The sequence below is a fragment of the Ascaphus truei genome, chromosome 3 (assembly GCF_040206685.1).
Source record: "Ascaphus truei isolate aAscTru1 chromosome 3, aAscTru1.hap1, whole genome shotgun sequence".
Taxonomy (NCBI): Eukaryota; Metazoa; Chordata; class Amphibia; order Anura; family Ascaphidae; genus Ascaphus; species Ascaphus truei.
Window position 1 is genome coordinate 285,657,395 of NC_134485.1, and position 72,089 is coordinate 285,729,483.

The window sequence follows — 72,089 nt, forward strand, 5'->3', positions numbered from 1 at the left end:
CAGCTTTCCACAGCCTCCGATTTCGCGCCCGATTCCTCCGCTGTCCACATAACATGTGCACTTCTCCTCTCTGGCGCGAACCGCCATTTTGGGCTCTCCACATCACATATAGTCGGCATTTTTACTTCTTTGCTGAAATCGAACATGGTGCTCCTCTGCTGGGCGGCCACCATGCTGATGCAATAAAGTAAGCCAGCGTGCACATCTATATGTATCTCAAGTGTATATGCCTCAGTTGTAATGCAGTACCTCAGGCTAGGCTATACTCTTTCTTTGTATGCTGCACACGATATCAGTCCAGTGTAAGTGCTCTGTGGTATACAATCTGGTTACTTGCTAGAAGTACCTAGGATCAGCCCCACTGTACTTAACATGTCACCTATTGTCGGTTATACATAGTGTTGACCCATACCAGGACTTCCTGACCAAGTTAACAGGCTACCGCCTAGGCATCAAACAACTACCCTCCTCCAGGTGACCCAAGCAATAGCCTTGTCTCCAGAACTATATCACAGCAATCAGGGGCATTTAGGGTGTGCTTTGCGAGCAGACAATCTACCCCTGACTACCCCTAAGCTCCCTTCCACTCTGCAGCACTTTCCTGGAAGCATACATGTTCCTACATCAGTTCACCTAGCTGAAAGCCTGTCCTGTTGCCTATCTCAGCAGCGCCTCCAAAATGTAATGGGTCCCCCCCCCAATCGCAGATTGGCCCCTCTAGGGAAATACTACTCTGGTTACACATGCTATAGTGTGGTGCACCTGCTGGCTTACAGGACTCCTGAGTCTCTTGCTTGATGGTATTAAGGGGAATGGCATCAGGACTGACTTGTGAGGAAATGTTGAGTCATACTCACTCATGGTACAGCGCCTCCATCTCTTCCAGAACCCAGCGTAGCAGGGAGGAATCTCTGAAAGAGAACCTCTATGTGCACCTTCTTTTTTAGTGACTCCACACACAGGACAGAAGCGATATCTTTCTTTGGCATCATAGTGGCTTGGTTGTCTAGCCACTCATTCTCAGGTTGACAACCCAAAGGAAGTCCCTGACCTTACACTCCCAGGCAAGGGCTCTGAAAGCAGGTCTAACCCTTCCCCTACTCCCTAATGAAGTAAGAGGTATAGTCTTCCACACCACTCCCTAGAGCGAGGGCCACAAACACTGCCAGAGCCCTGACAGGTTGCTGGATAGACTCACCTCACTCAGATGGTGAGGCACACACACTAAATTCAGGAAGTTCTGCATATTATATAGCTTCAGTAGGCACCACCTCTGTGTCACTGTTAGTGGACACAGAGTCTGATGTCACTTCCTTCACTGAATAATATACATCACCCCCTTGCCCCCCTCCTCCCCTCCTCCCTTTTCTTTCCCCCTCCTTCCTTCCTCCTTCCATTTCCCTTTCCCTTCCTTTTTTCCTGTTATCTTTTTTTCTTTTCCCACACATTAATTTTTATCCTGTCTAGCTAATACTTTCCATACCTTGTTTCTGTGTGCGCATAAATATTGTTTGTATGTATGATTTGCAAATGCAATAACTGTGTTTGTGCATGATTATGTGCATATATGTCTGTGCACACAGAGATTAAATAATTTTTGGGTTGATATCGCTAGGTTTTATTTTTTATTATTTAATATGAATCTATGATAATTGTATGTCTATACACACGTATTGAGGTATTTTGAAATACTTCATTTTTAGCCTTTTTTATGATATATGAACATAAATTAATATTATTTTATATTTTACAGTGGTATAGTTTTTCTTTATTATTGAATGTTGTTATTGTTATTATTGTAGTTTATAATATGTCACTATTGAAATGCTGGGGTGCCTCGTTTATTCTCTCTTTGTAGAGTTCAATTCATATAGATTCCAATTATAATTGTGCTCTTTCTAAGGGCGGAATCATTACAAATTGATGTAACAATCAGATTTGAGACACTCCAGTATACATGTATGGCCATCACTGTTCACGAACATTCCCTTTGATAAAGTTGCATTATTGTGACGAAACGCGTCAGGGACGTACATCACGACATTACATCATCACGTCGCATGCACGCTTTACGGCCGGAGCGTGTATGATGCTGTATTGAGGCCTACTCCAATACCACATTGCGTGGAGGACTTCAACTGATCGTTCAGAGGACGAACGCTGTCGGGTGCATTGTTCGAGTATTCCGGTTTTACTGCTAACGTGTCACGAGACGGTGCCTGCCTCGGTGGTGATTTATATCACAAATTGCTTTTTATTCACTTATACTTTGTGAGTGTTTTTAATCCCTCCACCATTCCCTTCCCTAAATTAAATGTACAGTATTACACTATGGGGAGTGCGCTCTCTGTCTTCTTTTTGTTCTTAAATATATATATATATATATATATATATATATATATATATATATACATGTAGAGGTATCAGTACCGTGTTAGCCGAGCTTCAATAATCAAAAAAATAAAAAAATAAATAGATGATACCGTTCTGTGGCTAACGAAATGCTTTTATTTGTGCGAGCTTTCGAGATACACTGATCTCTTCTTCCGGCGATGTTACACTTCATTCATTGTAACATCGCCGGAAGAAGAGATCAGTGTATCTCGAAAGCTCGCACAAATAAAAGCATTTCGTTAGCCACAGAACGGTATCATCTATTTATTTTTTTATTTTTTTGATTATATATATATATATATATATTTTGTGGGGGCTCAGGGGTTCCCAAAATGAGCTTCTTGGGGTTCTGTGTGTTGTTTAACTTATTGTCATCTGGCCTCAGCTGTTGGAGGTTAGTGGCCTCTCCCTCCCAGGTGTCGAGCTCACCCCTGCCCACTGCCCTAGTTAGCAAGTCTCTTTCATTTTACTGGATATGAATCCAATTTTGGTCCTTCTCCCTCCTAATCAAGGTAAATGAGACTTTTAATCCCAGTATAGGTGTATTTGTATTTTATCTGGTAGTGTTAGGACCTGTGAGCAGGGTCTGCCTTGATGTGGCTCACAGCCTTACGACACTTTGGCCAAAGGGTTAAACTAAATTACCCTTTTTCAAGAGAATATATAAGTATTTTACTGTGTATTATTGTAAGTGGCATTGGGCTTTTTTGTTCTTTGTTTTATGCATCCGCCACCCTCCGTAGCACTCCTTTTTGACATATATATATATTTGTGGGGGCACAGGGGTTCCCAAAATGAGCTTCTTGGGGTTCTGTGTAAAAGTTATTTTGCCCATTACTGTACTGTATGTGTTAGGGGGGAGGGGGTGTATTTATATCACAGTTTTGGGGCACAGTATTGGTACTGCAGGCCAGCGGGGACCCCTGGACACCCGCGGTGACCACCAGGAGGCCCCCGGACACACACAGTGACCACCTGGAGGCCCATGGACACCCACAGGGACTACCCTAGGACCCCCAGACACCCAGAGGAACCACTCAAAGACCTCCAGACACCCACAGAGACCACCTGGGTACCCCTGTGGGGTCCCCGGACACCCACGGAGACCACATGAGGGCCCCCAGACATCTGCAGGGACCACCTGGAAGCCCCAGAACACCCACAGGGACCACCTGAGGACCCCCAGACACCCGTGGGGACCACCTGGGGACCCCTGGAAATCCGCAGGGACAACCTGGAGGCCCACACACACCCGTAGGGACCACCCAGAGACCCCCACCGGCCTATTGTATTAATGGTGTGCATAAAATAAACAATAATGCTTTTAATCATTCCTCCATCTCTTTTGCGCCAACCTTTAGCTAGTGAAAAGAAATTGTGAGTTTTTACAGTGCGATTCAATTATCACTGCTTTGTGAATCATGCAGACTGGCAAAAAACAGAGGGTTGGCCATTTTTTGCCTGATTGTACGACTTTTTTTACCACTGACAGTTTTTGGGTGATAAAAAGCCTTTAAAGCGAGATACTGCACTGTTATCACTGCTTTCTGAGTCGCGCAGCAGGCAGTATCCCGCTATAAAGGCATTTATCTCCCTTAAAAACACTTATCACTGCTTTGTGCATAGCCCCCTTTGTCTGGATTAAGGTCCAATAGAATGAATGGATCAGAATATTATAACCATAGATGTGTGAAAAAGAATGCTTGGTGAACAGTAACATTAGAACTACACAGCAAAACTGTTATAGAAATCTTGAACATGTTGTCATTGTAATTATCCTTTTTAAATCTACACATGTTCTTTGCTAGTGATATAATTTTCCTTTCTGTAGAGATGTTTGTTAATTCAGATAGTGAATGCAAAGCTTTAGTATGTGCAGATGCACAAAGCTAGGTTATGTGGATGCTGAAAAGACACATACATCTGTGCCCCGAGGGATGCATTCTGCTTGATATCCTCTAACATTCCTTTCTGACTGTGTCTTCACAGTAAGGGAAAGCGAATGCATTACAATAGCTTCATTCAATTCTATTTACAATTGAATGTATAAATCTAAGAGTTTTGTTACAAGACATTAATGTCCCTAAGATGTAAATAGTAAGGCAAAAAAGTTACGCATTTTATGTCAGAGAGAATATTATAAACAATACACACAACAATTCAATTCTTTCTTCTTTAGCCATAAAGCAGCAGAGGCAAAAATGTATTCTTTAAAAAAAATTATTACATTCCAAATTAATAATTGCATTAGTTTTCCCAAACCACAAATGGATTGTGGCAACTGATTAACTTCCATTTTTTTCTCCTTACTTTCCTCTCATAAGAATGACACTATTGACATGTCCATTACAATTACAATGACAAAAATATGTATGTGTATACCAAAACACTCTGGTACATTGTACTGTAAATTGATAAGTACAACCTATGTCATGGCCAGCAAGAAACATAGATTGATTTACATGTTTCACTTCCATAAATACATTTAAACGTATTTACCAACTGTGTTTTTTATACAGGAAACCACATAAACTTGAAATATTACCATAAACTATAATAAAGCTGTTTTAAAATGAGCTATAATTTTAATAAATAGATGTAAATTAAGTGTTTTTGATTAAATAATTTTCCAATATTTGATCATTTAATGAGGTATAAGATATTTGCATATGTTAAATATTTGTTAGAAAATATCACCCTTAATAAAACAGTATTTAAGTTATTCTGAAGCAGGTTACGGATATAATTGAATGAATGTTGACATGTATATATTAGATGTCAAACATTTTCTAAAAAGTCTGTGAATTCTGATTTTAACAAAAAGTTAGTGATACCCAGTCTCAGTGATCTGTTTGGAAACTTTCAGATGATGCTGTCCAGGCAGCTCAAAGGGAGAAGAGAAGGATAGAGAAAAGGTTGTTGTCTTGTACAAGGGAGCAGGCGGAGTCTGTCAGTGATTGATGCAGAAGTATTTGACTAATCTAGTGGATTTTCAAAGACACACATACCAGAGGCAAGGTCTGGATCGCTCATTGCTGATGCTAACATCCTCTGAGTCATTTCAGAAGTGTCTCTCGATAAAGTAGTCTAGTAACAACTTTCCAGGGCAACTCATAAAATAGAAACCTGTGGTACTTCATTCTTTTACCAAATCTCCAACAACTTCCATCACCTGTGGAACCACTGAAGCATTAAGAAGGTAAATAATCTATGTATTTATTTATTTTCACACATTCTAGTTGTATAAATTATAATATATATATATATTTTAAATGTGTAATACTATTAAATATATATGTATGATCTGACGCATACTGTACTATTAATTTATTTTATCACCATACATTGCAAATATTTGTGAGGACTTTCCATAGCAAACATTTTTTATTTAGATATTATGTTCGTGTAGTGATATGATAAATTGCAAGTCATTAGGGTTTAAACAGCTTGTCTTAATGTATTTTTATTTTATTTTTTAAATGAATAATTATACATTTTGAAATCTATAATCTTAAAGGTAAATATGTTCACTGGATGGATGACATTATGAAATCAAACGCAATTCTGCTCTTTTGACTTGATCTTTTACCATATAAAAGACTCTGGTGGGTGCTTTTGGGAAGTAAAACATAATCTAGGATCTGAAAAGTAAAATGAGAGCAATCCAACCTGACAGCAGAGGTTTACTGATATTTTTTTCTCTTTGCTTAGGTTCTGGCTAAATATACGCACAGCATAATCCATATCTAATTTCCACTTGTAAATATTTACACAGATTTCACTTAAACCTAAGCAATTCCAAACATCATGCAGAACCATAAGTGCTCTACAACCCTGGCAGTTCTGCTATTTTCTGCAATTGTAGTATTTGGACAGGAGAATGAATCATCATTTAAACCATTATCTAATGAAAGACTACCATTTCTGGACATTTTAACAACCACTGTAAAGACATCTGTTTTTAAGACTTCAAATGCAAACACATCAAGCCACAAAATACTCGAAGGTAAAAGTATTCGAACTGGAAGACCTAAGTTTCCTCCAATGTGCGAAGGCAAAACTGAGATCAAGAGCTCCTTCAGATATATAAACACGGTGATATCCTGTCTGATATTTGTAGTGGGCATCATTGGTAACTCAACACTGCTGAGGATAATCTACAAAAATAAATGCATGAGAAATGGTCCTAATGTACTGATTGCAAGTCTGGCTTTGGGGGATCTGCTTCATATCATCATTGACATGCCAATCAACACGTACAAGGTAAGAATAGGACACCTTTAAGAGAACGCATTTAAATTGCAGGGAAGTCAAATCGTGAATAAAGATGTTGCAGACATTATTGCTCCCGTTAACAGGACACATTGCATAAAAAAGCATGTTAAATATTGCATTCTTTATAAAAAAAGTTGCAAATGTGCCACATTACATTTTGCGTCAAATATCGTACCAACGTCGGCTCAATACGTCATGTTATTGGCAGCAATAATGTATGCACCATCTGTAATATAAGAGACTGTGGATGAAAATGCTATTAAACTGACTTTAACATGAAATGGCAGTTGATGTATAGGGATTTTTCATTTTGGGACTCATACATTTCACTAGATAAGAAAATAGGTTTTGTAAAAATACAAATGGATAATGTATTTGCAGTGAATGAGTTCAATGAATGGGTAACAGGGGTTCTGTGGAGAATAAGCCAATTGAAAAGACCAAAGGGGTCTCAGAGTCTCCCAGCTGCAAAACTGGGGCAAGACAGGAACACAAAACATCACCCGATTTATTTAAGAAAGAGGTCCCTTATGAATCAAAATGTATTGCTACCGGACAAGTTGTCACTGTAAAATGTTGTGAAATATGTATACAGTACAAGCTCTAGATGCTGTCTCTTTGCAGTTAAACCTTAAGCTAGATATTATAACAATTGTGAAAATGACCTTTCTTGTTGTACTGGATGGAATTTTAACATGTGCTATATAACACCCCAACAAATGCAAACTATGCAAAAAACATTTATGGCTTTGGAATAAATATAAAACAACTCATTCAATATACGGAAGAGTCCCTGCTTTCCTCTGACGAAAAGGTTTTCCTGCTTCTTATGTGAACTTTAAACTTCCTTGCCCAAGCAACCATTAGCAACATGATTTGTTGAACAAGTAGTGAGCTAGGGGAAAAAATAGCAAGAATGAATATAGGTATTAACACAACCAAAAATAATTAATTCAATGCATTAGATAATGTCTATTGCACAAGTAACTGTTTACCTAGTGATAGTATTACGTATATGTTGACAAAAATGTAGTAAAAACATACATTTTGGGGCTTTTTTATTTTTTGTCAAGTAATGATAAGCACATCTATTAATTCCACAACAAATACATTATTAATATCTAAGGAAAATATCAAATTTTTATCAAAATGTATACATGAATACTACTATCGGAACAGATAAAATGTCTACATTGGTTTGAAAATTTAGGGTCCATTTTCACTTAACCTCTGTAGCTCTTCCTCTGGCCTTCGGGTTGTACCAAAAAATCAATAGTAATTTAGGGAAATAGCCCCCTTACAAAAAACATTTCAGTTTAAGCAGATATTTATCAGACAATAATATCACGAAACAATGTTGCTCAGTTTTTGCTTACTGTATATGATGATAATAGTTTTTTTGCAGAGGTTAGATCCCGCTCATAATGAGCACTTGATTGTTTACACATTTTGAGTACAGAGCTGTTCATTAAAATGAGATTGCAGGCATGCAGAGTTATTGCGTGCCATTCAACAGTGTATATGTTACTGCACATTATGAACTATAAATACACACTTTAGAGTGCCAAATATACCAGCTTCTCTGTATTTTTCAATGAACCCCATGACTTTTCATCTTGAAGAGTTTATAGTATAATTTTAACATCTTTCAATGAGCAATAAAAACTACTTCCTAAGGCTTAATTTTTTGCATAACTGCGTCTATGTCACTCTTTTAGCATTAGGAAAATGAGAATGGAAAAAGTAACATCCAACAACAATTTTAAAATAACACTAATTAAATGGGTGCAAGTGTGTAAGGTGGAAAAGCCCGAAGCCAGCTAACGAGGATACTAACCCCAGAAAAACTTTTAGTTTAAAAAATGGGGCATACTTTAAACTGGTCCACTGCTAATACAGTATTAAGATATTGAACTTATTTTTTTATATAACGTAATCAAATTGTAGAGTATGCCCATTACTAAATTATATTCTGTTACCGAAGATTAAGTTATTTTTTACTTGTGGAACAAAAAAAACTGTTAAAAGAGATTGTTTGTGTATCACAGACAAATGCTGTATAATACAAAATACTACTGTAACTACAGTATGCTTGTCTGACTACATAGACTGTTCCAAGTATGTTACATGTACAGTACATGTTTTACTCTGGGATGAGAAATAATAATAATAATAGCATGTTCTTGTACTGTATAGTGCTGCTAGTTATACGCAGCGCTTTACAGAGACATTTTTGCAGGCACAGGTCTGTGCCCCGTGGAGCTTACAATCTATGTTTTTAATGCCTGAGGCACAGGGAGATAAAGTGACTTGCCCAAGGTCACAAGAAGCCAACACCGGGAATTGAACCAGGCTCCCCTGCAACAATCTCAGTGTCAATCAGTGTTTTTACTCACTGAGCCACTCCTTCTCACGGTCTCTAAAGGATAATTATAAATTGTTACTTACTAATCTTTATCAAGGCTTCTGGCAATTCAAGAAAATGTACGGACAAAAATTATCTTATATATACAGTAGTAAGAGGTCATTTAGAGGACAGCGAAAGAAATACAGAGCAGAATAGATAAATAATGCTATTACTAGAGTACTCTGTTGCACTACTAGAGTACTCTCATCCCCTCTATTTAAGCGAGGCTCATATATTCTGGGGTAAATAGATGTAAAGATGCGTTTTGTAATGTAATTGTACTCTACTCCATTCCTTTTTTACAACAAGGCTCTTTTCTGAACTCTCTTGTCATTTGTGTGATATGATGTCATTTTTTTTTGTAATTTGGCCGAAACAAGTTGTCTGTTCTCCTTCTTTCCTTCCTTTTCAATTTCACTCCCCTGGCACGTTTCCCTGAGTCAGACTAAGCTAACCTTGAGACATGTTTGGGATTCGGGCGGATAAGATTTTTACTCCTCCAAAATAAGTTCTTATACTTTTGTAAATGTGAAAGGGAACACTGACTTGAAAGTCCCTATTTTTCCCACAGGGGAAAAAAAAAGCTTAGTATGCCAGCAGAAAAACAAAATGTAATAAAAATTAAGATAATATAGTATTATCAACTAAATAAAAAAATGATTGTCTGAGCCAACAGAGTTCATGGCAAAGTTTTTCTCATAACAATAATACAAGTCTATTCGTCATGTTAGTTTAAGATCTGTACTATTTGCGATTGTCAATTTTATTTCAAATGTTATGATATTTTTTTTCTGACGGTATTCTGAGCTTTTTATGTTAACCTTTTTACCTCTTAGATACTAGTTGATATCTCCTCTGCATGAACCATGCATAGATAGAGACTTGCATACTAGGAAGGTTTCACTAGAGATGTATAAGATTGAACCAAGTCTTTCGCTAAACATACCAGTGGTAATTACTTTGAGAAAAGCTGCCAACTTTGGGGAATTTCCCAGAAGTTTGCATATGTATTTGCATCTTAAATGTGGCAAATGTGTGGTGGTGATTAAATGATGTCCTATTTTTATTGAATAAGCACCAAAGAGGAAGATTGCACTGTGGTCAGCTGAAAACTCCCATTCAAGCCAATAGCAGTGCGATGAGCCACTTTGAGGCATATTGAATAAGCCACTTAGTTTCTGGAAAGTAAGATCATTTTGGGTGCATACATTAACTCTGTGGGTGAATATTCAAGTGTATATTTGTGCTGCCCAAGAATGTTTTGCAAATGACTAATAGCACACCTGTGCATGAGTCAGTTCCACTAAGAGCTGCATATCCAAAGTAGAATTTATGGCAGCCAAATATCTGCTTTATACAGTAGTGCTTACATTTAGAAATCAGTTTCTATCTCCCAGCTCTAATGGACTTAATCCTGTTACTAAAACAAAAACAAAAATGTTTATAATATAAACATGCAATTATCCTTAAGTGTAATTCCGTCCACTCAAGGAAAAAGATGATCCCTCCATAATACTACAAGTCCTTTCTAAACATAGTGTACTTGGACTTTTCAAAGTTCGAATGAGGTTCCTATGAAAATGACAGCAATCTGTGATAGTGTGACATGGCCGAAGCAATCAATTAAAGCTTTTATTCAAGTCTATTGTCACTGCAATTGCTTGAGAGTGAGAGAGAGCTAATACACAGGAAGGATTAAACAAACTGTCGATTCTGGATGATAAAATAGTAACCGTTGGAAGTACTTGATAGAGTGGCAATTTTTATTTACTTATAAATAATTTTTGTTTTTGATTTTTTACGAAAATACGGTGTTTCATAACCCAACTCAGAGTGAATTTTGTGTACGATTGCACCTTTAAAGTAAAATGTTCTATTTTTTAGTTTCTTTAAAAAATTATAACAATAAGGTTTTGGAAGGTAAAAAAAAAGGGGGGGGGGTGGGGGAGACAAAACTCCTTCACAGTACAAGGTACAGCAAAAATTGCTATCTGTAGTTAAACCACTGACGTGACAGTGGAGTGAAAAACATGCAGATGTACTCAAGATAAAGAACCTGGGCTAATCACAATATTTAATGTTATCTTAGTTGCAGTATCCAATCTGTGCATCTATAACATATGGGCAGTAATTCCTGCACTATAAGTAGAAACAACTGTTGCTATGTTACATACACCCCAGTGTTTCCCACATAGATATTACCACTAATACAGTATAAAGACTGATTTCACATTCCACAGCAACTTCTTGCACCATTGTATCAATTTATCATTCATTACGTTTATAATCAAATTACTTGCCAGGAGGGTTAAAACATGTGAATCTTTTGTTGATATTGTCTTTTGCTAAATATTTCCATCCTACAGTACTTGAACTTATTCGTACTGCCCTTATTTCAACTGTGGCATTTATCTGGTATATGTTGGCCTTTGTACAGTAGGATAATTAGGTTCCTTTAAAGTGTTTCGCTGTCTTGTGAGTTCCACTAAATCTGTTGGAATTGCACTTTTCAGAGATACCGTTTCTGAAATAACACATTTCTAGAGTGCAAGGGGAATAGTGTTTATATAGGTACAATTGTAAGCAAATTCAATTGCTTGCTTTCATGATATCAGAGTTTGTTGTCCATTCAGGTGCAATATTTAAATCTACAAGAGTCCTACAGTAGTCCTGCTGTGGCTTTATAAGCTTAGACATTCAGTTAATGCATCTCCTTCTTTCATACAAAGATCGTGTCTTCTTTGAATTTCTGGTTATCTTCATTATATGAACACAAACAGAAACGAATGAAAAACGTTTCAAAATTACCAAAATATGGAATATGGTAAGTAAGAGACACTGCTGTCACAGGAAGAGCAGCGGGTGGGGGGGGGGGGAGCGCGGGGGAGAGAGAAGAAATAGGACTGCAGGATCTGAAACGGGACTGGGTAGTTGCTGGTGGCAACAGGCAGGTGGACAGCTCTAGAACAGAGATACATAGAAGCACAGAGAACAGAGAAGGAGAGCAAAGGTTACTGAGCAACATCAGGAGTAAAAAACACAGAGCTACGGACTGCACACTCCCTGTCTTTTATCAATAGATACAACAATAATAACATATGTGGAACATATACTAAAACATACAAAAAATGGAAGGTCAGTCAGTACCACTAAAGTAACAGTACTAGAGCAACAAAATAGAAAAGGTCCAAACAGGTAGGAGGTTCTCCCAAAATCTTAAAAAGTATACAATAAGAAAAATACCCAGAGCACTCAACACAAATGACTGACACACAGTAATGTTATACCAAAAGTGCTCTTATTATATATGGTGAAAAACACACCAAAATGTAGACAAATTAATGCAGGAAGACAGTCTCCCCCAAAAATCCCACTTGGAAGATGGTACCCAAATGACTGGGATAAAGGGGGAATGGGATACACAGACATTCACAAATGAAAAACACATTAGAACACGTAGCACTACTGGATATCCATGCTACACAAAAACACAGAAGCAATCAGAACAGCTAGTGAAAGTACACACGAAAAAGTGTCCAAGTGCAAGTGGGCCTACATATCGGGCACTTAGCACTTTTTCAGACCCGTTCCCACCTAAAATGGTACTTCCCATCATATGTCCCATAGCTCATCTGTAATAGGATCAAAGTAATACTTAACCTCAGGTAACTGATGCAAAATGTCCAGCAATGGTCGTATCTCTCTCCAGCCTCACTGCGTCGCATCACCCCTCTGCCTGCTATGTTATGAGGGAATGTAAAGGAAAATATTAACTGTAAGTCAATAGTCTATATTAAATCCATGGTACCACTGTGTCTACAAAGTCTTTTGACGGAACAGGTGTAAAAACAGGTGCACCAGTCAAGGATGGCTTAGGGCTCCTTGATGTTTCTTCGGGCCATAGAAGAATTTGGGTACAATTTTCTCATCTTCTAAAGTCTAGGTGGGACATCAGAAGGATGGTTTCTGATAAAGATTTTCACAGTTCCATGTTTAGAAGTCACTACTTCAACATTTTCATCAATGCTAGACATGGTCTTGACAATAAGTCCCATTGGCACTCATTTCGCTCAACTTGTTTCTCTTTAAGCAGGACAATGTCTCATTTTTGAAATGTTATGTTTGTTACATTAGAGAAAAAGGGAAATGTCGGCGGCAAATGTGACAATAATAGAAAGCCCAAACCATACGATTGAAAGTCCAATTGTAGTCCTTGGATGATCAAATGGTGTGCAAACGGACTGTGGATTCTCTCCAAGATGCGGTGCAATATGTGAAAATAAAAGAAAATGGATTATGGTGCAGTAAGTCAGTCAATGTGGACTTAAAAACATATAACACTAACAACACAAAACAGACATGACAGACTAACAACAACACAGGCCAGGCTAAAAATAATAAAATAAAGCTATTTATTAACAACTAATGCAGGGTTCTGGAGGATGGCTAGCAAACACCAATCCGGGGGGGGGGTTAAAATCGTTGCCCTACTCACAAGATGCAGGATAATATAAGGCAGTAGGACTGGAGACACACTCGGTGGTTTGAAGATGGCGACCGGAGCCCTCTCACTGGCGTCCCCACGTGAGGTAGATGTTGTGTGGAGCTACACGAGTCACAGGAGCTGGAGCACTTCCGAGCGGATGTGACGTCACGCTCTGCCTTCCTCCCAATACCGGTGTCCTTTAAGTCCGCATTGACTGACTTACTGCACCATAATCCATTTTCTTTTATTTTCACATATTGCACCGCATCTTGGAGAGAATCCACAGTCCGTTTGCACACCATTTGATCATCCAAGGACTACAATTGGACTTTCAATCGTATAGTTTGGACTTTCTATTATTGTCACATTTGGCGCCGACATTTCCCTTTTTCTCTTATGCCATCCAACTAACTGTACTTTCAGTATCTGTCTGGCTGCCTTTATTGTTATATATATTTTTCACGTGTTTCCCATTAGGGGTATTGTATGATCTTTTTAGCGCTGTTTTGCACCGTCTTTCTTGTTTTTGGATGTTTGTTACATTACCATTTGTGAGGTTTTTGGAGTGTAAAATATATTCACTCCTTTAGCGATCCCAGAACGTGCCTCCACGGGCTTTTATACATCCTTTGAATTAAAGTCTCCAACTGGGACAGGAACTTCTCCCACTTTCTGCATAAGTAGCATAGTGTTTGGTGACTCCATATCTGTAGACATCGGAATTAAAGGCCTGGTTTTGACAATTGCTGATACTTCGTCCATAAATGTTGTACAAACTTAATGGGAGAGTCGAGTAGAAACCACCTCTAGGATCATGGAGTCCAAAATGCATGGAGTGATTCAATCATATGTGCCCAAGCTCCTCCCATGTGAGAGGATTGGGGAGAGTTAAATACTCACGTGAAACCATGGTCATGCAGGTTCTTCTGAACACTGACATGCTCGTTGCCTTTTTTTATTTTTACAAATTTGTAATTCCCTGCATGCTCCAACTGAGTTTGGTCCACAGTCTGGGAATAGATGTTTAACTGGCCCCCTGATAGCAAAAAATCTTCTGAGAGCATGTATTAAGCTTGAAGCAACTATAGATTCAATTACCTCGATATGTATAGCCTATATACTCATGCAAGTGAAAAGTACAACCCATCGTTTGCTATCCTTATGACCGCCTCTAGTCTTATGTGAAATGACCATCCATGGTCCAAAGACATTGAGTCTCATGTAGGTGAAGGTAAGCTTTTACTATAGTAATTCTGTAGCAGGTTTGTCATCCTTTAATCATGGCATTTTCCCAGCAACATACAGCATCTGATGCATGTGTGGATGACACCAGCGATGCCCCTCTTTGTGCCAATTATCCATATTTCTTTTGCTCTATTCCCTCTGTGAAATGTTGACCCTGATTCTTAACTTGTTCATGATTAGTGATGAACTAACAGAGTAGTGATGTGGTGTTGGGCAGGATGATAAGGGGATTGCATTAATCCTTGCTCAATTGGAAATTGCTAAAATGACCACCTATTCTTATCAGGCCATCCTCATCAATGATGGAATTCAAATTCCAAATGGGACTACCTTTAGAGATATCCTTTTTCCTGTTGATATAGCTGATCTTCTCTGCATACGTTTCTTCCTGGATGCATTTGAGGACAATCTTTTTTGACTCTGTAATTTCAATCACAATACTTAATCTCTTGCAGAGATACAAACTATGACAGCTGTCTACTGTTCCACCAAGAGCTTGTTGGAAAGAAATGGTGACACGTTTGAGCATGTGCAATTGCTCTGAGAAGCGGTAGAAAAAATGGGATCCGAGCATGTTTATAAACATAACATTTATGACCAGAACAGAGACTTGAGGGTGGATTTCTGTGTCTACTTCAGGATCTACTAGGTCAAAGGTATTTGCTGGAACTGATGGCATCTTATCAGGTTGTGTCCGAAACGTTGGTCTTGTAAACCATGATGTACTCTGCAGGTGAACTACCAAGATGCATTTCTGCAGGGTTCTGGTCTATGGGCACATACAGATGCGTCGGACGTTATTCGAACATTTCACGTGTTGTATACCTCGGAATACCGATGTCATGGCGTGTGATTTCTTCTAACCTTATCGCCTTAAGACGCGTGTTGACTCGTGTTTATCAAGTGCAGAAAATGGCATTTTAGTGTTCTAGTTTTTAAACACCTGCTAATTGACACAGTAGCATAGTACTCTACACTTTAGAATTCATTCATTTCTGCCACGGATACGTGAAGAATTGCACCCAAAGAAATCAGAATCCATGAAATTCAAATAAATCAACCGTGGTAAACACAGGTGTGCCTGCCGCGTGGAATACAGCAGAGCACACGAAAACGGATCAGTGAAATGTTCGAATAACGGCCTGTAGTGCCACTGTTCTGTTCTCGTAGATTTTCTGATTCATTCTACACTATTGGCAACATCTTGACACTTCTTGTTTTGTTATATATGCACCACTTTGCTATCTGTGTAAAACTTGATGACCTCTGGTTTACTGTCCATTTAATTTACTATGAGCTCTGCTAGCTTTGCTTTCAACATGCTCCACACAGCTTGAGCCTTGGTATAATGTGCTCAGGTTGCAGTGCCAACATATCCTTGCTAAAGATGAATCTGATATGGCCCCTTGCAGATGCACTTACCAGAACGTCCTCCTACTGTGTCTACACGTTCTTCCTACCAGAAAATTAGATTGTAAGCTCTTTGAAGCAGGGATTCCTTTTCCTAAATGTTACTTTAATGTCTGAAGCACTTCTCCCCTTTATGGGTTATTTATATTATTAATTATTTATGATTGTCACGTATATAACTGATGTGAAGCGCTATGTACATTAATGGCGCTATATAAATAAAAACATACATACATACGTACATACATACATACATATGGTGTTCTCCATTTTCATCTGTAACCTTTAAGTAAGACATTGTTGCTATGGCTTTAGTAGAAGCAGCTGAAAAAAATCAAACTTCTTTGTTTCGTGCAGTGGTAAGGGATATACAGTAGGTGAGTAGGTGTGTGGGATCTGAAGTTGTTCAAGGACTTTTTTCACATTTCCCACTCTCGTTGCTTTTCTGAAGGTAATGAGGTATCCCAGTCCTGTGTTTCCGCGGAAAGCTTTCTAAGGAGATACATCCTTAATATGGTGACTAGAGCTACAAATCTGAGAAGGTCATAGAGCATAGAGGCTGTTGACTATAAACAGGACACCACGTTGGGTGTATGGCTTTTCTTTGATAGACATCTAGAACATGAATGTGTATGCTTTAAGATCCCAGATCAATCCAATGCTCTGCTGGATAGGTGGCATGTCAACTCAAGGTCTAAATATTTCAGATAATTTGAATGATCGTCTGAATCAAATGCCTTCATTACTATAGCATTATTAGAAGCTATTTTGTGGAGCCTTAGATTGACATTTGCTAGTATCTTTTGTGTTCTTTTGAGTAAGTCATTGGCTTCTCCTTCTGTAGGGACTGATTTGAGTCCGTTATCTACATAGAAATCTCTTTAGAGGAACTTCATAGGGCCTGTACCATATTCCTTTTACGCTTTTTGGGCTTTCCTGAGTCCGTAAGAAGTCACTGCAGGTGATAGACTATTACTGACGACATGCACTTTCATCCAGTAATCTATGATAAACATCATTGTTACCACAGGAACATTAGGAATTTTCTGGTGTCTTCTTGAATGAGGACACAATGAAACATCTGTTGAATGTCGGCTGTTACGGCAATAGGCTTTTTCTGAAAGTGAATTAACACACCTAGAAAACTATTTGTTAAGTCTGGTCTGGTAATGAAAACTTTAATTCAAGGAGCCTCTCTGAAATTGGGCACTTGAGTCAAATACTGTCACAGGAGACCAGGCCATTTCCACCTTTATACCAGGTTCATGCATTGAGCAAAACAAGTTAATGAAATAAATTGTACATTTATTCACAGGAAAAGGCAAACACACAATGTTACACAAACTACATAAGAAAATACACACTTACTTGGGAACTGGGGTATACAACTAAACTCTCCTAGGTGCATGGAAACCTACCTAAGGATTTTCCTCTGACTGAGATTTAGCCTGCAATGTCCTAGAACTGAAATCAGCCTGCAGTTCCAGACGCCACCCCTCCCCTCTCCAGAGGTCTGGACTTGGTGCTTAGAATCTTGCTTAGAGTCTTAGAGAATTCACAAAATCTGATGGGTGCAGGGGTTTATAATACCTCTGAGTTTTATTCACAGAACACTAAAGTACCCCTATCAGAAGTGTGAGAACATTCTCAGCAGCCAATCAGGGCAGGCTCATCTGGCTGATGATGTTAGAGAAAGGGGCATGACTATCTGCAGGGAAGGCTCCGCAGAGTCTGAAAGAACCCAAATGGCTGTTGGGCCTTTTCCTCTGCCCCTTCTTGCTACCAAATCACCTGACACCTCTTGACATCCTGGATTCCCTTTGAGGCCAGATGGCTAGGCAGCATCATGTCTCCTATGCAAATACTTATACTGGGATATCTGGGCTCGAAAACCAGGAGTCTGGGGGACACGGTGCAGCCCCAATGTTATTCACCCCGCGAACCCACAAATAGTGCCTGCACGCCAGGGAGAATCAGGGAACCACTAGTAGCTGGGCCCCCGAAATCCTACAAACAAAAAGAGTACATTTTTATCCCAATATCCCACCTAAAACTTACACTCCCAAAACCTGGAGTTTCTACAACACAGGGAACCCCAAAAGCCCCTAAAATGGTCAGGTTTTTCTATACTTAACAGTGGACTTCCAGAGTCCACAAACCCAATGCAGGTTCTGGGTCATCTTGGCACTAACTGGGGTACCCTATGTTATTTAGGGATCACCACAGCTACAGGAACACTTTTCCTCCCTGTGCTTCATTTGCTGTGCACAAAGCATATATGTACTTAACACATATGTTACTAAAATATACACTTTAAAAACCTTAGTCTTTCTGGTATGGTAAATTGAATAAAAAGCTGCACTTTATTTTTCACTAGCCATATTACCCACACACTATTGCATAGACTTAGTACGGATTCTAAGAATCCCCTCACAACCTTATATGTATGGTTGGAGCACCTCAGAACCCCTATACCAGTTGTGGGTGAAATGGGCATTTACTGGGTATCCCCATTAACCTAGGGACCCCTTGACTGGTTCAGGGACACCTCACATCACTATGCCCCATTTAACTTTCTGGTTTGCGCTGAAGCAGGGAAACAACCCATGAACCCCTATATAGGTTCTGGGTGATCTGGGCATTTACTGGGGATCCCCATTAACCTTGGGACCCCTTCACTGTTTCAGGGACACCTCACATCACTATGCCCTTTTTACCTTTCTGGTCTGTGCTGAAGCAGTTAACCCCTAGCGGTGAGTCGCGAAAGCGTTTTCAAGGGGAGATATTGCCGTGACATGTGCCTACATGTATCAAGGAATTAGACCTGATTCCTGGGTACATTTTTAGGGGAACAAGCAACTCTGGACCCTTACTAGCTACAGTAGGCAAATTCCGACAACACTTTCTCTGCAAAAACCCCCTTGAAACTCATACCACAGCAATCTGCTTGCTGGCACTCCTGGAAAGGTAAAAACACATAAAATACTTCATTGTCGCACAATACATTTTATGCATTACACAGTACTGGGCTCAAGAGCTTACTCTTCTTGAACGCTTATAACGGAGTAGGTGTAACCAAACGGGCTTAACCTTTATTTAAGAGCTTGGTTACTCCACTACTGTCACAATTACTACCTGGATTTAACCAGGTTTCTGGGGGTGGTATACGCCAAAAGATGGAAGGTACCAGAATTCTTTACCTTTCATCAGTGGAGGAGTGGGTTCTGCATGGCCACTGTAAAATATCTTCTCCATGAAATGCACAAAGTGATACTTTGTCTCTGGCTTCTTCTCTAAGTTGCAACACAGTTAAGTAAGTCTATAGAGGGCCCAGGAGATGTCTTCTGGGGGGACCGAAATGGAAGAGGAGATACCCAACTGTTTGATTAATCTTCAAAAACTTCTTTATCCGTTATCCTGTGGAAATCTGAATCTTCCATTCATTGAGCTGGTTTATCATCATCTTTTGTTGTTTGGAATACTGTATATCATAGGCCATCACCCCACTTCTCTGATGTAAAGATCTCTTTGTAGGTTTCGGTGGTATGACTGTATCTTTTTGTTGTCAATCCTTTCTTTCACATGGAAGTGGTTAGGACATGGTTTTAAGAGAGATGTGCATCTATTGTCTAATATGTTTGTTTATAAGGCATTGACATTGTTGGGTCTGTGCCCTTTTTGCCAAAGCATAGTTCGGCCACTATTACCCATTTCGGGTCAAGTCTTTAGGCATATGGGGCATTATAGGATCCATTGCGCTGTTTGCGGTCTTTATGTACCCTCAAGATATCCCTGTCAAGCAATATTAAGATCTGAGCGTCTTGTTCGAACGGTGAGATACAGTCAGCTATTCCCGGGAGGTGAGGGTGATGATGTACCACGTCTGGAGTGGGAATTTTGCTTCTATTTTCTGACATCTGGTTACCCTTTATAAGCATAGGGAGTGGTATCGTCATTCTACAATCTATTGAACTCAAATTGTAGCCGTTTGCTCTCCTCCTGGATGTTTAAATCAGTCCTGGGCATGTTCTGAGCATGTAGGATGAAGCAATGTCTTGTATGTTGTATAAGTCAAAGAACTGACTAACCTGACTAATGACCGGTTACTTTGATCGTCAAGGATGGGGTATATTCTTGTTGCACTTTCAAGCCCTTGGGGTGTACTGCGACTAGACATATTTTTTAGCAGGATCTCTCATTACATCGTTCTCCACAAACCTTAGTGCACTTGGATGTGATATTTTCTCTTAATCCTCTTCCCCACCATGTTTTGCCATAGGGTTAGAGGCTTTGAGTAAGTTAGGTTCAAATTTCTATGGGTGTAAAGCTACTTTTCACATGCTTTTTACTGTTGCACTCTGTACATTTTATAGCTTCTTTGTAGTCTTTGAGGAGGTAACTTGTAACTTGTGAAAGCACTGCATTTGAGGCAAACGCCCAGTTTTTTAAGGCAATTTCAAGGCTATATATATATACACACACACACACACACACGTGTGAAAAGAACAATAAGTTTCTACAAAAAAATAAAATCAAGCTATCAATATCACAACTCCATAGGAGCTATAAGTTCTCCATTATTTAACTTGCACGCTATTATGGAAAAAGTGTACCAGTAGGAATACTTTGCCTCAATTTTGATGAGTCTCCACACAGCTAATGTTTCCTTGTTCTTCTATCCGCTTCTGTGCTGGTGGTGAGGTTGGTTGGCATTCTCCTGTACCTCTCAGTACACAACCGGCTTCTCCCCTCTCTCTCATCATTTCTGCGTCACGTGGGACAATCACCTCTAATCTCGCGCGAACCTCGCTATACTGCGTCATCCACACTCCACCGAAGTCCCGATGATCTCCTAGGGCTCTTTCCAATTCGGCAGGTCCCAAAAAACAGCAAACACCAAAGCTGTTGGTTCTACTCCTCCTACAACACAGACACCCTACGCGTTTCAACTTCCGTCTTCATCAGGGGTAATGATGAAGATGGAAGTTGAAACGCGTAGGTTGTGTGCAATCGGATTGTCAGAGCAAGAATGGAACCGCTTCTAAAAAAGCCTTTTACACGGCTACAGAATAGCAAAGCATGTCAACCTGATCGGAAAGTGCACTTTAGAAGCGGTTTGTCACACTTTCGAATTACTAGTTTAGGCCCTTATTCTGTAAGGTGTGATAAGTGCAGATGATGTGCTATCGCAGAAAGGGCCCCATTAAAGTCAATGGGACTTTTCATGCTATAGCACATCATCTGCGCTTATCACTCCTTACATAATAAGCCCCATAGTCTCTTATATGATTGCAAACATAAACATACTGTAGGTGGAAGCATTAAGATTACGTAATTCATTAGATATTGTGGAACACATTGGATGACATTCAAAATGACTTGATTTCATGTTCAGAATTTACCTTTCCTTTTTTTCTATCTGTACATAGCTTGTGTGATATCTTATAGAAAGCTTCTTCATAGATGAAATTATAATATACAGAGCTTTTCAAGCCTCATACTGTAGGGCCGGCTTGATGGCAATGCCATTGGTTCCTCTGCACTGAGGCCCACGGTTACCGAGGCCACCACACAACAATTAAACTGATTGCCGGGGAAGAGGTCGGGCCCTCTGCAGCTGTCTCTTACCTTGTCCAGTGGCATCTCTTCCTGCATTGTTTTGTTGTCATGGTGCCACGATGTCATATGGTGTTGCATTGCCATGGCAACGTGATGCCACATAGCGCCGCGTTGCCATGACAATGTGACGCCACATGGCGCTGAGATGTCATGATGCTGCATCATCTTTGGAAATGCCGGACAAGGTAAGAGGCCCACCCTCCGCCAAGCGCCACGGAAGTCCCAGCCAACCCTGCTCATTGTTTTTTTTAAAGTATACTACAGCAGCAAATTTAGAGGGAAACATATTGTATATCCTAAAGTAATGAGTAGGGGTGAAGATAAACTCTATATGAGGCCTTCAAGAGGGGTGGTGAGAAGATTATCAGAAATTAACAGGGGTTTGGTATGCTAGCTAGGTGTCAGAGATGGATGAGTAGCAGAAGTGTGAGAATGTTATATTTCTGTTATGTCTATACTTTCTCTTAAATGGGAATCATGAAGACAGATGTAGCAGCTACTATTGCACCTGCGGGCAAGTTTATATTTCTTTAAAACAGGGGGGGGGGTGTCACCCAGAGCTGATCAATAATCCCCCAGCATACTTTTTAACATTACCATCTTGCATACTATTTATTACTTCAGACACAAAAACAGTCAAATTGTAAATTATCAAGCTTGAATGAAAAAATTCAGCCAGAGAGCTTAAATGAGTGTATTAATTAGTTAAAAAAGTAATTTCCTGGTTAACAGAATTTTTTAATTAATATATCTGAAGCAGGGCATCCTCCAGAGCACATTGGTAGTCCCCTTGACATTGTGATCAGGATTAGTGAGCCCACGGTTGTACAGGGCAAATTGGGAAATAAATATGGCAGCTAGGTTCAGGGCTCACTGTGGTGGCCAATTAAAAAGCTGATGTTACGAATTTATATCTCCAAATATCTCCAGAACCAGGGGGTCCCGGGACTTCAAGGGATCACCAATGAGCTCTGGGTGACCGGTTCACAAAAGATGAAAAAATTAACACCTAATGGGGCTTCTGTACTAACAGGATCTTTAAATATTTTTTTTGTATCAAAATTGGAGTGCTAAATAGTACAAGTCTTAATAGAATTTATGTGGTGTGTATGTACAAAGTTCGTTGTGTGACTTGTTACAGCTCATACAATATGACATGTAGTTCGCTGTCTGAAATTACTTTTGATGTATTGCGTTTTGTTGTATAACTGACTAATCCAATTTAAATTAAAACAGAATTGTGTGCATTTTTTATTGTATAATCAACATTAGTAACTATCAGTTACTAGTTTCAAATATAGCCAGACTGTGAAAACATTATATTTTGGGACACCGCACAGAGGTTTTATTTTATATATATATATAAACTGACTGAAATATTACTGTATGCTCATTTGCATGTCTTAGACAGGTCTGCAACCCTATCTTTCCCCATTATCGCCCAGCATACAGTGCTTCCACTGCAGCAAGGGATTCTGGGAAATGACATGCAAATGAGCACTCATATATATATATATATATATATATATATATATATATATAATAAAACCTCTGTGAGGCGTCCCAAAAATAATTTTGTTGATGCATAGCAACTTAATCACTGCTAATTGTGTGCTATCAACTATTATGACTCCTTAATCATTAGCATTGCTAGAAATCTATAGAAATTCAAACACCCTCTGGCCTTTTCTTGTTAATAAAGAATGAAATACTGTGTATGTAGCCAGGTCAACAAATCTAATAAAACCACAGCAGGAATAAAAGACATATGCCAAAACAAGGAAGAAACTATTTTGAAAGCTTACCAACTCTATGCCGGTTACAGCTATTAGTGACTATTCCCTCATTCTGACCCTTTGTAATTACCTGTACAATGAATATCATATGATAATTGCAGAATGGAACACTAATTGTTTTATATAAATAAGAATAAATAAATAAATAAATAAATAAGAAAAGTAAAGACTAAATGTTACAGTTATTTCCTTACATCCTGTACGCTTCATGCAATATCTTTAATCTCTGCAATTACTATTAAGAGACTTGATATGATTAGGTTTTAGTAAAGGAAATAAACCTTTGTATTACTGTGATTCTATACACTCTTAAAAATACCTTGACTGGTTCTTCACACACCTGAAAACAAAGTTATTTTACAAATATGTTGATTGAATGATCATTGGTTGAACATGGTTTTGACTACCAATTAAAAAAAACTAGCACTTGAGGTAAAAGTTTGCAATTGGATAGGTAAATTCCAATCTACGTACTGTATGTTGAGTTCACAGCTGAAAGAGTGTTGTGATTCTGATCTATTCTCTGTAAAGCAATGTTTAGATCAATTGTGGAATTGTCATCTGTAAATAAAAAAAGAACTCATTCTCCACTTCCAAATATATTAACAGTACTTAAAAATCATAATATTCAAATATATTTACAACAACATATATATTTTACAGTACGATTTAAAACCTCATTTAAATTATTTCAATTATACATAAATTGTTGGGAAAAACTACGATAATTTTCTCCAAAGAACGATTTTTTTCTGTATTCAAGCTCTAAATTGCAATTTGGCATGGGGGTCAAGAAGTGTCTGTGGAAAGACAATATTACAGTTAGTGGATTTTTAAAATATATTGTTGAAAATATCCAAGGTGAGGTCTTGTTTTCTTCTAAAAAATAATTTAAAGGACTGGTGTATGACTTCCTTCAGCAAATTAGATTTTCTGATGGTATAGTTCCAACTACTTCCATGTCGCCTCAAAAGTCTCTTCCTTAAATATCACAGAATATATAGTTGTTGTGTGAAGTAAATTAGAAAAATAGGATAAATTCCCAGATTTCCAAACACAGCACAACATTGTTTAAAGATTTCAAGAGAGGTGCATGTCCCATTAGTGTGGCCACACTATCAATATAGAGAAAAAGGGAAAAAGACAGCACACTCAATAAATTTTAAAAAGTGCCGGTTGAGGCCCACAGATGGACTGATGAAAGGACATCTGTGGACCTGAAATATCACTTTCTTTCTTTTTTATGCACTGAGTGATTCCTCTAAATGAAAAGGCAATTGATTTTAACTACAAAATGAGTCTTAAGAAGTGATTTTAAGAAACTCTGCTACTAAAACTGTGAGTTTGTCTATGGAGTGTTCTGTATCTCTTGCTTTTTTCTCTTTGTTTCTTTAAATTACAATGGTATCTATTTATTCCCTGTTAACATCGTACAGAAGTTAATTGAAAAATCCCTCATAAATTGCAACTGGTCTGGTTTTTACAACTGTTTTTTTTTATTTTTGAAGCTTTTAGCTCAAGACTGGCCCTTTGGAGTTGAAATATGCAAACTGGTCCCATTCCTACAAAAAGTGTCAGTAGGAATCACTGTACTAAGTCTGTGTGCACTTAGTATTGACAGGTAAGATTTAAAATCATTATATAACTTTTAATCTCTTCTTCCAGGAAAGAATATGACTTTCCATAGATTTTTGTTGAGATTTTTTTTTTTTGGTTCTGACACACGCAATAGCATTCAACTGTACTAGCAATATGGATTACTATAGGGTTTTTTACATGAGTCCAGCCCAGAGGGCCACTTAGGGCTAGATTCTCTAAGCTCTGGAAAATCAGGACAAACAACATGATGTTACCTAAAACAGGAACATTATTTCTACTTATGTAGTCGTGTGAAAAAAACTAACGCCCATAATTGTGTTAATTTGAATAGGGTTAACGTCATCTTATTTTAGGGTATTGCTGCGTTATTTTCAAATAAAGTTACATTGTTCACTCCAATTCAGACCCAGAATTAATTTTTTTTTTCTGGAGAGGATATGAAAGGAGAGCTGGACCAGCTGGTAATATTGCAGGACTCATGCAGGGGAACTTGTGCAGGGCCTCTTACCTTCTGCTTTGCGATGTCTTCCTGCAGTGTCCCTCATCATTGCTCCACGACATCAGAATGCATCGCGTTGCCATGAGAACGGGCATCACATGTCAACATGCTGCATCACATTGTCATGGCAACGTGGAGTCACAGGGTGTCTCGTTGTCATAATAATGTGATGTTGTGCCCTATTCTCATGGCAACGTGACGCCATTTGACACTGCGGCACCAAGAACTGGGACACAGCAGGAAGACATCGGGAAGGAGAAGGTAAGAGTTAAAGAGACCCCGCTCTCTCCCATGGCAATCAGTTTAATTGCTATGGGGACGAGCACAGGGCCTCTGTAACCGCAGGGCTTGGTGCAATGGCACCGACTGCACCGCCATCACGCCGGTCGGTCCTGAGGGGGAGAGACAGAAAGTCAGACCGAGATATAGACCCTTATCTATGCAAGCTTTGCATGCAATAGCCTCTGATTGGTGCTATCACACTTTATAGAATAAGAGCACAGATAGAGAGGTATACAAGTCAAGGGGCCCACTCCTAAACTGGTCTCGATCTCTCGCCTCTCCAGCAAAGGAGGGGTCAGGATGGAAGTTAGGTAAGACTTAAATACTGTACCATAATTTGCTGGTCTTAACCTTAATTGAGCTTAATAAATATAAGGAATATATCAGTTAGACTCATTTCCATGCCATTTACAATGATGACCATTACACATAACGCCATACTCTTTACGGGAATCCTGGTTCACATCACATTATTTCCTTTAGTGAATACAATGTTATGATTAATAGGTGTTAACCTAGGTTAAAATCACATTAAATAGGCTAACAGAGCTTAGGGATTGACGTCCTTAAAGAGGTATTGTAAGTGCGTACTATTAATAACATATGTATTGGTTAAATTATTGCTGCAATGTAGGTACCGCGCTGTTGCATCCTGGAGTCGCATTAAAGGCATTGGAGTTTCAAAATGGACCATAGTGGAAATTGTTTTGATCTGGGTTATATCAGTGCTGCTAGCAATCCCTGAAGTGATAGGTTTTGATATGATAACGACAGATAACAATGGACAGCGCCTTCAAATCTGTATGCTACTTCCTATACAAACAACAACATTTATGAAGGTAAGCCTGTACCCTGTTTTACCATATTTAACAAATAATGTAATTCCTTATAATAAATGAGATGCCTACAATGAAAGTCTAAATTAATTAAAGCTTAATTTCAGAAAAAAATTGGTGATATCTTGAAATGTCCCCAATTTGTTTCAGAGGCCTATTCAATAAAGGCATATCACAAGCAGTAAAGCAGTAACAACAGGCACTTTACCACAGAAATATATCGGTGATATTTTGAACACTTTGCATGCATATGAGACATTAAATTAAAAAAAAAAAATTTACACGCCATTAACGTAAAACTAATACCAGAGATAATGGTCTACCACCAAAAATGTTGTCAATTTATATCACCTACCAGAGGCTGACATTAGGCCTGCCTTTACTATGCATATAAATGTCACTATATACAGTATACAGTGCATAGACAAGATAATACTAGGCAACATAGAATAGTTGGTACAAATACATTCTATAAACGTTGTATTAAATATGACTAAATTATTACTTTGACATTACCTTATGGTAGAACAGTTTCGTATTTGCATGTGGCTATTTAGCCTAAAATAGAGGAAATTGTGATAGTGACTACGTTGGGTCTCCTTTGTTATCGCCAAACATCCTCATGCAAATTAGGTCAATAACACCCAGTTATCGTGCATATATCATTCTTAGTGAATACCGTACATTAAATCCGCAAAATTATTCAGCGTTTTTTTTTCTTTAAATGCTAAATATTATTGCTCATTTAGCGATCATTAGTGAATCTTGGCCTGAGAGTTCTGTACATGAATAGTTTATGCATGAGCTTTTGAGACCTCAGGTATACGAAAGCATCAGTGGTCAAGGTGTCATGTACTAGAAGGTATATATATAGGTAGAAGACCACTGCTTTTTTATTTTCGTACCCTACATTTTCATTTATAAATTTACAACTCCACTCTCTTTTGAAAGAAAAAAAAGATTTATTCTAAAAGCATAAACATGACGTCAATCATTTTTAACTACAGTCCAAGTATTATTATTTTTTATCAGCCACAGTATATAACTAGTTCAGTAAGTCACTTCACTACTTGGCAGGGCTTATTTATGTTTTAGCTGATAATAAATATAAATAAATAAATAAATAAATATTAAATAAATAAAAATAAATACGTATAACTTTAGAAACTATAAATCAGTTTTGTTAACAGTGATGTATAGTTTTGTTTGGCCGAGTTTAATCCTATTAAAGTATAGTCTTTACGCTTTAGTAAAAATAATATACATTTTTGAGATATGTGATTTGGGAAAAATATTGACCTTTTTTGTCTGTTTTTTAATTTGAAATATGGTACCCACACAATAGCAGTAGCTAAGTTAGTTATTGGGAAGTTCAACAAAACATTTTTTTTCTTGTCAAATTAAATGTATGCAATTGTAACTACATGCCTATTTCTCTTTATTCTACAGTTTTACCAGATGTACAAAGACCTGTGGCTCTTCGGCTTCTATTTTTGCTTGCCATTGGTTGTGACTGCAGTTTTCTATACTCTCATGACATTTGAGATGCTGCGAAAGAAAAGTGGAATGGCGATTGCTTTAAATGATCACTTAAGACAGGTAATGGGATGTCAGCAATGAGTAGGCGATGTCCGTAGCTTTCTGTTATACCCATCACTTCGGAAGGCTCTTCCAATGCATTAGTTGACATTGTGTTGCAGCCCTTTTTAATACCAATAATTGACAAATTGATTTTTTTTAAACAATTTTAATACTAAAATGTACTGCTTTCGCACTAATGATAAAAAAGAAAGTCCATGACAAGTAGCGTTGAACAATTAACAGTCTATTTTTCCTAAACATACCAATACAAGTACACAACTTGGAAATCATTGTCAGTGCCTGTTGAGAAATGACTCCATGGAAAGTAATAGCTTGTTCTGCTGGAGAACTGGGAAATAACAAACTTTACAATTAATTATTAAAATATGTTGCATCCCTTAGATGCATTTGACATACAGTATAGGTCAGTCAGGAATCCATCTTATTGTATGGACTAACAAGTTTTCTTCTATCCATTGGTTTAATTGACCATTAATTACTTAACTGCTGATTCATCTGCTAAAGAAATCTTCACTCATTACTAGCTGGTTATTCATAAATACGGTCCTTCAGAAAATGGAGACAACACAGAAAGTCAAAAAGCATTTAGGCTCAATTCCACAAAGCTCTATTAAATGTGATGTTACCTAAAACAGGAACATACTTTATTTTCCCTGAGGTTAATGATGTGTATCCTCGCAGATAATTATATGCAAACATTTGGTTAAAAGAAACTGACATTGCAACTCAAACCAGCTCAATAAACTTCATAAGAAGTGACACTAGGACTAGTGACTCCTTTTATCATATGCAGAATGAGGTCTTCTGTCTTTTCAATCTTCATTTGATCTAGTTTAACAGGTACTTGCTCAAAAGAGCACCAATGCTATTATTATATGATGGAATTATCATCTATTTAAAATGTGGTCAACTGCATACAAACTAAATAGCAGCTATTGGGGCATATTTACATAGTTACATAAAAAGATATGTCTCAAAAAGTCAGATCTAAAGTGGCATTAATGCTTGATGATCAATGTCAAATGTAAGAAACTTATATTTAATGCAGTAGCAAGCAAGAGCATTATTTTTTCTTTGCGTTGAGACACCTTTCTGTGGGACCTGATATATTGCCTCATATTTACTAAGCAATCATTGACTTGAATGGACCGTAAGGTTTCTCCTAGTGCCATAAGAGTTCATATGGCCCAATGGCCCCAAAGACTGTGACAGCATAGAAAATAATAATGGAAAATAAGAATCACAGTAAAACAGGTCTGTGAAAATGCTGAGAAAATTAATGCTCCAAGTCTCAGTTGTTTTTAGTTATCTCCACTCTCCAAATACTATTAACAATACTTTGCACATTCCCAAGAAAGGGGTTACCTATAAAACTAAACATGCTGTTGATGTGCCATACCAATATCAGTGTCTAAATGACCTCTTAAGGGCACACTGTTCAATATACTCAGATATTTCGGCAAAAAAAAAGAAAACCGGCCTTTCTTCAATTTTTACAAATGTTTCATCTAAATCAATTTATAAAAAAAAAAGCAGGTAAGGAATTTGTGAAAATGGAAAATAAATTCCGAGAAATGTGCTGAAGGCTTGTATTTTTTAAATACTTTTGTTATTAACTATCCTCGCTAAGAAAGATGGCACCTATATGGAAACACTTACAGCCCTACACGCTAAAGCTGGCTAGAAGTCCTGCTGGCCATTCTACAAATACAACTTCAACAGAACTTATAAAACATTCATACAATGTATTATTTTATTGACACAGTTTTGTATCTTCTTGACTTCTGTTGTGGAGAAAAAAAACTGGCCAAACTGCCTTTTAAAGTATATTATATAGGGCCCTAACAATTTAGGCAGCATAAAGCATACATTGTTTAATGTTCATTTTTCTCTTATGAAAGGATGACATTGTTAACATTTGAGTATATAAAGGCAAGCAAATAATGCAGGTATATTTATTACCTCTCATGTCTGGTCATTCTTTTCAGAGACGGGAAGTTGCTAAAACAGTTTTTTGCCTTGTGCTTGTATTCGCTATTTGCTGGCTTCCCCTGCACCTCTCGCGGATAGTAAAATTTACATTTTACCACAGTGGAGATCTCAAGAGATGTGAACTTCTAAGGTAAATATATCTTCTTTTCAGAGTGGAAGCAAAAAAAGGTCATAGTAACTGGGAAATCCATTGTCTCCACACGTTCTATTACACATTTATCCTACTTACTTCACAGCTTTATTTCCTATTTGATCTTCAGCTACCTTGATCTTTAACTTCCAGTTTAGCATTCCTTTGTGTTTCTTTGAAACAGATCTAAAGCTGCAATATACACATAAAATAATCAGAACATGCAGATGACCGACTTAATGATATACTTGTATTGCAGTTCCCTCCTCCTACTGGACTATATTGGTATTAACATGGCTTCTCTAAATTCCTGCATAAATCCAATAGCACTTTACTTGGTGAGCACGAGATTCAAAAATTGTTTCAAGGTGAGAGATGTGTGTACACTATCATTTTTCAATGACATGTTCATGTGTGCTTTGCTAAACTCTATAGTTTGACACTCCCCATTTTTTTAAATGCAGCATGCCATTTAAAATTGCTAAAAAGTATTGTTACATTGAGGCTAAGCAATACATAATTGTTAAAATAAGTACATTATTAAAAAAACGAAGGAATACACTGGGATTATCATTTTGCTTTCCAATGTAGTGCAGGAGAACCTCCAGTAATAATATAAGATAAAAATCCATTTAGTTTCAAGTTATGAATGGTTAACTTTGTTGGTTTAATTGCATAGCCAGCAACCAAACCCACAAGGTCGAAACAGCTGTCTATTAGTTGGTTTGCTGGCAATGCACTTTTTTTTAACTCGGCTGTGCTGAAAAGGGGTGTAATGCAACAGGCGTAATCCTATAGGGGTCCATGTTAAAATCGATAAGAAGTAAAGAGTGAATCACTATGAGTGCTGATTTGTATGTCATTACTCATAATCCCTTGCCACAGTGGAAGCATTGCATGCTAAGCAATTATTTTGAAATACAGGGTTGCACCTGCCGGAAACATGCAAATGTACCCACAGATAGTATTTTAATTTGGTTTAATAGCACATTGTATTAAAGTTGTTTTATCTAAAGGTAGAATAATAACAAAAATACAATTATTCTGTTCATGATTTACTGACCTGCGTGTGTTATATATTATTGAAGCATTTAAGTGATATTAATTTAACTTTGCCTTTTTCCCCTTCTCTTTTATTGTGCTACAAGTCATGTTTGTGCTGCTGGTGCCAGTCTAAAGATATGTTGTCTCTGGAAGATAAGCAATCCTGTCTGAAGTTCAAAGGTCATGATCATGGCTATGACAACTTTCCCTCCAGTAACAAAGACAGCTCATCGTAGAACAGAAGATGCATCCATGTGTTTATTTCACTCTTTCATCTATCTCATAATTGCTATTTGTAATCAATGAAGGGGAACCTCTAGGGAAACTAACAGGTATGAAATGCTAATCATTTGGAGTGTTAGGAGATTTATTTAAGCATTTATAAAACACAAAGAAAATCCACAAATGCCTTATTTAAGCACTTAAACTAGATCCTACACTTTCAGGCCATCTTAATTTTGTTTATCACATACAACTACTGTTTCCCTATTCATCAAAAGTATTTTGCAGAGTTAGTCATACAAAACTGTAATTTAAATGAAAACACTTCTAATTTAAGATTATGGAAGGAATTAAAGTGGAATTTTGAAAGCTTCCATGAAAATTAGACAACTGGCAATGTGAAAATATATAAGTAATAAAACAAATTCAACACAATTGTAACAGATACCTTTTTGTAAATGAGACCATTTTTGTTGGAAAAACATCTTTTTACTCACACAGAAACTACAAAGTCACTATCTAGCAGAGGGGAAATGAAACAGGAAGGCATAATAACTAGAGAAAAAATAACAGAGAATAACAAATATGGCAATTTATTTTCATTTGCTGAACTTTTAGTATAAGTTAGACATATCTATTTTAGGCAATTGTTTGAATAGCACAAGATACAAGTTTATAGTATATTTTGAGTACACTTTCTTAGGTAAATTACAGTAGTGATACAAAGGGCTGGGCCCTTTACAAACATGTGTTGGGGAAAACATATCTTAATTCTGTGTTTAATCACAATATACAGCTTGGGAAGTAAACATTCATTACTGAATTTGTAACATTTTAACAGAGGTGAAAAGGAAATCATAAGTGCGGATTTCCCCCTAAATATTACATAAAATACCGATTTATAATCAAAAAGTTTAAAAAGAATATGACCATAGCAGTAATTTTATTAATTTCCCCTAGGTATTTAATTTTTAGTAAAGCATTCAGCAATACCATCATAACTAATTACTGTAATTAAATGTTGAGCTTACCAACTGTTATGCAGGATACATAGGTGTACAAAAGGTGATGGATGGTGTTATAAGTGGAAATGTTGTAATTGAGTGAGATTTGGAAAATATTATTTTTAGCTCTACAGATGTCTGCCAAAAGATAAAAATGACTGCACACATGAATATCAAGAGCCTTTAAAGATTTGTAAACATAATTCTGAAGGCACATTTAGTTATGTCTCTACATATTATACCAGAGAATATATTTTAGATTAAACACAAGTTATATGTATTCAAATAGTAACTTTAGTAGAATTAGATTATGACGGAAAGTCCTGAAAATGTGTTTTGTGAGCAAATATTTTCACAGAGCTCAACTCAAGACTTTGAATTTCTGCTCAAAATAATATTAGAGATGAAGATTTACATAAACTACCAGTATTAAACATACCAATGTTAGCTTACATGATATGTCTAGTAGTTGGTCATTCTTGTTCATGAGCATATTAATAGTCTTTTTCCCCGATAAATGCATTTTTTATATTCAAAACGGGTAAACAGATTTATAATCTGTCACGTAGATTTATAATAGTCAATGTTATTTTTTCATAAAGTAATATTCATTGTATATTATTATTTTATTATATAAAAGAAAAATGCATTATAGTAAGGGACCCCATATTATGTCTTTATATAACAATGTCCTGCTGCAATATATACAAACTGAAATACCAATAAAACTATTTTAGTTACATTTTTGTCAGTGTTATTCTCTTGTAATGTTACTGTATATGACAGCCTCAACAGTGCATGTCAAGATGAGAAGATAGTGTCTAGAACTGCTGAGATTATTTACCTGATTCTTTTGTAACGGGAGCCCCATGTGCACGTTCTTCCAATTTTAAAACAAGAGTTTCGTTTCTTCCAATTGTAAAACTGTTTTACCTATTATTAGACACACAAACTCAGTTAGCAAACACAATTTCTGTTTGACAAAATTGGGATTTATCTTAAGCTGTTCTTGTTTTAAGATGGCTGTTAAACGTCTTACTGCCTTTGACTTTGGGATGTTATCAGTTGCAATTACTTACAAATACTTGTCAGAAACATCTCTGTTCATACTGAATAACAGTAAACAGTACTGCCATCTATCCTGTCGCAAAGCACATTGCCACAGTGACATTTAATAATAATAATTTGACATTTTTGCAGACACAGTCCCTGCCCCGTGGAGCTTACAATCTATGTTTTTGGTGCCTGAGGCACAGGGAAGCTCAAGGTCACAAGGAGCCGACACCGGAATTGAACCAGGTTCCCCTGCTTCAAACTCAGTGCCAGTCAGTGTCATTACTCACTGAGCTGCTCCTTCTCCATCCAAATACATCTCATGGCTAAAATGTGTCTCGTTTCCTCTATAATATTGCCAAGATCCAGCCTTTCCTCTGTCAATCTACAACTAAAACTCTAAAGCATGCCCTTATCCTCTCCCATTTGGACTATTGTACATACTACTCACAGGAAAGAGGAAAAAAGCAAATATTGCACTAAAGATCAGTATATAAAAGAATATTGTGAACAAATAATTCACAATAAAACAATTTATAAACATGTAAATGCATATGCAGATAATAAAAAATGACAATTAGTAGAAAACAAACACAATTAAAATAAATGTAAGTTAGGCTGCACGGGGAACATGGGATAGATGGCTGACAAGTACAGTAGCTGGTCAAGTCCGGAATATAATCACTATCAGATGGATGTAGCACTATTCCGAAATCAACCTGGCTTCCGACACTGCTAGTGTTGAAGCATTGTGCAACCTCATGTGACCTCTATGCATTTCGCACTTGCGTGCTTCATCACCCCTTACCACCACATAGTAGCTCCTTTTATGAGGCAACTTTCAAAATCCCGTCCTTGATTGGAATGTATCCCACCTAACAATCCATAATGGTTGAAGTACTTTCCCACAACACCTTGGCAATGATAGTAGTCCACTGGTCCATTGTCAGGAATGTTTGGTTATTCCTAGTGAAATGGTCGATGACTACTAGGATATTACTAGTGTTCTTTCTGTCCTGTTCTGACAGAAAGTCCATGCAGGCAAAGACCAGTGGTCCACTAATGGTGATATGTGTAAATTATGTATCCCTTGTAGGCAGTCTCTCTAGGCATGCACCTACCACAATTCTTGCAGTATCTTCAATCTCACGGACCATTCGGTGCCAATAGAACCGGTCTTTCACTAATCCTAACGTATTGTGGTGTCCAGGTGGCCATGATTGTCCTGGAGAGAACTGAGTACTACCTGCCTATTTTTGTAGGGGAGTACCAAATATTTATATATATTATATCACACAGAGGGTTACATTGATATTATAACCACCAGCTGTGTATTCACTTGGGATGTGAAGCTTAAATATGTTATTGTAGCTCAATTTTTAAATTAATGGTTCATTTACAGTTGGGGCACCCATTACACACACCCTTGTGTGCAGTAATGAGTTTACTGCAATGCCAGCCCAGTGTGATACAAAAAAAGAAAATCTTTTATTTCAACGATAGAGTAGTTTTGCAATTTACATAACTTGTTGCATCTGTTCCATGTGGGAATAAGGACATCCTGTCGACATACAACAAAGATTGGGACAAATTGGCCTTACAAGGAGTACATGAATATTAAAGTTCAACACGAACAAGGGCTGGGAAAAAGATAAACCATCACTAGTTGGACTGACCATGCAGCCAATAGAGAAAGTACTTCTCCAGATGCTATGCCTGCCCTGGGGTGCTACTATACATTCCAAGTGTAAGGTTACCCGCCTCTTCCCCCCCCCCCCCCCCCCAGTAAACAAATCATATTTTTTACCAGGAAACAAACAAGGTGAGACAGGAGGGTGACTTGGCAATACTTGGCACTGCAAATATTTTATTAATAACTCACATTTACTCACTGAGTCTTGTCATCATCTGAGTCTTGATCTTATCCCTCAGCTTCTCTATTTTTCAAGAGATAACATTCTAATGTTGCCTGGGCGACCCTTCCTGGACAACTCCCATACAAACAGCACGAGCCTAAACTAGATTTTTTACCATATTTACACATGTGTTCCTTTCCTGCCTCTTCCCCTGTACCCATTGTATTCAGTTACCTGGAGGTACCCACACCTCCACACCTTCTTCTCCTGTCACGAAGGTCTTGCTCCAAAACTTAGGTTTTTTTTCTGGTTGTGGCTGCTTTATTTTGAATCCATCTATTAAAATTACATGTAAAAAAACTTAAATAGGAGGCTTGATCCAGGTAGTTAGTCATAAGAGTTTATGCCAAGTATGATTTGGCTGATGATTTTGACACACAAATCCACGTACACAGAATTTTAAACATCTCCTTATAGTACTGTATGTGTGCCAAATAGCTACTCCCTCAAATATACGGCTAAAACACATGGGGCAAAATAGATTAATACTACCTGGATCTATCTATCTATCTATCTATCTAGCTATCTATCTATCTATCTATCTATCGGTCTATCTATCTATCTATCTATCTATCTATCTATCTATCTATCCATATATATGTAGCCCCTTTGCCTATGGCTAAGGGAAACTGCGGGCGACTATGTGTGCTGCTTGTACCTGTACACTCAGAGGAGGCCTGAGCCTCTGATTCTCTCTCTTTCAGTGCAATGCCTCCACCTATGAGGAAAAATCAAATAATAACAAAATCATACAAAAATGAGTTCCCAGCGTTGGCGGGATGACTGCTCAAAGGAACCAATACAACCAGTAATAACTATATCACACCATATATATATATATACAGTATATATATATATATATACAGTGCTCGACAAACCCGGTCGCCAGCTCGCCAGCTGCGATCGGATATTGGCTCGTGGCCAGTAACTTTTCCCCTGCTCTGCAAAAAAAAAAAAAGCCCTGCTCGAAAAAAAAAAAAATCCCTTTATCTGATAGCTGATTGGCTGTGACGCGGGATGGAGTTTACCAGGACTTCAAACCGCCCTTCCTTCTCTGCACGGGTAAAGTAATGATGGGGGGGGGGAGGGGGTGTGCGCGTGTGTCTGCTGCTGCTGCTGCTGATCCGGTCATGGAGGATTTTGAACAGATGCTCGAGGTGGGGGGAATTTAATGCACTTTAAAATATTTATATATACACTGATACATCCTGCCCCCGGTCCCTGGCGCTCCCGCTGTCCGCGCGGGTCGGGAGATACCCCCCACCTCCAGCACTCTCCCGCTGTGTGCGCGTTTATCACTTGTGTTTATCACTTTAATTATTTTCTCTTTCATGCTGTATTGAGGCAGCTTCTCTCGAAGTCTCTGCATTTCAAGATATCGATAATCTGTTCTTTTTTTGCGCAGATCTTCTCTGAGTTGTTGAGCCAAATCAGTGTCTGCCTCATTTCTTCCGCGTGCACTCTCCCGCTGTGCGCGCGGGTCGGGAGATACCCCCCCACCTCTGGCACTCTCCCGCTGTGCGCGCGGGTCGGGAGATACCCCCCCCCCACCTCCGGCACTCTCCCGCTGTGCGCGCGGGTCGGGAGATACCCCCACCACCTCCGGCACTCTCCCGCTGTGCGCGCGGGTCGGGAGATACCCCCCCCACCTCCGGCACTCTCCCGCTGTGCGCGCGGGTCTGGAGATACCCCCCCCCACCTCCGGCACTCTCCCGCTGTGCGCGCGGGTCGGGAGATACCCCCCCACCTCCGGCACTCTCCCGCTGTGCGCGCGGGTCGGGAGATACCCCCCCCCACCTCCGGCACTCTCCCGCTGTGCGCGCGGGTCGGGAGATACCCCCCCCCACCTCCGGCACTCTCCCGCTGTGCGCGCGGGTCTGGAGATACCCCCCCCACCTCCGGCACTCTCCCGCTGTGCGCGCGGGTCGGGAGATACCCCCCCCACCTCCGGCACTCTCCCGCTGTGCGCGCGGGTCTGGAGATACCCACCCCACCTCCGGCACTCTCCCGCTGTGCGCGCGGGTCGGGAGATACCCCCCCACCTCCGGCACTCTCCCGCTGTGCGCGCGGGTCGGGAGATACCCCCCCCCCACCTCCGGCATTCTCCCGCTGTGCGCGCGGGTCGGAAGATACCCCCCCCCCACCTCCGGCACTCTCCCGCTGTGCGCGCGGGTCGGGAGATACCCCCCCCACCTCCGGCACTCTCCCGCTGTGCGCGCGGGTCTGGAGATACCCCCCCCCCACCTCCGGCACTCTCCCGCTGTGCGCGCGGGTCGGGAGATACCCCCCCCACCTCCGGCACTCTCCCGCTGTGCGCGCGGGTCTGGAGATACCCCCCCCACCTCCGGCACTCTCCCGCTGTGCGCGCGGGTCGGGAGATACCCCCCCACCTCCGGCACTCTCCCGCTGTGCGCGCGGGTCGGGAGATACCCCCCCACCTCCGGCACTCTCCCGCTGTGCGCGCGGGTCGGGAGATACCCCCCCCCCCACCTCCGGCACTCTCCCGCTGTGCGCGCGGGTCGGGAGATACCCCCCCCCACCTCCGGCACTCTCCCGCTGTGCGCGCGGGTCGGGAGATACCCCCCCCCCACCTCCGGCACTCTCCCGCTGTGCGCGCGGGTCTGGAGATACCCCCCCCCCACCTCCGGCACTCTCCCGCTGTGCGCGCGGGTCGGGAGATACCCCCCCACCTCCGGCACTCTCCCGCTGTGCGCGCGGGTCGGGAGATACCCCCCCCCACCTCCGGCACTCTCCCGCTGTGCGCGCGGGTCGGGAGACACACCCCCCCCCCCCGGTGCTCTCCCGCTGTCCTCGCGGGGCGGGAGATAGTAGCTGAGTGTTTCTCCCCTCCCCTCTCTCCCCTCCAGCGCTCCTGAGATACTGTGAGGTACTGAGAGAGTGTGTGTGTATGTGTATGTGAGAGAGAGATTGAGAGAGAGAGAGAGTGTGTGTGTATATATATGGGGGAGAGATTGAGTGTGTGTATGTGTATGGGGGAGAGCGACTGAGACTGTGTGTGTGTGTGTGTGTGTGTGTGTGTGTGTGTGTGTGTGTGTGTGTGTGTGTGTGTGTGTGTGTGTGTGTGTGTGTGTGTGTGTGTGTGTGTGTGTGTGTGTGTGTGTTTTTGAGAGTGTGTGTGTGTATGTATGGGGGAGAGAGAGAACGTGTGTGTGCAGGACACCAGAGGTAACCCACCCAGTCACCCACCCAGTCAGTCATCCCACCCCCCACCCAGTCAGTCATCCCACCCAGTCACCCATCCCACCCCCCACCCAGTCAGTCATCCCATCTCCCACCCAGTCACCCAGTCAGTAATCCCACCCCCACCCAGTCACCCAGTCAGTAATCCCACCCAGTCACCCAGTCAGTAATCCCACCCAGTCAGTAATCCCCACCAAGTCAGATAACACCCCCCCACCCAATCCCCCAGACAGTCATCCCCGCGTCAGTCGGTCATTGAGGGACTGCGGATCAGGTAAGATCCCAGTCGGGATTGCTGCTTTAGATATTGTGAAGAGGGGGCGTCCAGACACTGGTTAATGGGTGCAGGAAAATAGTCACACACACACGTAACAAGGACTAATTGTAGTAAAGTATAAATGTAATACAATAAATAAACTTATGTCAAAAAAGAATGTGTTTTACTAGGAATTTACGTAAAAAAAAATTAAGCGGGGCTGGGGGCGGAGCTAGGGGAGGGGCTGGGGGCGGGGCCTGAGAGGGGCTGGGGGCGGGGCTAGGTGGCGAGTAGATTTTTTGGTTTGGCGAGTAGATTTTTGGGTGATTTGTCAAGCACTGTATATATATATATATATATATATATATATATAAACTCGTCTTTAATGCGATCCCACAGTATGCAAACAATACAATATGCACAATACAATAACACAATACCCCTGTGTGTTTTCCCCAAAGTACTGAGGGTGCCCTGGGCACCTAAACACCCGGTGTTCACAGATAAATCCCCACCTCTAATGTGAGGTAGCGCTACCCCCTGTGAAGTGGTGGTGCATGGTGGATACCTTCCTGGCAAGGGCCAAACCAGGCAATACTTGGGAAGCTGTGTTGGATCAGGTCCCGCGCAGCAGGGCCTCCAACATAAATCCCATCACACATAATCCAGGGCGCCATCCACGGTGAAGTCTCCAGCCAGAGGGGTCCACCTCTGTGATGCCACGTGGCAGCCCTTATCGAAGACCGCCGGTCTCCGTGTGGACATCTGTCCACCAGCGCAGTAGGGCGGCTGTAACTCAAGGGTCTTCCCTACAATACAGAACTGATTTGGCTCAGGGCCTAACTGAGGCCTAAGGGGCAGTATCTGGGCCTAGCCCAGGATGCCTCTTGCTCCCTGGACACTACCTACTCCTGTCCTGGCTCCCACTCGACTGATTCGCATATCAGTCCCACAGAAGATATCCTCCTCCTTCCTTCCATTTCCTGGCCTACGCGCATGTGCATTGTCCACATTAGTTTTAATGAGTGTTTTTTTCACAATCAATCTTTTGCAGCATGGAGACTTTGATAAATTACCCTATAAATGTCTAAATACTAGAGAAACAATCTTCATTAAAATAGGGACATATGGAATAAATTAGAATAAAGGGGTTAATTATAGAAATGTGCAAATGTCTTCACATTGTTTTGCAAAATGTATGTAAATTTAGAGTTTTTGTGAAATTTCACATTGCTACAAAGTTTTGTAATTTTGTCAATTTTCTAGAAAATCGCAGTATAGAAAGGGCTATGTGACCCAAACTTAAGGTTCTGCAAATTTACTTTTAATACATGGCAAAAAAAATTGTGAACTTTAATATTTTTGCTCCTTTTTGACAAAACAAAAAAGGGAAAATTTCTCCTGGTCCATGAACTTTACTGAAAGTGTTGAACATATCTTGTAATTTATTAAAGTGCCCTGACTGCAGAACTGCAGGTAAACTATGCAAAAGAATGGCATCAGATTCAAAGGAAAAGCTCTGGCTGCTCTTAGTGGGATTCCTTCTCTGATAAAAGTAGTTCTGTTTTCGCACGGGGTTGCCCTAATTTGCAACCCACAGATTTGAGTAAATAACCCCAAAGTGTAAAGGTATAAAGTTCAATCACAAACTGCATGGGGATCGTCTTGATAAAATATAGATTGATTAGAAACAACTGTAATGGTTTCAAGTGCCTTTAAGCAGATAAACAACATTTGACATTATCTATAATACTGATGTACTACAGTTTAAATGAGTGTCACGAAGAAGACTTATTTATTAAGCTGTTTAGTGAAGATTAACATTGCAGTCTTAGAACCCTTTGACTGAAGCTGATGAACTGTCAGTTTTATGCGCACAAACATTTTTCGGTATGGCAACATGCCTGATTCATGTTACATTACCAAACATTACCAGGTGTTATAGATTTACAGATGTTTTAAGAAAATATTTGATGTCTTTCAACCTGACCTGAATGTGTGGAATAACTGATCTTGTTCCAAAACATAACATGCCTGTAGAGTGTACAGATTTCTATATCGTGCTCATTCTTTGATGGAGATTGCTTTGTGCAGTACTGTAAGTCACATATCTCCTTATTGTACAATATATTCATATAAACATAAAAGTACAAAACTGTAAATGTGGGAATTTAAATGAGCAGTTATTCTAAAGACCACAAAAACAAAAAATGTCAACTAATACAAAGCCTTATGTAACCCTCCCTGCTCGTCTTCTAGAGAGGTTACGGTGTGATACTGTATATGGCTTCTCTGCATGAGTTAATTTGATTCCGGGTCTGGATTCAGGTGACTGAGTGATGAGGTAGCAAGGTTGTTGAATAATTGGCGCCAGCAACCTTTGTAGTACGACAGTCATTTTGTCCTCATGGATAGGGACTGCCCATGCACGTTAACAACGTTGTACTAGATTTTATAATAGACATACATGAATACAGTTCTTCTATCAGTGCCCACCCTCAACACTCAAATGAAAGTACTTTGACTTAGTAAATGTGGGACCCGGCCCCCCTTTTTGCTTCAGGTCTATCATCTGTATTAATCCGATTACTCTAGGCCCCAATCGGACTTCTGACTTTTTTTTTCTTTCTTGACCCAATACCTTTTGCCTGTTTGGGAACTGCCACTTCCATAGAGACATGATGAGGAATATTAGAGCTGATCGACAGTTAGAGCTGATTCACCAGCAATTGGACACTCTCTTTCCTGAGGTCCTCTATGGCATGCAACATAATAATAAACGGGGGAGCCTGGTCTATACTATTACTTTAGAAACATCACTGATCTACTCTCCCCAAGGCTCCACTCCTCTTGTCCTCCTGGAACCTAACCTTTTAGAATAGTGACTCCCCTTAAAATACCTCTGTGTGACATCTGCATCTCCATAGAAAACCAGGGTGGGGCCCAGCATACAACAGCAATGTTAGTTACCATTTAGGGGGAAGGGGGTTACACTTATTAAACAGAATGGTGAACAGTGGTGTTGATGTACAGTATGTAACCTTGTGAAATACATTCAAAGAAGATGTCAAGATTACAAAATGTACTGTATAATACTTTACTTATTTCTCATCAAGGTTTACACTTGCACATGAGCTCAAAGCGTTAACCCTTTAATTTATATCCCAATATAATAATGTCCAAATCAGTCCCAAATAACTAGCAAACTACTGGCGCAAATAGGTAAATATATATTTTTGAAAATCCAAAGGGCCTAATTTCTTTTCCTGCCTTGGAATTTTCAAGTAGAGAAAAATGTACCTTTAAACAAATACATTTGGTGGTACTGTATGATGATTGAGTTGTTTATAGGAACTCCTCTATTCAGATTTCATCATTGACTAAACAAATTACATGACTAATTTGTACATCCTAAAGATGTTATGGTTCAATTTTCAACACTACTAATTGGTTCAAGCAAGGAAGTCAAATATTTATTTCTGTTGCACCAGTCTTGCAAACAGAGCCAGTGATTAAGAGGAAACCCATTCACTGACGAAAGCGAAGGGAAAGTCTAAAGTAAACATCTGAAGCACACCATCATAAGCATAGCACAGATCAATGTAACACTAACAGTCATACATGTAATATTTGGCATTGATTTTACAGAAGAAATGCGTTGATGTACAAATCTTTTTTATTTTTAAAAGTGGTAAGCGTTAGTAATGCTTTTTAATCACATATATTAGTGCCAACAGGTGTTAAAAGAGGTGAAGCAATAGTGATGACCATGACACACATACATACATTTTTTATTTAAAAAATGTAATATAAGCTGCGTCAAAAATCTATGCAAGTTTTTCCTGATGTAAACACTACAAATTCAGTTTAAAATATTGGCGCATGCGTAGAAGTGCTTACATTTTCATCAATGAAAAATGATTGAGGCATCAGGGCTGTGTCATTATACCTAAAGTAGAGATGTGATCTTTATTAATTAATGCAAGTTATATAATTAAAAATGTGTTTATGTTGAATTTCAACTTGCATAGTTTGTTGTCTTTACGTAAATCTAATTGTAAACACAATAAATAATAAAACTATAAATGCATCATGACAAAAACAATGAAACTTTTTGACCACAATATGATTGTTTTATGTATATAGTATGGGGCCCTTGTAAAGGAGGAGGTACTTTAAAATGCATTCAAATGTACAGTAGAGGAAACGCTTATTCTAACATTTGCCTTAAACTAGCCGGGTTACATTCAGGGTATGTGCTTGGTATGTTCTGGGCTAGTTTGAGGCACGTTTAAGGCATTTCTGCATTGACTAACGACCCATAGGATTAACACAGCAGGGATCCCTGGCAGTCCAATTCAGTTTGAATGGGACTGCCAGGGACCCCCGCTGTTAATCTGATAGGCCATTAATCAATGCAAAAATGCTGGGGCTAGTTTAAGGAAATGTATTCAGAATGTACCTGGGTGTACCTGGGTCTTTTGGGGAATTGCCACTGGTTTTTGTTAGAATAATCGCTGCCTCTACTGTATAAGAATAAACATGATTAAATTAACAAATTGTGTCACTTGCGTTTCAAAATGTTTTTTAATTGATGAATTGTAATGCATGTGTCAACAAGTCACGTAACGACGTTCATAAATACCTGACAAATATCAATATACTGTATATTGTGACAGAGTCACTGACTCAGTAAGCTGGAATAGAGGATGTGTGTACTTTCCAGCACTAAACCAGTTAACATACAGTTGGAGATCTGCATACACCTGCAGCCTAATTAAGCAGGAGGCCTGAGAGACTGCAGGTTTAAAAAGCAGGAAGTTGGTTACATAAGGGGAGCTTGTTTTTCCACAGGAAGGTGGAGAGAACTCTCCCGGCTGGGAAGCCGTTGCCGTTGCTCTGGTCCCCCAGTCCTGCGAGGAGCTTTGCTGCTGGGACCAGCTGGGACCCCAACCCAGGATAAAGATACAGATTGCTGCGATCTGGACACAGCCTGCTCCCCGGAAAAGTGTTCCTGTTTGCTGATGGAGCTGCATTACAGATAAGACTTTATTATTATGCTTATTGGTTATCCTTTGTGTAGCATATGTTTTGGGCATGACCAGATTAGCTGGCTGTCCTATTAGTAAGGGCTCAAGAAGTGAGTTAGTTTCCCTAACAGGAACAGGCTTTATTTTCTAGAAAGTAGTTTTTTAAAGGGACAGTGCACCCATACTTTATTTTGGTTGTGGCTAATAAACCACTATAGTTGAACGTTTCCCATTGTGTCTAGCGTCTTACTGACCCCGCCGCGAGGCTGTCCTGCCACAATATATATATATATATATATATATATATATATATATATGTAACAGGTGTTCCCCCACCCTCTGGGAGATTTCACTGTTACCTGTACTCTCACTGTGCTATACCTGTGAGGCTTACATTGTTGCCGAGTGTCAGCCCATACTGCTGGGGAAGACAGGACAGGCTTTCAGGATATTCTCAGCTCTTTCTGGATGCAGCACCACCATTCCCCGCATGCCCCATAAATGCTGGGTGCAGTCCTTGCAGGAAAACCATCTTGCACTCCCCCTGATAAACTGCATTCACAGGCAGGAGTATAAAAGAAGCAATTGGTCTTTATTCTTCATAGTACAACAGTACATTATAGCATTGTTGTTGTGGTTTAAAAGTGTGTCGCTATCAGTGATTTTTGCGAACAAGTCTGTCACATACTGTATCAGCCTGTTTATAGACCCTTTGGTTGAAAATCTGACAACTGTCACATCTTAATGTAGGGTGAACATATTGTAGCGTCAGAAGTATTGATTTCCTTAAAACAAAGCGTAAAAGGGTCTCAATGTGCCCCGTCCAAACCAGGAAGATATCATCAATGTAGCAAAAGCATGTCAGTGCATGCTGTCTGTACAGGACATTTTCATACTCAAAGTGGTTCATGAACACACTAGCATAGGACGGGGCAACATTAGACTCCATTGCAATACCCTTTATCGGGTTGTAATAATCGTCAACAAAGAGGAATTAGTTCTCATTGAGGATTGATCTCAATAAAATTAACAAGAAATGTTGTTCCTGTGCTGTCATAGGTAATACACATACTATTTAATAGTCAACAGCCCCCACCCCCTCCACATGAGTTATGGAGGTTTAAAGGAGGTTAACATCTATGGTGATGAAAAAAGCATCAGGTGTAAGAGTTCCAATGGTTTTCAGCCTAAGCAACCAATGCGTTGTGTCTTGGATATATGATTGACTCCCCTGGACCAGGGAACGTAAGATCCTATCCATAAAAAATGGCTAAAGATTTAAACATAAAGCTAGAGCCCCCCACTATCGGATGCCCAGGTGGATACACAATACTTTTTTGTATCTTGGGGAGAATAACACAGTGATAACAGGAACTTCAATAGTGAGATACAGCTGAAGTAGTTTTGTGATAAGACCCTGTGCTTCAACTCTACTCAAGATAACCCAAATAATAATCTTAATACGTGATGTAGGATCCCCTGGAAATAGTCTGTAGTTGGTGGTGTTGCATAATTGTGTGACAATTTCAGCCCTATAGTTGGATCTAACCATCCTCACTACAGGCATACCCTGGTTTAAGGACACTCACTTTAAGTACACTCGCGAGTAAGGACATATCGCCCAATAGGCAAACGGCAGCTCGCGCATGCGCCGGTCAGCACGTCCTAAAAAGCAATACCAGCTCTCTACCTGTACCGAAGCTGTGCACAAGCGGGGAGACTGTAGAGCCTGTTACACATGCGTTATTTACATCAGTTATGCATGTATATGACGATTTCCGTACAGTACATGCATCGATAAGTGGTAAAAAGGGAGTGCTTCACTTTAAGTACATTTTTGCTTTACATACATGCTCCGGTCCCATTGCGTACGTTAATGCGGGGTATGCCTGTGTAACCCTTTTTGTGAACCGGCCGACCCACCCAATCTCACATTGGCCCCTCGTGGTCTAACCGGTTCCTTTCCCCGCAACACACCTGCTCTAAGGGACTACTGGTAACTGCATAACACCTGTGGCTCCAGGAGATCTGAGCCTCCGCTAGCTGGGAGCCTGGGGAAACCCTTACCATTTACCTGGTGCAGCGCCTCCACTTACCCAGGATCCCCGTTATGAAAGATAGCCCTGGGTAAGAAATACAATAACACACGTATATAAAATACAATAACACTTTACTAACACGACATGTCACACATCACATAACATAACATAACATAACCTGATGCTCTATCCGCATCACCTCAGCCCAATGTCTGGTGTTCCCACCCAGTGTCCTGTGATCCCCCACACCCAATGTCCCGTAATCCTACGCAGGTCGTGGGTGACTGCGCAGTCACTAAATTAAGCTAGGGCCCAGTTAGTACACTTATATACTCCAGTACCTACCGAGCACTCCGATGCTCGGGACCGCAACACACTTCTCAAAGGGTCAGACGTCCGTCTGATCCTATCCAGGTACTTCTCTCCGGGGACCCCAACGAGGGTCCCACCGCTTCCCGGGAACAGCAACAGAATCACGGCAACACCAACCGCATGGGAACAGCAACCGCCGTTATCCCTTACTAACCCTATCAGGACAGGAACCCTAACCTAGGGCCTGTCCCTGATGAACCGCAACCTGGGATGGCTTGGGGGAAACTCCTAGGGCCTGTGGAACAATGACCTGCCCCCTCCCCTAGCTACCCAGTCCTATCTGTATCTACTAATCCTAACAGCCTGCAGCAGACACACAGCTCTCTGTCAGCCTGCAGACTTCACACACGCTGCACACACTGCGCCCAGCACATGCAGCGACACACACACACGCAGCTGCACTCACACACAGCCACCTGAATCCCGCAGCCAATCCACTGCTTGCACGCTGTGCCTATTTGCCAGTGCCCACAGCCCTCTCCGCTGTGGCACTGCCAAACCTGCACCTTCCGCACCTAAGGGTGACCTCCCTAGCTAGGGCCGTCCCTCTTCAGTTACCCCCTGCCCTTACCGGGAATTGGGGCCTGCCTGGGGATCTAGGGAGAACCCTTACCTGGTACAGGAGCCAAGCGCTCCCTGCACCCTTCCTACTCCTTCCTTCTCCTCTGCCTGACTGTCTCTGCAAAGCCCGGGAAATGTATCTATATTCCCGGGCTGAGCTTCCTCCAGCCCTATTGGCCGCAATAGAACACCTGACCTCTGTCTCCCTAAGCCTCCTGGGAGTTGTAGTCCCCAGGGGCTGCCTAAAGCATTGGGGCCGCGTGCGCACTTGCCCTGCGCATGCGCGAACCCCTAATGGCCGCCTCAATCTCCCTCTACACTTCCCTACTCTCGCGCGATCTCTCCCTATCCCTGGAGTCCTATCGCGCGCTTGCCGCCTCCTGCGCATGCGCGAACTAACGCGCAATGGCGGCACACTCTCTTCCAGCCGCCGAGCCGGTGGCAACGCGATCGCGGCCCTAGCGACGGCCCGATCGCGTCCCCGGCAACCGGCCTGCGCCGCGATACCTAGCGCTGCTCCCTGCTCTGGCCCCCACCCTCGCGAAGTGCCGGCGGGTCCGTCGCAGCCTCCGGCGGCACCCGCTACCACACGGCACTCGCGGAGAGGGGCCAGGGAGGGAAAAACAACCTCAGGGCTACACCTGTATAGTGCTTCCCATCCCTACAGAGATGTTCTATCCTCCCTCGAGAAATTAAATTGTCTGGTGGCAAAATTCCTCTTCAATAAGTGGAATCATACTGAAGCCATCCTAAAACAACATGTATACCAACAAAGACACCATCATGCAAAATCCCTTTCCTGAGCAGTCCAACTAATTGAGAACTTACCCGAGGCAGAGATTAGTTGAAAAGAGTGAGGACACTGCCTTCCCCCTAGTAGACTTTGACCTTGCAAGTTAACTATGGAAAACCAGGTAAAAAGACAGTAAGCCTAGAGAATGACAAAAAGGGTCTGTGGCTGAATTACCTATGTTTCCTCATTTACTTTCCCCTGTAAAAGAAGAAGGAAAGAGATAATTATTTCCCAAAGCCCGTTGTTTTCACATCTCTCCAGGTTAGCCCCAGAGCCTGTCAAGCTCTATTTATGTGAGCTTTGGGAGAAATGGGGCCATAGACAGCCTAATTGTCCCCAAATGGATTTTGCCTATCACGGGAGACCAGCACTTTTAACAATTTTATACCCGGGGATCATATGATTGAGCAAAGTGGAGAGATAAAATAAATTGTAATTTATTTCCACAAATGACATACACACTACAGATGAAGCCACGAGTATTAGAACACTTGTACCTGGGAAATTCTGTGAGATTCTGGGGCAGTCTATGCTGATGCCCTAGCTCAGGGGAGCGCAAACTTTGACTGTATAGAGTCTTATAACAAATGTCTAAAACATTATAACATACAATTTAATAACATATATACTTTGGGGGACCTTATATGTAAAAGGGAAATGGATTTGGGATATTTGGGTTTGAAATCCAGGAGTCTGGGGGACACTGGTTTGCCCCGGTGTAATTCACCCCGTGTACTGGCAAATCATGCCTGTTTGCCGGGAGAGAATAAAAGGACTAGCGGAAACTTCGGCCCCCGAACTCCTGCAAACAAATTAATTGTATTTCTACCCAATTAACCCCCCCTAAAACTGACACACAAGAAATCTCACAGTTCTAGGGCCAAGGGAACATGAAAACAGAAAAAAGCAGGGGTCACTTTATTTTCTACATGTATAATCCCTGGTCCCTGGATTATGGTGTTTATGTAGCTACCAGGGACCCCACAGTTTCAGGGGTAACTAGGAGGGCTTAATCTTTATTAGATAGCCTGTTTACCCCCTCCCGGCACACTGATAATGGGTCCTTAGTACCTGGTGCAAAGGACAAGTAGAGTTGAATGTCCTCTGCATAGCAGTGATATTCCAGGCCATGCTATCTGATTATGTCACCTATTGGCAGCATGTACATTGCAAACAATATAGGAGATAAGATACAGTAGAACCCTGTGGCACTCCACGATAGGGGCACTGGTGCAGAAAAGTATACTCCTGAAGATACTCTGTAACCTGCCAGTGGGAAAAGGTCTGAACCAGCTGAGAACAGTGCCACCTAGTCCATAGAAATCCTTCAGGCACTCCATTAAGATCCCATAGTCCAGGGTATCAAATGCTGCAGAGAGGTCAAGGAGTACTATGGTCAAACAGTCACTTCTGTCTCTCGCCACCAGGAGATTATTAAGCACACGAACCAGAGCTGTTTCAGTACCATGCCGTCTTCTGAATACTAACTGGAATCGGTCATGAATATCATGGATTGATAGACGGATTTCCAGTTGGATTGCCACCACTTTCTCAATAACCTTCCCTATGAAAGGAAGGTTTGATACAGGCCTGCAATTAGCCATGCAGTCCTGGTCAATTGAAATCTTTTTTAGAAGAGATCTGATGACTGTTTCCTTCAGAGGTTCTGAAAATATCCCCATCTGCAAAGAGCACAGGACTAATTTGGCTCAAACTGGGCATATTATACTAATGTGATATGCTGATTTTGTGAGTGATATTTAACAGTTGTATTTATTTTTATAATAAACAGTATTATACTACATGCAGTACACACACACACACAATGTTGGATCATAGAATTCCAGATACAAACCCATGGATTAGCCTTTTCGGGAGCATTACTAACAAGCGACTCATTTTTGAGTGCATGTCTTACCATTCTTTTTTTTTTGCCCTACTAACAGATCACTACATTGTTTTTTCTTGATTTTCTGCTCACCTGAACTTTTTGAGACTTTATATAGTTTATACCGTATGTTAAACCTGGGGAAAGTAAACTGATAGATTATTTTTATAGTCCAGTAGGTAGTAAGTGCTTCATTGTGAAGGAATAAGAAGGTGGCTCGGGTACCTTGACTTTTCTTTAAAACAATTCTTCCTCAGAGGTTAATCCCAGGCTGCAGAAGTTGTGTGCTTAGGCCACCAGGAAGGAATTACAAAGATTTTGCTTCAGTTTAATTATCTTAAATATGTCAAAACAGCAGAAAACCATGCTGTACAGAACACGTTTGTTTAATTAGCAGTGATGGTCTCTTCAAACAGAGATTCCCAAAAGTTAATAATCCCTTTTTAAATACCTAGTCTGTTGACACCACCTCTGATAATTAACTCAGCAGGAGATTTGTTGGAAATCTTTGCAGCTTTAATAGCATTCCCATGCAGGTCTTTTAAATGGATAGTCCTACCAAGGACAGAATTATTTAAAGTAGCACATGTATCAGGTATTGCAGGTGTGTTTAGTTATTTTCCCACTTGTATAGGGTACATTGGTGAATTTATTTGGAGGTATAAAAGAAAATCCGTTAAATCTACAACCACAAGGGAGCAATTTGATATTGAAGATTGTATATCATGTAAGACAACTCATGTTGTTTACCTCTTATTGTTTCAGTGCTCTAAACTCTCTCTCTTTTCAGCGATTCTGTTATTTATTTTGCTGTACGATCATGTTTTATTGTATTTTATTGTGTTTATATATTGTATTTATTAAATATCTGTATACCTAGTGTTTTCAGTCATTAGTGATCTGAGGCAGCTTCGTTATCTAGCCCAGTCACATTTTGATTAGGCCACAACCCCCCCCCCCCACCCCACTTTCCTGTCCAATCACGATTGAAGAAGGGGTTTAAATACCGGCATATGCATTGGACATTATTCTCCATGATGAAGTAGTTGTTTCTACGAAACGTTTTGGATTTGAACTCTAGAGTCCTTGGATTCTCTTCGCTATACAGCTGTAGGGGCAATAACATCTGCTACATCTGTATTCTAAACATTAATGTTGGTACATTATGGAATATAACTGTCACAGGAGACCATGCGCAAGAGCAACTTTGAAAAGCCTGCCCACGCTCTTTCTACTGGGACTTGGCCAGTCCCCAGTACTGAGGTGGGTAAGGGTATAACACGCACCCACAGCAGTGAGGGCGTGCCCGGAGTGTGGTAGTTGCGTTTCCGGGCCTGGTGAGTAAGGGTTAATGTTATACTTGCTGAGTCCGGGGCGCCAGAGGTCGGAAGGTATTGTCCAAGAGCCAGAGTCCAGGGATTGGAGAGAGCAGCGCAGTGATGTCCGAAAGCCAGGGTACAAGGGCAGGAGAAGGCAGCGTAGTCAAAGTCCAAAGCAGAGTTCAATTTCAAACCAAGGGAATCCAAACAGGGGCAGGGACAGAAACCAGAGCTGAAATAGACAAGGGAGCTGGGCATAGACACTGCACACACAGGAGCTAAGGAAAGCGAAGCAGAGCAAGGAAAGAGAGGACAGACTGGGGTTATAAAGGAGGGAGGACAAATACCAGGAAGGGGTGGAGCAGGGGTTTGTCTGGGAGCTTGCAGGGATAGGTGTGTGAGAGTAGGGGAGGAGATAGTGAGGTAATCTAGGGTAATGGCATGTAAAGTCCGGGGGGCGGAGCCAGTACCTGGGGAGGATTGGTAAGAAGAGCGGGTGCGCGCGCCCTCTGTAACATGGTCACGCACACGTGGTGTGCGAGCACTAGAGCGTGGGGGAAGCATCGCGGAGGAGGTGCTCGGCTGGAGGGTAAGAAAGGGGGAAGGAGCGGAGGAACCAGGTAAGGAGACGGAGGTACGCCGAGGGGTGTGAGTCCCCTGACGGGAGACCAGGGACCGGGAACGCGCGCGCACAGTGAGAGGACCACGCATGCATGCAGAACGCGAACCGGAGCGCGCCGACCGTGCCACGAGGGAATGGGGTAGAGAACGGGAAGGTTAGGAAAGGGAAGGGTTAGCCGGAGGAACCAAGGTGATGGGGACACGCTGGGAAGAGCGAGTCCCCCGATCCGTTACAGTATCCCCACTTGAGGATCGGACTCCGGACGATCCTCCCAAGGTTTATGAGGGAACTTCCGATCGAACAGTCGGAGGAGTGCTGGGGCATGAACGTCGTGAGATGGTATCCAGGAGCGTTCCTCCGGACCGTATCCCTTCCAGTGTACGAGGAACTGAAGTCTGCTCCTGGACCAACGAGAATCAAGTAAGGATTGAATTTCAAATTCTTGCTGTCCTTATATGCTTTTTAAAACCAGAGACAGAACATAAAACACAGACATTAGCTCAGTTTTAGCACATCCAGTGAAACTCATACACGGTACAGTGCCTAAATATATATGTATAAATATCTATTAAGTAAAATGGTCATTTAGTTTAACATTTATGGTCAAAATTGTTGTAAGCCCCTGAGCCAACTGCACGGCAGACCACAATTCAGGGGTCCCTAACGCTAATATAAATTCTTAATAACCTGTGTAATAACAGGAAGAATGATTTATAGTAAATCTGTCAATATTAGTTGCAAAGTTCTGAGTCTGACTGAAGCTTTTATTAACCTGTACATTACCAGGAAAAGCACTCTGTATTAGAGTTGTCACAACCATACTGCAAGCACGCAAGTTCCCCTGAGTGGAAGATGCTATGGAGTGAGCCCTTAACCATTTAAATGTGGGAGGGGGTGAGCTACAATTAGGTAGGAGGTTGCCACCCTCCAATCAGCCAAGACTAGCTGAACAACAATTGTAAAACATACTGGACACCTAACAAGCTCCTATTGAACCCCCAAAATAACCACAACATATATATAAGCATATGAGTGTTACAGAGGAGTGCTACTGAGCATGGCAATATATATTTAAAACCAGAGACAGAACATAAAACACAGACAGAGCTCAGTTTTAGCTGACTCACTTCTTGAACCCTGACTGTGGCTGGAAGGCAAAACCCCTATTTCAATGACCATATTACACTTTGTGATAGGCAAATAAGGTTTACCTGCTTCAGCAGTCTCTCTCTCTTCTCTTGGGAATGGGGAAAAGAGTCCATCTGTGGTTTTGTAGGTTTCAGTGCAGTGTAAGTTTCCTGCCTGGGTGTGTATCCCTTTAATTCTGATCTCTGCTGCAGGTGAATCTTTGTTTTTGTTGCTCAGGTTTGTTTGCAAGACTGTATGCAGGCAAAAGCACAAAAAAAATTCCACAGGCAATCTCCGGCCCTTTAAACTTCAAAGGCCACCTCTCATCCCAAATTTCTGACACCATATGTAGGAGGACATGTGCAGAGGTACACAATGGAGACTGTTGTAAGGTGAAATTATAACAAGGCTTTATTGTGCCTGTCACTTAAAACACAGCAAAAAATCAACATAAGCGAAATAGTGAGCCAAACAAAGAAAACCTATCTCTGATTTCGAGACTATCTACACATGTAGCTCAGCCCTCTCTGACTGGGTTGGTTAGCTAGGCTCTTTACCAGCCCCAAATCATGGAGACATTTATCAATACACAGACATATATATTAGTCTTATACGAAAAAGTCTTATCTGTTAGCTGGGCTGCTGTAGGGGAAGCTTCTCTGCTCTCTTGGAACCGCACCCTTATGTGCACAGGAAATGTCAGGCTCCAAGTTTAGAATCTTGTCCCCTTTGTCTTGTGGTCAGCTTGTCGCTCAAGACATCTGTTTTTCCTTGGTTCAGCCCAGTTGTGGACTAAGGAATCTCTCCTCTGTCTCCAAGTTCAGCTCAGGTGTGAGCTAAGGAGTCTCTCTTCCTGTCTCAAAAGACAGGCTTTTCTAAGCAATCTAATCAGGCAGGTGGTGTTTGTTAATTGACTACCAGCAGTTAACCACCACACTGCTGGATTAGAGGCACATTACCTGAACAGGGACAACTCCCCTGTTAATAATAGCAATATTAAAATTGACAAATTATTGACACAAGTTAAATATGTAATAAAAACAATTGTGATAGAACCTATATGGATTTAAAATTATATTATTTAATTATATTATGGAAATATATTAGAATATAAAATTGTATGTATATGTAATGGTGTTTCCGCCACCCTCTGGGAAATTCTGCCATTACATGGTGTAGGTTGGTGCATACCTGCTGGCTCACAGTAGATCTGAGTCTCCACCGGTGTTGTTGGGGAGAAGAGGACAGGCTTCTTTTTGGGAAAAAAATGAATTGGTATGCACATAATAATGACAACAATGATGATGAAAATGATGATAATAATGATATGTTGACAATGGTTGCTAAAATGCTTGAATGCCTTGCTGAATGACCCCCGTGTGGTCACTATGAAAAAGAGAGAGAGATACCTCTCTGTATATCCAGATAAAGTTTGTTTATACTATCTGCACTATTGTGTTTTTTTCCGCTTTCCTCTGATTGATTGCAGTTCACAGATTGGCCCACAGTTTGCCACAGCATGGGATATGCTTTTAAAATTCATTCAATGTGTGAATAAATATTTCAGATGAATTCACAGACCACATAACTAGTGTGACGCTATTGCACGATTGGTTTTTCCTGTTTTCCTCTCTCCCACATATTGGACTACATCCACTGCTCACCACATTTTTTAGATTAAATATCTATTTTGTAATACTTTATCCAGTATTCCAGAGTGCTCTTTTGGGGTTATTTTGTTCTGCACAGTTTTTCTCTGATCCATACTGTACTTAACCCCCGATCACCACAAGTAAAACCACTCACCACACAGTGTCTTACTGGTTATTGGGACTGTTACATAGAGGAGCTGTGGGGCAGTATCTTTTGTCCTGTGTCATGTTTAAAGTATGTTCACTGTATAAGTGTGCATTCTTTAGTTTTTTTTTATGAATTATAAAATAACTATTGTGTCCTATCTCTATTTTCCAAGGGAGCTTTCTACTGACCAGACTACCCCCATACAGGTGTCCACTGATTTTGAAATACTTATTTGAAATGGGGAATACCTTATGTGAGTAGTATTACCTACCAGCCCCAGCCAGTAGACCCTTCAACTACACATTTGGGAATGTATCACACAATTTAATTCTATGAATTGTCTTTTTTCAATACCAATTCACTATCCCCTATCTTGGAGAAAAGAGATTTCAGCAAAGCAAAGTTGTCAGCTATAATAGTCGTGCCAAGCAATCAAAAAGCAAAGAACAGCAGATCTTAGTCTACAGGATATATTTCTAGAGCTTGCAATTACTATTTTACTGTGGCTCTCTGGAAATTATTCTTGACTTACCCATGCCTTGAGCCAGACCCCTCCCCCGAATCCACCCAACCCCCCCCAAAAAAAAACATCTTGAGAGAATAAACCGGTCACATCTTTATTAACAAATCACATATTACATATTAAATACAATCATCAATATAAACTAGAGACCCGGCCAGATTATTCCATCATCAAATAACAAGAGCCCAAGGGATACTCTTGGCTAGTATCCACATCGCCATAAGCTGCACAGGCCACATGGCACATAATCACACAATATGGAAGGACTTTCCTATTCTAGCCCCCCAAGATGGGAATGACACCGTGGCAGGAGCGGCAGCTGTGGAGGGATGCCAGGAGGGAGAAGAGCCATGGTGTGAAGAATGGCAGAGGCAAGCCTGGAAGTAGTGACACTCTAGGCGATGGGAGTCGCAGCCACAGATTCAGGCCTGGAAGATGTGTAAGGAGCAGCAGTGAGAAGGAGAAGTGCAGAAGAGCTGTGGAAGAGCCTGGTGCTGGTGAGGTGTTGGTGTTGGCTTGAAGTCTGGAGCGGGTGGTGGATGTAGAGGTGAGTGGCGGCCTGAGGGGTGGGACTAGAAAAAAGCTGGGACATAGCAGATCCCACACACCCCACTTTCCCCCAGATTGACTGAGTCAGTATCTTTGGAGACCAGGCTATTTACACCTTTTATATGGGGATCATTCATTGAGCAAAACAAGGTAATGAAATAAATTGTATTTTATTCGGCATAAATTTGTTTACACACAATGGAACACAAAACAGACAAAAAGACAAACTTATTGGGGGTCTGAGGTCAAAAACTAGACTTTCCTAGGTGCAGGGAACTCTATGGGAGAGTTTTACCCTGACCGGTACTTAGCCCGGAATCTCCTGGAACCCAAATCGGCATAAAATTCCATACGCCACCGCTACGTTCTCTTCTGAGAACATGGCCCCTCCTTTCCTCGAGAAAGTCCAAATCTCCTGGTACTCAAATCAGGCTAAAATGCCAGCAGCAATCGCTGCGTTTGTTTCTGAGAACATGGTCCCAAAAAGCTGAACTTAGACTCTGGCGGGCAGGCTTTTCAGGCTCAAAATCAAAGCCGGTTGGTCTTCTATTCACACAGAAGTAACTTTGAAAAAACCCACACACGCTCTTACTACAGGGAACTCCGAATCTGATTGGCTCATCGATTATTATAGTATTTTCAGTTTCATTCAAAAAATTGAACAGCCAATCAATGCGTGGGAACTTTCCCAAACAACCAATCAGAGCCAAGTTCTGCCAGGGTCAGCTAGAAATTCGAAATAGCCAAGAGATATGCGCAAGCCTGCCACCTCTCTCCCTGCCTATCTCAATGCCCCCGATGGGCAGGCTCCACCAGGTCTGGCAGAACAAGTGGCATCCCGTAGGACTGCCATTGATCTCCGGACTTGGTTCTCCGCTGACCAAATGCTATTCCCCTCTCTGGGCATCCTCTGGCTGCTTTGAGCTCCAATGTCCAGCAGACTTACCGGTGCCTATGGGTTAGCTCAGGCAGCCTGTTTGGACATCGTTTCCAAATGTAAAAAGCATATTACATTACATTAAAGTATCTTTTAATACACTTCTGAGTCTTGGGGGAAAGGGAATTGAAAAGGAAAAATGTTGTCGTTTTATTTCTATCTGCCTTATTCCCAACACACTTCCCCTGTGGCTCAGTTTGGACTCTCAGAGTCCCCCCCAACCTTTTATACGGTTGGGGTACCCACAAACCGTATGCTGGTTGTCGTCACGTTGGCACTAGCTGGGTGTGACGGTGAGGGGGTACCCAGGCCAATAAATAAAGATATTACGCCCGTCTGGGTGCTCCTGAGCCATATTGGGGAATTATAGAGTGCCAGCTCTGCGACCCAGTAATGGATGTAACACTGTGAATGTATTAAAAAATGCCTGTGTGTGTCCCACCAGGTATGAGGTGGTGATAATAATATCCTGGTTAAAATGTATGCGTTATTGTGCCCATGTTTCCCAGTAAATTGCGCAAAGGAAAAAAGGGTTTTAAAAAGCAGCGGCTGCAGCACAGCGCGTAGCATTTAGCTAACTTGGGAGTTTTGCTGTGAGGGCTGCTGGGGTAAAATCATTAAAAAGGTTATGTCGCAATTTTCTAAAGTTATATAAAAATTGATGAATGAAAGTACCCCTATTGTAAGTGTGTCCATATTATAGACGTGAGGGGTTTTTCATCCAAACAAGGAAACACTTAAAGTACCATGCTTTAGAAGTGTATGGCAGGACATTCCTGTGAGTGAGTCATGCATAGGTAACTAAGACTTCTAAAGCACCCCGCTGGTTCCATGCCAGGATGTCTGGAAAAAGCCCGTAGTTGAAAAGAGATAGCCAAGGAAGGTGTTAAGTGGGGAAGGGTAAATGCAAACATCTCCATCTTAGCAAATATCCAGCTGGCCGGCCAAGCAGACAAAATGTCACCAGTTAATGGGGGCTTGGTCTAGTATGCTAAGCGGCCAAGGTGTGAGGTTCGCACATGCTCATAGCCTTCTAGGAAGCCCTCTGCCAGGCTTTTGAGAGTACTGGCAACCTGAGGATAGGTGGGCATATTTGGTTCCCGCGCAGAGGTTGGCTGCAGAGTTTAAAGATAGGACTGTTAACTCTATAAGAACCTGTGCAGCCCATCAGGAAGGAGATTCACCTAAGATGTATCATGCAGTGAAAGATCCATCCTGTAACAAGACTTAACATCGTAACTAGTAAGTGTAATTTTTGTTGTAATTGTAAATCAAGCTGTGTATGTTCATTCTGTAAATAAATTACAATTTATTTTATCTCTTGCTTTGCTCAATCAAAGGATCCTGGTAATTAAGGTGTTAGAAGCATTGGTCTCCCGTGACACTGGAGTAGCCCCTTAACCTAGGGTTTCCCTCAGTTACAGGGATACCTATTTATCCCTGTGCCTCATTCTCCTTTTAGGGCTGTGCTGAAGCAGGGTACCCTAGTGGGGATTCACGCTTGCGTTTTCAAGGGGAGGTATGTGCCTACATTGTGCCTACATGTGTCCAAGAATCAGGCATGATTCCTGGGTACATTTATAGGGGAACCGACAACTCCGGACCCCAACCTCCTGTCAACGGTTCCTCTGCAAAACCGCCCTTGAAACTCATACCCTAGCAATCCCTGCTTGATTGCATGCCCGGAAAGGGAAAAACACAAAAAAATGCTTTTATTACATACAGTACATTGAGATGGTAAATTGTTCTTGGGTCCAAGAACTGACTCTCTTGGACCCTTATACACGGAACAAGGGTAACCAAACGGGCTTGGCCTTTATTAAAGAGCCTGGTTACCCCCTTCCGTCACTGTCAGAAGGACAGATGATGGTGATGGACAGAATGGAGCTATTGGGGTAGGGGAGTGGGAGTGTAGGGAGGGGTCCCATGTCAGCTTTTTAAGACAGGTGGCCTGCACGGTGAATAGGAGGACGTGGAGGTAGAGAGGTCACAGGTAGGTTTAAACTGTTTCTTTAGGTTGTTAAGGTTGCAGGATATGCTGAAGTATTTCCTGGTGGGTGGTAGTGGGATGGAGGCGGTAGACCAGGAAGCCAGATGGTAGTATGCCAATATTGACTATATTTGTAGGATTGATGGAGGTAACAGAAATAATGTGCATGTTGTCAGGAAGCAGGGCTCACGCAACACCTCCTTACCTGCCTCGGAGGTTGTTGCTGCCGCCCCTTGCTCCCCGCTGGGGTATCCCCGTCGTGGTGCCCTGCGATCCCGGCCGGCGCTGGCTCACGCGGCCGCCATCTTGTCGGGGCGCACGCAGGAGGAGCTTACACAGCGCGCGCCTCCAGCTGTAATTTATTCACCCCTCTGGGCTTCTGGCCACACCCCCCGTCAGCAGCTGCAGCCCCGCTCCTGCCTTTACACTCCACAGCTGAGCACATGCAATGATTACAGCCTGCACCTATTGCAAAGTGCTCCACGGCACACCCCTGCTCTGCCTCCTTCTCTGATTGATTCACCCACATTTATGACCACTGTTCTCCCTGGGAATCATTGCTCTGCATAGCTTCTGCTAGTTTGGTTGGTTTTCGCTTGTCCTCTTGTTCTCTCATATTTTCAGGTTTTGACCCGGCTTGGCTTTCGACTCTCCCTCTCTGGCTCTGGACCCCAGCTTCCTCCTCACTACGCAGTCTCTCTCCGCCCCCGATCTCGGCTTGCACCTCTACCTCCCAGACCTCTGGCATCCTTGACCCCCGGCTACGGCAATCACCACGATTCTTCTATCTCCGGATCCGGCAAGTACCTTCTGTTACCTAACTAATGTCTCCTGGCCTGGCAATGTATCTACCACACACATGCTCCTCTGCTGCGGGTGCGTGGTATTATACTTTCCACCTCAGTCTAGGAACGGGTCTGGTCTGCGGGCAGCACTACCATGACACATGGATAGTTTTGAAACAATTATTTTCTGCTGGTTTCTGCCTAGCGTTTTTCGGGGCTTTGAGGGTTACCGAGTTGATCAGTGCATCCAAGGGAGGGGAAGGGGGTTAAAGGAATGAAGAGGATGTTTTCTGATAAGGTGGTTGTAAACAGACCAGCAAAAAAAGATATGATGTGTGTCCCTGTCTCACCTGAGTGGAAGTAATATTAGGCTGGTGAGGTTAGTGGGGTATTTGGGGTTAAGGTCAAGCATGGGGGACCCTTTGTTGTTGCATGTGGATGGGTCTTCTCTATCGCGCTTCCAATTTTTGAAGGTTCTGAAATGGTAATTGGAGAAGTTGGTGTTGGGGCATCTAAGGGTAACACCCATTCCTTTTGGATCGTGGGTGGCATCAGTGGCAGCGAGGTTGGCCATTATGTGTAGGGGAAGTTGTCTTTGGCAAGGTTTAGAAGTCATTTAAGGCCATGCTTGAGCTAGTGCAATTTTATTAGCATTTTTAGGTTGTGCTGGGGTTTATGCCTTGCTGTGTGGGGACTCCAATGTCCACTGGGCATCAAGAAGAGCAGAAAAGAGGTATGGGGGAATAGTTGGGTTTCAGGGGAGATATTTTTAGATTGGTTTTGTTTGGCAAAAGTGGTATTAGGATGTCCCAGCTGTTGCCTGAAGTTTGGAAGTGATGGGGTGTTTATGGGTTGCCTAAGGTTATAGTGTTGTATGTGGATAATGATCTAACAACAGTTCAGTTGTTGGATTTGTTGATGATAATGCAGAGGGATGTGGTGCCAATTTTAGCAGATGTGGGAAGTCCGTTCCTGGTCTGGTCAGATATCATTCCCAGGGTGGTGTTTAGAGGGGTTAAAATATCAAGCGTTCTGGAAGGACGGAGAATAAGGCCATGCGTCATGGCCTGAGTTTGTGACTGAGTTGGAGGGTGTATCTTTGAGGCATGTTGAACTTGACGGTAGAAAAGATGGGTCTGCATGTCTGATATAGGAAATGATATCTTCAATTTGAGTCTGTTGTTGGTCCTTGAGAAGGTGGGGTGTTTGGTGGTGGTCACAAGGTCAGTTTAAGGGGTTTAAATGCCCCCTCTGGTGGCGGTAAGGCATTCAATGGTGATGGGACCCTGACAGAAGATGGGTCCTGTTTCTTTCAAGTACGTGTGTGTGTGTGTGTGTGTGTGTGTGTGTGTGTGTGTGTGTGTGTGTGTGTGTGTGTGTGTGTGTGTGTGTGTGTGTGTGTGTGTGTGTGTGTGTGTGTGTGTGTGTGTGTGTGTGTGTGTGTGTGTGTGTGTGTGTGTGATTTATTGAAGGGTTGGTTTGAGGTCCATGTCATCATCCCTCCCCACTCCAAGGATCGAGATATGGGTAAGTTATGAAAATGTGGCATCTCTTTGGAACTGCTGGGTATTCACTCAGCTTTCCAACAGCCATTTGTAAATTCTTACATGGATACCTGAGGGGTACTTTAATGCAGATTATTGTTTTTCATGCTACACTGGCGGCCGACCTGAGTCTAAGTCGGCTAGATCCGCGGCTCTCAGATTATCCCGGTTAGGTGCAGTTTTCTGTTTGTTTCGCCCGGAGTGAACTGCGTTATTTTCGCGCTCGTGATTTTAGCATTTTATTCTCACCGTCCGCAATACTGCAATGCCGTGTAAAAACTCAGGGGGGCGTTTGCGAGCTGTTGTCTTGGAAGTCTAATACCTTCGTGGTTCAACCTACGTCAGTACACACTCTGTGTGTGCGCGCGCGCAGTAATTGTAAATTTGCATATTTAAAGTATACATGCATTTGCAGTGCTGTGCTGCTGTACAGTATGTCTATTTGAAAATTGTTGAAACGCATAGGCGTGTACAGTACTGTAACAGTGTCACATTTCGGCATATACAGCGCTCTCCCCTCACTCAGGATACTTAACTGCACTGCAGGGTATTTCAACTTGTTATCTTCTGTGCAATGCAGTACATCTCTCCCACACCATTCCTTTGAACGTGTGTCTGGTTTCAATCACATTCCTGCTTGACAGCAGGTGATTACTACGCATGCGCCTGTTTCTTCGCCCACCACTGCTTGCTTGCTTGAGTGAGTGACCAAAAAAAATGTTTACATTTTTTTTATTGGAATTTTTTTTTTTTTTTTTTCTCCACAAGCCTGCAAAAGCCATCTTACTGTATTACAATATTCAATCTGTGCTGTAGCTTTTGACTGCGAACCTGTGCGTTTGACTGCACATGGTTGATTTGTGTGCTTTTTACATACTGTATTTGGGGGTGTATTATTATGATAAACTGTCTTTTGAAATTAAAGTATGTCTTTATCTTTGAACTTTATGCAGCTGTACCCTGTAGCCCCCTCCCCCACCAACACACACAAGGCTAGCTCAAGGAAATTCCACGGAGTCGTTAATTTTCTGAATCTTGACATTGTGTTCTTAATCCGTCCATAGCCGAGCTACAAAGCCTCACTGCGCCTGCGTGTAATCCTTTTTGAGATGGGAGCTAAATGCCTACAGCGCATGACTCACCCAACCCCCCCCCCCCCTCTACACAGAGTCGTTAATTTTTGGAATCTTGACATTGTGTTGTTAATCCATCCATAGCCGAGCTACAAAGCCTCACTACGCCTGCGAAAATAAACGGAGGATACCTGGCGCTTAAAGAGTCACTGTGTCCTTTTGAAAACAGTCCAGTCTTTAAAGAGTGTCTCAAAGTCCAAAACTTGAAGTGGATTGCTGTAGTTTTTCTTCACTGCTGCAGCTCTTCAATACACCTGAAATTGATACAAGGGTACACCATTGCGCAGTACTACTGATGTTGGATGTTAACCCCTTACTAACAACTTCCCCAGTGTGGACTGAATACACTTACAGGAGTGTTTCTTTCAGGATACAGTGGAGACAATCTGTGCTTTATTCCCTTTCCGTTCTTATACACCACGAATCTCCTGGGTGCTTCCTTTGTCTCTTGGGATTTCGTGATTCCCAGAATCCCCCGAACTCCACGAGCCCCCAGACAAGGATTTGAACAATAGCAAACAAAGGGGGTCACAAATTTAATTATATAAAAAACGGCTTCAACAAGCCTATAAAACGGCTGGTAAACCTGCACTAAAAACAATGGATGATTTACTCACATGTACTCACATATGTACATGCATAACAACACTTCGTAAGGATGGCTGCGTTCCAGGTGGGGGGAGAGACTCTATCAGAACCAACCGGAGGAGTTATGCTGTGAGAGAGCCCTTCTCATCCGGAGCAAACACAGGAGGCACAAGCTGCGGACGGCATCCTTACGAAGTGTTGTTATGCATGTACATATATGAGTACATGTGAGTAAATCATCCATTGTTTTTAGTGCAGGTTTACCAGCCGTTTTATAGGCTTGTTGAAGCCGTTTTTTATATAATTAAATTTGTGACCCCCTTTGTTTGCTATTGTTCAAATCCTTGTCTGGGGGCTCGTGGAGTTCGGGGGATTCTGGGAATCACGAAATCCCAAGAGACAAAGGAAGCACCCAGGAGATTCGTGGTGTATAAGAACGGAAAGGGAATAAAGCACAGATTGTCTCCACTGTATCCTGAAAGAAACACTCCTGTAAGTGTATTCAGTCCACACTGGGGAAGTTGTTAGTAAGGGGTTAACATCCAACATCAGTAGTACTGCGCAATGGTGTACCCTTGTATCAATTTCAGGTGTATTGAAGAGCTGCAGCAGTGAAGAAAAACTACAGCAATCCACTTCAAGTTTTGGACTTTGAGACACTCTTTAAAGACTGGACTGTTTTCAAAAGGACACAGTGACTCTTTAAGCGCCAGGTATCCTCCGTTTATTTTCTTGGTCCTGTATGCAAATTGAGATATTTGCTTTGTGGGAAACCTTTGGCAGCTTTTACCTCTTGTTAATCACAGTTGGTTTTGTTCACGTGTATGTCACACATTTATAGGTGTAGCGCTTGAGTTAGGGTATCACAACATTTTGTTTTAATTTATTTAATTTATTTGCTCACTACGCCTGCGTGTAATTCTCTTTGAGATGGGAACTTTGAGGCTTTGTTTACGGCAATGCTTTGGAAAATCCCTTCTCGAATTTTATTTGCACAGAGCATCACCTCTCTATGCGCCTGTGTGTACTGTAATCCTCTTTCGGATGGGAGCTAGTTGATTCCTGTTCATGCGCCTGTAACTTCACTCACCACTGCTTGCTTGAGTGCCCCCAAATATTTTTTTTTAATTATGATTTTTTAACTGTTATTTTATCCACAAGCCTGCTGAAACAATCTTGATATTACGATATTCAATCTGTGCGTTTGCCTGCACATGGTTGATTTGTGTGCTTTTTATGTACTGTATTTGGGGGTGTAGGGATCAAATTACAGTACTATGATGAACTGCCTTTTGAAATTACTGTACTGTACTCCACTCTATGTAATTTCTTTGAACTGCTGCACAACTAATCCTTCATCCCTCCCCCACGCACACACAAACTCTTATCGACAGACACCTTCACAGAGTCATTAATTTTCTGAAGTTAGTCATTGTGTTTTTAATCCGTCCCTAGCCGAGCGTCATTCGCCTCACTGCACCTGTGTGTACTATAATCCTCTTTGAGATGGGAGCGTGCTGCATACTGCGCATGCGCTTTGGAAAATCCCTTCTCGAATTTGAAATGTAAATCTGATTTGCACAGCATTGTGAGAATTGAGAGTTAAAAAAACCATTAACTGATTCATGTTATTTTGTCATTCATTCTTATTCATTGGTGTACTGTGGGTGGGGGGGGGGTGTTGTCAATGATTATGATTAGCAGGAATGTAAATAAATATTTATTTTATTTTATCAGGAACCAAAAAATACAAATAATACATTATGCAGTCTTTATTAAGTTCTTCTGGCAGATTTAAATTGGATATACATTTAGAAAACATTTGTAAAACATGGATAAACATGAATAATGCACATTTATATGAATATTATTTAATAATATATACTGTAATGTATAATATATATATATATATATATATATATATAGTAATATTATTTTTCCTTTTATTTTACAATTTTATCTTGTTCCTCATTCTGTGTACAGTACAGTAGTTCATTGAGAGAGGAGAGGTTTTGTGTACATTATTACTGCTGTTTATATACTGTACATTTGACTGTACAAACAGATTATACTGGACACAACACCCCACCTCCCCCCAGGTCACCCTTTTTTCCTGAAACGACAAGAAAACAAAAATTGGTGCAGTTATGTGCGTACTGTATTATGGCATTGTGTGATGTGTAGTACTACTGTACTGTAGATGGCTGGTGCTGCTTTCTCTGGAAAGAAAAAAATTGAGCAGTTAGTAGGCAGTTACTGTACTACTGTCAAACTAGTCTATTCTGGAACTACTGTATACTCTGACTACTGTTGAATACTACTATGTAACCAGATGGCTGGTGCTGCTCTCTCTGTAAAGAAAAAACTGTAATTACTGTATACTCTGACTATTAGGAACGAAAAAATCTGTGTCATACTTACCTGTATCATACTGTACTTACAATACTACAGTACAGTACTACTTTCCTGATGCTTGCCCATTACGCGCGATCACAATGGGCAACACAGTCGCAATATGGTCTATATATTTATTGCAGCGTTCCACGGTGAGTACATCATTCTAAAAACTCATTATGCCTTTCAACAACTCGTCCTTTTTGGAGGGTTTCACCACTTTCCGGATATGGTCCTTCAGCTGATGCCAGACCATTTCGATCGGATTGAAGTGTGACGATCTGTCATTGGAAAAAAAGGACAATTAGTTTAAGAGATACAGTACACAGTAAAAACTGTGGGGAAAAAATGAGACACAGTTACCGTACTTACTCCGCTAGCGTCTTCACCCAGTTGATACCGCGCTCAAGGATATGCGCTGTTGACGCGGTGTGCTTCGGACCGTTGTCCTGGTAGAAACGGTGACCATCCGGGAACTCACGTGTAATGTATTGCAATCTCAGGGACAATGTTGTCTTGGAAGAAAGCTTTATTCTATAGCAAGAAAAGAAAAGTGCTCCAAAAAATGCACAACAGTACAGTACAGTGCATACAGTGAGGCTACACTAGGAAAGTACAGTGCATTACATTCATTCATTCATTGCAGCTACATTATATTTTATATATTTTACCTTCAAAGATGACAATGCATCCTGGTCCACGCCTAGAGATGGCACCCCACACATGCAGCTTTATTGGGTGTTTTGGCCGTGGCTTCAAAGATATGCGGCCTTTTTTGTGGAATGCAAAGGTTACAAATCTCTCCAGCGACTCAGTAGACTCGTCAGTGAATACCTGGTGGAAATGTAGGTGAACAATAGCGCTCATGCAAACAATGATAATTTAAAAACCTGTGATATATAGTCCAAAAGGTAGTCCTGGAGCTGCCCAAAGAAGTGGATCTGGTATCTCCTAACCAGATTTGGTAACATGGGAGAAAAACACCTCCTGTGGCACTGAGGCAAGGGTAAGGATGAGATTGTAGACAAAGTTCTTCTCTGGATGGATTACCTCAAGAAAAAAGACAAAACATGCAGACACACTGCAATAGTGCATTACCCAGGGACAACAAGGATATAGAATAAAGAGAGCACTTTAATACATTTTATAAAAACACATTATAAAACACAATGATTTCAATAAAAAAACTTTCTGTGCCTCTGCACTAGAACAAAAATTCTTGAAACTTGCTCCGCTTTGGTAAAATTGGAAACCTACTCACCAGAAGTGACTAGGACATAAGCATTTGTATAATGGTCTTGTCAGGAGGTAAACTGCTTGCCGTTGGGTGAATTACGCCAGTCAACGAAGGAGGATCCCCTTCTTTGCTCAGGATTCTGCTTGCTGCTTGCTGCTTGCTGCTTGCTACCAGAGTCCGGTCGATCAACTCCTCCTCTGACGTCACCGCTTGGATTTCACAGCTACGGTGTTCCTCAAATGCCAAAAGACCTCCTACGCGTTTCGAAACTCCAAATAGTGGGTTTCTTCGTCAGGGATAGTTACTGCATGGGTCCATACTTCTATATATACCCTATTTCCTTCAATAATGGTAATTGCTAATTGGATAACTCCTAATTGAGCAATGAGTCTTCTGATAGGACTTAAATGTAGACAATACTTCAGAGTGACATTACATATATAAATGACAATACATACATGAGTCACACAAGCAAAAATGTACACACATAACATTATACACACATCAATGCAATATGGATGAAGAGCAATTATTATATAAGCAAATATTCTATAAGCAAAAAAACAATTGTTGTACTGATTCATATAAGCACAGATTGTGATTCCTAATCAGTGGGGGGATGAAATTAACCCTCCTTCATAATACTTAATGAGTAAAATATTGAATCACAGTACCTGAGCTAATGTGTCAGAGTGGATATGTCAAACTATGGCGACACACATCAAATTGCCTTGAAAACAAAACAATTCAATGCCAGAATAAGATTGTAAATACAGTGATGTTAATTTTAACAGATGTTATTAACAAACATAATCAGCGAAATATACAGTCAGACGTGATGCTGGTTTATATAGGAGAGACTATGCATCAGGAAGGAACCTTGGAACGTGACTTTGATAACTATTTATCATTTATGAGTGAACTAATTAATTAAATATAGTGAATATGGTGAATATATAATAAGTGCAGATTATTAATATTAAATAATTTTAAATAATTTTAATCAATTGAATATATATGTTAATTAGTGATATTAATAATATAGTGATCTTTTTTATATATTTTTTTAAATATTTCTAAACAATTAATGAAATGTAATTGATAAACTTCATAATATTTATTGAGTGAACACCACGCCAGGAGACAACACGGCGACCAAGACTGGAGGAAAGCTTCCTCCCAGACAACCTACCATCGCCCGTCGCCTCAAGCACACCCTCTCCCAGAAGACCTACATTCGCTCGCATCGATACGGTGAACCGACATCACCCTGCGCGATCTGCCACCGGCAGTCAGGGAGAAGTATAGGTGCTGAGTGCTGGCGCACCCCACAAGTATGCCTTGTTACTTTTTAAGCACCATGTGCCCTACTCTTTGTACTGCGACTGGTCCTTCAGAGTGAACTACGAAGGAAATCGCGTAAAAAAGGCGCTTCCTGACAATTTAAGAAAGACCATTCTGGGGGAATTGCGGCGCTTTTATACAATTACAGATCCTGTAATGAAAGGCGTTCGAGACTGCATTAATGGCGTTTTGCGCCATGCAAGGAATCGGCCATGGACGGACAATATGGGGGACTTTCTGGTTTAATCACGGGTACTGTAAGACCATACTGTTGTGCTGAACTGTACTGTACATGTTTTGACCTGTTGTACTTAAATAAAGGAGATGTTGTTGTGTGTTTTTTAACTTGTATTTATACAGAAATGTTTTAACTTGCTGTACACACACACAGGACCTGCACAATTCCAGTCCCTGAGGGCCGCAAACAGGCACGGTTTTCAAAGGTTACCCTGCAAACCGGGCCTGTTTGCTGCCCTTGAGGACTGTACTAGTGCAGACTGTTTTGCACACCATCCCACTGTATATGTTTTGACTTGCCGTTCTTTAATAAAGGAGATGTTGCGTTTTGTATATTTTATGAATAAAGAATTTGTTTTTAAAACATGTGACTGTAAACATACTGACTGACTGTAAAGGATTTACTTTCTATACATAAATGTTTTCACTACTGTAGCAGTAAACCATACATCTTTTGATGTTTTGAATTGCTGTGCACTTAAAATGTTTCTATATTGTACAGTATTTGTAAATAAATGTTTTTGTACTTACTCCACCAATAAAAGAACATGTTGATTTGTTTTACATTGTTCCATTGGCTCCTTTGCTACTGTAACAAAATACAGTGTTTCTAGAATGTACACTACTGTCCAGGCATATTGTACTGTATACTGTAGGCATGCTCAGTACAAAAGTATTAAAAAAAATAGAAGGCACATACTGTACTGAATGTACTGGCACTGTATAGAAGACAAATACTGTATGTACAGTACTGTAATACATGTAGAATAAATGCATAGTTTTTATTTTTTCGGTTTTATTACACAGTATACTGTATATAAAAAAGTATTGTATACTGTACGGCCGGAAAACATCAGCATGCTGTTTCAGGTACAGTACTCTATCCTAATCAATAACAACAGCCACTAAACTGTAGACTCCGGTACGTGGGTTTTTAAATCCGATTCAGCAATGTGCAGGCATTGTTACACAAAGCGATATTATCCATCGAAATCCCTCCATTAGCCATTTTCTTTTCTGAGGAAAAACAAAAAGAAAAGTTTTACTGTAATGGTCAGCCCCCTAAAGAAGTTCCCAGCCAGTCCCACCAATAATTTTCTCGGGGGGGCGTCTCCTGTTCGCATGTGCATACCGTCGATGTAATGACACGCATATGCGTTTCAAGAATGTTCCAATGCGTATGCGCCTAGCGTTCCACCAATTGTTCAATATCTGCAGCACAGTACTGAAGAAGCCGCTCAGCCAATAATATTGCTTACAGGAGACGGCGCATGCGCGATGGTGAGGGGAATAGCTGCCTAATCTAGTAGCTCCTACCCCCGCCAAAGCAAGATTTAAATAAAGGCAATATAAACGGACAGTGCATACCGCAAATTCTCTGCTACAGACGTCGGAACCCACAGAGATGGCCCCGCCATCCACAAAAAAGAAGAATACGGGAGATCTCAGGCGATATTTAAGCCGCTCCACATCCAGAGACGGGAGGGCAGAAATGGCGCCCGGCTCAGCACCAGGATCGGGGTCGGACCACGAGGAGGACCGGGAGGAGACGCCGGAACAGCGGCCCGTACGGCGCTGTGATTTTGATCGGCTATACAACGACATGAAGTCGTTGTTTAGAGCCGAGATACAGGAACTCCGGCAGGAGGTACAGGGCCTGGGAACAAGAACTGGGGCCCTGGAGGACAAAATAGTGGCGGTCTCCTCAGCGGCCAAAAAATCCAAAAAGCGTTCCTCCCATCTGCAACACCAAATTACAGAGCTGGCCGAGCGCCAGGAGGACGCAGAGAACCGGGACCGACGGAGTAACATCCGTGTCCGCGGCATACCCGAGGACATTGGGGAAATAGAAGAGTTCCTCACAAGATGGATGGCGACGCTGCTCCCCGACACCCCAGTGGCAGAATTAATGCTGGATAGATGCCATAGAGCCTTAAGGAGCAAGCCGCTGGCGAATGCACAACCGAGGGATGTGATTGCTCGGTTGCATTACTTCCGCACCAGGCAGGCAATTTTCACAAAAGCCCGTGGGGAAGAAGCCTGTAAGTTTGAGGGGGTCTCCCTACAACTCTTTCAAGACCTGTCCCCTCTGACCCTGGCCAGACGCCTGAAACTACAACCGATCACCCGCCTCCTCAGAGATAGGGCGATCCGATATAGGTGGACCTTTCCGTTCGGACTGCTAGTCATTAGGAACGGAAGGGCCACCTCGATGAAAAACCCAGAGGAAGGGGATGAATTCCTGCGCAGGCTGGGGGTAACAACGGGGGAAGCCAGGAGCCCACGGAAAGAAGCAGAACCGGACAATGAGTGGCAACAGGCCGGCACATCCCGGAAGACCCGAGCTACTACGGAACAGGAGAAGGAGTGAATAAAGTCCTGTCAAATGAACTGTACATTATGAATCTGTTTGTTTGCCTACAAGTTATGGCACGAAGTTTGGTTTAACAGGGCCGCTGGCACCTAGGAGCACCGAGCAGCAGAAGTGGACTTCATAATGCCACAGCACCACCTACTCACTAACAGACATGTACACGCTGCCCCAAGGTTTCAAGCCAAGCCTGGGGGGAAAAACAAAAAGAAGAAACCTACCTGCAATGCCGGTGATACTGGCTGCCCCGCAACCCGGAAGAGGCGCGTGGCACGCACCAAAGGAAGATGGCGGCATCGTAACTCATGGCGGGATGGAAGCTGCACGGCCGGAAGAAGAAGAGCCCAGCGCGGGAAGATGTCCGCTCCCATCGACATCCGGCGGCTAAAGACCAAAGACCGGAAGGACGTCACCGGATATGGCCGCGCGGCCATCTTGGTAGAGGCGACCGGCTGGGGAAGTGAAGAGCCACGTCACTCAGAAGCGCCAAACCCGCAGCAAGACCCGGAAAAGCAGTTATCCCGGACAAATCGCAGGGGCATAAGACCCACACATAGCCCGGGCAGGCAGCGACAGCACTCCAAGGGAGGTAGGGAGAGGGAGAATACCCAGCGTAGGCCCCAATAGTTCCACACAGAGGACACAGAGCAGCCAAAGGGGTGCATGAACACTGGGACACACACACCGGAAGGAAGAGTCCCAGCAAGTAGAGGGAGGGGAGTACATTACCCACAGGCCCATGTAGGTAACAAGTATTAGAGAGACCCCCACAGAGGGCAGGAACATAGAAGTAGGAAGAGTACCCCACACAGATAAGTCACACTCGCAACAACGCTGCCTGCGGTCCTAGGGATGCTGAACGGTCGTATTGGCTACGAAGATTTGCCATTAACTATGTTTTAAAAAATGGTGGAGGGGAGGGTGCTTGCCCCTTTGCCGTCGGCATGAGTCTCCTCATGGATACTTGGGGGTTAGACCCCAAGGGACCCATGAAAGACCCCGGTGGGCCGGTGAAAACGGGTCAAGCTCAGCCTGACATGGTCAGAGGTGGGTCCACCCGAACCGGAACCCCACGAGGGGCAGTTCAGGCGTCCAGGGGGACTCGGTCCCCTGATGTCGCCGAAAGTTACCAAGGTTTATTTGTTGTCTCCCCCATGTCCCCAATGTGTGTACCCCAATGTTTCTCTCCTATACAGACGAGCAATATCCAAAGCAGTCCACTGAACCATACGTTGAAACACAACATAACCCGGATAGCAAGAGGTAACGCAGCATTCCATAGTGAAAACATCAATGGGTAAGGATTTCACCATCCTATCGCACAACATAAAAGGTTTTAATAGCCCCCTAAAAAGGAAAATAGCATTTACTGACTACCGACAACAAGACCCCGACATAATACTACTCCAAGAGACCCACTTCTCAAAGACCAGTTCCCCTAAATATCTAGACACCAGATATAGAACATGGCTCTCTGCATCAGCCAATGTTAAAAAGAGAGGGGTAGCAACCTTGTTACACAACCGCCTGGCGTTTAACATAACTCTAACAAAAAAAGACAAGAACGGGCGTTTCTTAATAATAGTAGGTGAGGTGGGTGGTCAACCCCTCACAATAGCCAATGTCTACGCTCCCAA

The 72,089-nt window shown here is 41.5% G+C and overlaps 1 protein-coding gene across 2 annotated transcripts; it reads left to right on the forward strand.

Moving 5' to 3' along the window:
• Positions 1-5,373: 5,373 nt before the first annotated feature.
• On the forward strand, positions 5,374-33,582 carry EDNRB (endothelin receptor type B). 2 transcript variants are annotated; one of them, XM_075590883.1, is made up of 8 exons: positions 5,374-5,593; positions 6,106-6,657; positions 25,141-25,253; positions 26,647-26,851; positions 28,298-28,447; positions 30,439-30,572; positions 30,832-30,940; positions 31,721-33,582. In XM_075590883.1, the coding sequence occupies exons 2-8, from the start codon at positions 6,202-6,204 to the stop codon at positions 31,850-31,852; spliced, it is 1,299 nt and encodes a 432-aa protein (XP_075446998.1). In that variant the 5' UTR covers positions 5,374-5,593; positions 6,106-6,201; the 3' UTR covers positions 31,853-33,582. The 2 variants fall into 2 exon arrangements, with proteins under 2 accessions (XP_075446998.1, XP_075446999.1); XM_075590884.1 differs by having other exon boundaries at positions 6,170-6,657.
• Positions 33,583-72,089: the final 38,507 nt, after the last annotated feature.

Coding starts and splice junctions, on each gene's coding strand:
- EDNRB (XM_075590883.1), top strand. CDS start 6,202: ATGCAGAACCATAAGTGCTCTACAACCCTGGCAGTTCTGCTATTTTCT. Junction 25,254..26,646: donor TGTGCACTTAGTATTGACAG/GTAAGATTTAAA, acceptor GCTGCAATGTAG/GTACCGCGCTGTTGCATCCT. Junction 26,852..28,297: donor AAACAACAACATTTATGAAG/GTAAGCCTGTAC, acceptor TTTATTCTACAG/TTTTACCAGATGTACAAAGA.